Source organism: Brassica napus, chromosome C3, assembly GCF_020379485.1.
Source record: "Brassica napus cultivar Da-Ae chromosome C3, Da-Ae, whole genome shotgun sequence".
NCBI lineage: Eukaryota > Viridiplantae > Streptophyta > Magnoliopsida > Brassicales > Brassicaceae > Brassica > Brassica napus.
In genome coordinates, this window is record NC_063446.1 from 57467711 (window position 1) to 57529522 (window position 61812).

A 61812-nucleotide genomic window follows, 5' to 3' on the forward strand; every position below is an offset into this window, starting at 1 on the left:
TATAGTTTTACTTTATATTTTATTTTAGAATGAGTTCTCTATTACTTTGAATTAGTGTTTATGATGAAAAATGAAGTGCAGTTAAAGATACTCTACCTTAAACAAAAATCAAGAAGAATGACAAAACTGGCTAGTGAAAATTTTGGTGTGTGATACTTCTTCTCGGAGGAGGAGAGATTTTTCCTTATTAAAAAACAATCATTTACAACGGATTAGATGATCAGTCCATATATTCCATTTTATTGTCTCTAATTGAGATCAGCGCAAAGAAAGGGTAAACTTTGATCAGTAAACGATAATCATCACACATAAATAAGATTATCTATATGATTAGAAATAAGAATTTTAGTTATTAATTCGCAGACATGATTAACTATATATTATATATGCGTTCATCAGCTGATGTTGCTTTTGGTGAAGGAAAAGTTCACAAGAACTTTAATTTTAATATTCTACTCATAGTTTTGGCAGTACTGTACTTTGGAGTGAAACTTATTTAGATTTTTTGGGATTGCCAACACAAAATGCCCAACAAATCCATAAAATTATACTTCATTTGTTCCTAAAAGATCTATGTTTTAGAATTTTCACATTTTTAATAAATCATATTAAAATTTAGCTATAAATGTATAGTTTTTTGTAATTTTATATTTTCTATATTTTCAAACCAATAAAATTTAAAAAAATGCAATTAATGTTCTTGAACTTCATAATTTCTCATTATTAGTTGACAAAAATTATATTGGAAATATAAAATATGTATCTTTTTGAAACAAAAATTTTCTCTAGAATATAGATTTTTTAGGAACGGATCGAGTATATAATACAGTTATATATGCAATCTAATGCTCAAAACAATAAATAGATGATCAAAAAGGTCTTGTCGACATTAACATAAAGGTTTTGTCTAGAATTCGATAGCTAAGAAATCAAGATATATAACCAATTCAATTGCGTAAATGTGATGAATAAGATGTACATTATTACGGATTTGACAAGTACATTAAAACCTTTTCTGATTTCATACATGCTACACTAATAAACTTTTTGTGAGTGCAAAAGTTCTTGAAAAGGATAGAAATAGACTTTTAGATCCACTAAAACAAATCTTTTAACCAATGGTTTGATCATATCTGTTCCCATTTCCTTGTTCACACAAACTACACCACCCCATGAATCTAATCATCTTTGAATCATTTAAACACATTGTTAAATAAAAGGTTTGAACAGTGGTGAATAAAGACAAAAACAAAATAAGTGTATACTATTAATTAATACCTAACCCCATCTTCAAACAACTTAATAAATTTGTTATACCATAAAGGAAGGGTGTGATCATATGTAAGCATCGCCTTATAGACAAATAATTATCTATAAACTAACAATTAATCAGGGTCCATCTCTTGAATGATAAGGATATAAAGTATTATTATTGTTTAAAATAACAACTAGTAGAGATTAAATTAACATATGCTCGCACGTCCTCTTTCATACACAACTCCTCTTCGTCTCCACCTTCTCTCCATTTTCTATTCTCTTATCTCTCTCTACTTCTACTCCTCGTCTCCCCTCAGCAACTCAGATCTCTTCCAAAAAGCGATCTAGATCGACGAAATACCTGATTTTTGGTCGATATCATTGATCGACACTTCTTTTCTAGCTCAATCTTTGTAAATATACAACTATATAGTCTTTAGAAAATATAAACATGAAGCGAGGTCTAGATATGGCAAGAAGCTACAATGATCATGAAAGCAGTCAAGAAACCGGACCCGAATCACCAAACTCTCCAACCTTCAACTCAGTCATCTCTTCTCATTCACCTAAGCGAAGGTACATAGAAAAAATTAATATACATCTTTGATTCAAATTATAAAATAATATCATAAAACACTACTTAGTATTAACAAAATTATATTCGTATAAAAAAAAATAAAAAAAATATATATATATATATATATATATTTCGTATATTGATGTACTTGCTAATACATAACAGTAGGAGATCCATGGAGAAGAGAGTAGTGAACGTACCGATGAAAGAAATAGAAGGATCTCGGCACAAAGGAGACACAACTCCACCGTCAGATTCATGGGCCTGGCGTAAGTACGGCCAAAAGCCCATTAAGGGATCTCCTTACCCTAGAGGTTATTACCGTTGTAGTAGCACAAAAGGTTGTCCGGCAAGGAAGCAAGTCGAGAGAAGCAGAGACGATCCAACTATGATTATCATCACTTACACCTCTGAGCACAACCATCCTTGGCCTCTCTCTTCTTCTTCTAGACACGGACCCAAACCAAAACCCGAGCCCAAACCCGAACCTGAACTAGAAGTACCCGAGGAGGTGGAGCTGGAAGAGGCTGGTAATAGTAAGCTTATGGTTATGGGGAGGGAGATCGAAACGACGCCGTCTTGCATCGTCGACGAGTTTGCTTGGTTTAGTGAGATGGAGACTACTTCTTCCACGATTCTTGAGAGTCCCATTTTCTCATCGGAGAAAAAGACGGCTGTCTCGGCGGCGGCGAATGACGTGGGGGTGTTTTTCCCGATGGGTGAGGAGGATGAGTCTTTGTTCGCTGATCTTGGAGAGTTACCGGAGTCTTCGGTGGTGTTTCGCCACCGGAGTAGCGTAGTTGGGTCACAAGTGGAGATCTTTTGACACGTGGTGGTATTTTTATTGTGGCTCACATGGGAAGCGTTGTACGCACGGCGCTACTCCGGTGATCTCCTCTCTAAACTTATTATTAAAAACAAAAACAAAAAAGAGTATGATTCGATTATGTATTTTCCTTTTTTTTTCTTTGCCACTATACTCTTTGAGAATTCTTCTTTTCCTCTATTTAATTTTCTGGATTTAGATTTAATTTACGTGGGTTGAATTACAATGTAGTTGGCTGAATAAAAATGGTTGTCATTTTTATGTGTATGTAACTGGTCAATTTTTATTTTATATTTTCTTTACCAAAAAAAATTATATTTTAATTACACTGGTCAAGACTCAAGAGTAGAACGTTGAGAAATGAAAGCTCATGTGTCATGTCATGGGGAATTATATTTTGCGTGGTTCTGATAAGGAATTTACAAGAAATGGAGTTAATACGATTGTTGCCAAATGTAAATTTGAGAGGTTGAAGATTTCTTAAAGAAACCAATCAAAATGAATGATCTAAAGATTACTTAAAACTATAAAAAGCATCGACACTTTATACATTGTTGGATCCTGAATATCACTTGACGACAAAAAATGGTGATTAATTTGATATCCAGAAACCTCATGCATAGAAGATTAAACAAATATTATTTGTGGAAAACTATCTCGAGAAACAATAACTTAAAGGATTGGTGGTACATGATTTTCATAAACTTTACTCGATGAATAATAGCACAACTAAACAAAGGAATTAATTAGTTGTGATTTGATTCACGTTACTAGGCCTGCCAAACTCTCTGTAATTAATATTATTAAAAGTTTGGGTACATTTATATGTTCAAATTAACTGGAGTTCTGACTTTTAGAGTTTTTTATTAAACAAATTGGCTGCAGTCCAACCCCTCTACATAAGTTTGTTTGTATATTTAAGCGTAGAAAAGATAAAGTTGTATGGTGTGCAGTGTGCTCCTTTTAATAAGTAGGAGTACAAAGCTAAAAGAAGACACGTAGAGATGTTTATCGGGGATTTTTAGATCAGGGTTTTAGCGGAATATAAGAAACCGTCTCTTAACTTTTAACTAAACCTGTTCTTAGAAGAAAATTGAAAATATTACATTCAAATGCAGTTTTAAGTTTTTATTAACATAATAAGGCAGTTCTCATTACTAAAACCATCTCCAACAACACTTTTTATTTTAAAGGACGGATCCACGTAAAATCAAACAAGTAATAAAAGGAGATATAAGCCTCAGTTAGGTTGTACACGTAGGATAGGAAAATCGTCCAATGAGTCATTTTTGACACGTCAGCACGGCTGGTAATGTTGAGCTTAGTTTTTTTTTTGAGCCCATGTCAATGGCCCAGGAAACTAAACTTTGGGTTTTCGTGATGAAACTAAACTTTGCGTTTTGTGTTTTATTAGAGATTTATTGTTATCGTTCTTCAAACTCTTTAACACAGCCGTCTCCGACTCTTGGCTAATCTTTGTCTGCAGACACCATGATTTCATCTCTCAACTCTTAACCTCCCCTATAGTTCAACGTATTCCTCTTAATTTCGCCAATAAATGTTATTCTCATTAACCCAATAACGATGTCGACCTCTTTGCTTCCTTCACGTCAACCCAAAGTCGTGGAAGCCGTCGCTATGGCTGCTCTTAGGCGTAGCAAAAAGAAGAAACTAAGTCACAGACTCATCCACTCTATAATCGGTCGAAGTCGAATACTACACGTGAACTTAAGAAGGCGGCGAAATCCCATAAGCCTCCGTTGAAGAAACAGAGGAAAGGTGTTTCGGATGAGAAGCCTGAAGCTTCTAATGATGATGATGAAGAAGAAGAAGAAGAAGAAGAAGAAGAAGAAGATGGTGACGAGGAGGAAGAGGACACAGAGCCATTGGCCGACGACTTTCTCGATGGTAGCGATGATGAAGAGGAACCTTTGGGTTCTGATTCTGACTCTGATGGATTTGATCTCGCAATGGCAGGATCTGGTAAAAGTAAAGCTATTGATGAAGAACGTAAAAGGCAGGAGCAAGATGCAAAAGATGAACTACATATGAACATAAAGGAACAACCTGACGAGTTTCGTCTACCAACCAAAAAGGTTCAATCTTTTGGAATTTTACAAATCAAATTCATTCTTTTTTTTAACATTTTTATTTTGCAATTGTTGGTTGGTTTATGTTGAAAAGATCAATGGAGTTTAGGTGTCTTATCATTGTTATTGATCTACTTTTCCAGGAACTTGAAGAAGAGTCAAGTGGGCCACCAGATCTTCCTACCTTGCACACGAGGATAAAAGAGAGTGAGAAATTTTTTTCAAGTTTTATTTCTTTTAAAGATTCTTCCTAAGGAACTAGCCTTTGTTTTATAGCTTGATATTACTTTTATGTATTCAGTTGTTAGAATGTTGTCGAATTTTAAGGATTTGAGGCCAGAAGGAGTGAAGAAGAAGGAATTTGTTGAATAGATTAAGGCTGATATTGGTTCTTATTACGGCTATAATGAGTTTCTTAATGGAATTCTGGTTCAGGTTTTTCGCTAATCGCTGACTTCACTTTTTATGTACACTTTTTTGGTCTTTTTTGGTGTAAAGCTATGTGTGAGCTAATTTTGTTACTCACATATGTTGAATTGGTGTATTGTGGCAGATGTTTCCTCTTGTTGACTCATGGAACTAATCGAAGCTTTTGAAAGCAAAGGCCTACGTCTATACGTCCACACACTTAAGGTGAACTTGGTTGTACAGTTATACTGTGGAGTGTGTTGAAGTAAGTGTTTCTCAATCGTTGACGTATAATTATATGGCGATGTTTGTTTTGGATAGACTCGGTGACGGGATTTGGCTGATGTTAACAGAGGAGTTGATCTAGATCCATTAAGCAAGTGGTCAAAAGTAAGTTGTGTTCGAAGATTGTCTTCCTTTCGATTGAAAAGTACTACTATTTTGTGGATTCTGCAACTAATCATGTCATTAAAAATTGCAGGCTGGACTTGTCGTTTATGATTCACAAGTTCCAAATGGTGCAACTTCTGAGTATATGCTGGTTTCTATATGGTACGTGTCTTCTTGATTTTTGTACTTCCAGCTCACACATACTTAATGAATTTCTTTTCTTGCTTGCTGAGCTGGGTACCAGTGGGTCGCTTAATGGGCAGCAACGGTTGGTTGTTAAGGGAAGATTTGCACCCAAGAATTCTGAAAAGATCTTGCTGCGCTATATCAGCAAGTAACTTTCACTTTGCCACTTTCTATCAACTTTTGAAATTTGAATTGTCAAAAACGAATACCAAGTTGGTGTTCTTAATGTAAATCCTTGCATGGAGTTTTCTTAAATGAGTACGTCATTTAATTTGGTAGCAAGAGCCAGTACATGATTCTTTTGAAGAACGATCACTTCTTTCTCAAATATACCCAAAGCTGTTTCTATCTTTCCTTTCTGCGCAACTAGGTAATCATGAATTGCTAAATTGATTGTATTTATTCACACTTATTATCAGTAAAGCTCATATAAAAAAATTCAAAAGAAAATTAGATCAATCACAATACGCACTACATAAAAGACATAATTGGCTTACAAGTTTTATACGATTGAGATCTTTTAATACCTGGTTAATTGGTTTAACTATATAGATAAATTATTTATTGTATTTATAAATAGTTTTCTTTGATATTTTGGACCATAACCCTCTTCTCACTCATCAAATACATAGTCTATAGATGTTGAAATGAAAGAATTTGCAAAGAAAGCAAGTAGATTTGGTAATAGATCAATTTAATGAGAAATAAAACTATGGGAAAGCTGTTGGAGATCAATGGCAAACACTCTACAATTTGTATCTTGGTAAGAAAGCCTTTATAAATAAACACTTGACAAAAAAACATTACTCTTTCTCAGTAGGAATGAGCTTAGATGTTGGACGTATAGTTTTGGTTTTGAAGTTTTCCTTTTCATGAAAAGGAGCTGTTTTGTGGATGAAGTCTGTCAAAGCTACTAAGTTATAGGTTTCCACTTTGATTTGCTTATTGTGGTATGTCTTTTGTTCTGTTTTATCTTTCCGGGAAAAGTTCACTACTTGACATCTCTAAATAAACCAGCTAGGAAACAAATGCTTTTGCGGGAAAGTTAGCAGTCACTTTTCGCTTCTTTCTATTTGTATATTGTTATGTTTGTGTTCCATTTATGATTTATTGCAGATATAGGATTTTGCTTGCTATTCTGAAGTTCACAAGAAAACACTTCTAAGATAATTCTACAATGTAACTATGTAAGGTCATAGTCTTCCTTCATAGACGATGCTTCTCTCTAATGAAAAAATCTGGTTGCTTCAAAAACAATAACAATAATGCTTCTTTGATAGTTTATTTCTTTGTCTCGGTAGGCTTCTTCACTTATTTTCTCTACTAGAGTTAATTAGGATCATTACCATTCAAACGACTGATCGTTAAACCTCTAACACTAAGCAACAACACAGTTTACCACACAGTAAGGATACTACAATAAATGGAACAATCCAAAATCATAAATTGAAGCCTAAACTTAGCTGTTTTTGTTTCTTGAGACAGTCTTATTGACCTTCAACTATTGTTATCTATTATGATATGGACAGAACTTAGGTTCACCCCTTAGGGTGAACCTTTAAATTCACCACATCCTTTAGCACCAATCAAATTTCCACATAGATTATTAATTAAAAAATATTAAATTAAACAAAAAATAGCTATAAAAAATAAAAAATACTAATTTTAACGATGCTAACGCTTCCACATAAACTCTAAACCCTAAATCTTAAATTCAAAACCCTATACCCTAAATTATAAACCCAAATCCAAACCCCTAAACCCAAACCCTAAACCCTAATCCTAAACCCTAAACCCTAATCGTAGACCCTAAACCTAAACCCTATATCCTTATACCCTAATCCTAGACCCTAAACCCAAACCCTATACCCTAAACCCTAATCCTAGACCTTATATCCAAATTATATATTTTAAACCCAAAAAATAGACTATAAACCTAAACCCTATACCCTAAACCCAAGTCTTAGACCCTAAACCTAAACCTTAACCCAAACCCTATAGCATCTAAGTTTGGGGTTTGGATTTAGGGTTTACCGTTTGGGTTTTAGGTCTAGGATTTGGATTTAGGGTATAGGCTTTGGATTTGGGTTTAAGATTTACCGTTTGGACTTATGGTTAAAGTTTTGGATTTAGGGTATATAATTTGGGTTTAAGGTTTACGGTTTGGGTTTAGGGTCTAGGACTTGAGTTTAGGGTATAGACTTTAGGTTTATAGTCTAGTTTTTGGGTTTATGGTATATAATTTGGGTTTAGGATCTATGATTAGGGTTTAGGGTTTAGGGTATAGGGTTTGGGTTTAGGGGTTTGGATTTGGGTTTAGAATTTAGGGTATGGGGTTTTGAATTTAAGATTTAAGGTTTAGGGTTTACGTGGAAGCGTTAGCGTCGTTAAAATTAAAATTTTTATTTTTTGTAGCTATTTTTTATTTAATTTAATGTTTTTTAATTAATAATCTATGTGGAAATTTGATTGGTACTAAAGAGTGGGGTGAATTTAAAGGTTCACCCTAGGGGGTGAACCTAAGTTCTGTCCTTAATATCTACACACGCAATGCGGTCATACCATATATATGCGTGCATATTTATATTTAAAATGCAAAAAAAGTCTATTGAATACTAATAAAACAGATTCGGTGTGAGAAAAAAAGATGGATATGGCAGATGAAGGGAGACCAAGAGATTAACGAATGTGTTTTCAGTTCTCACCAAAAGGATAATGTAAGATTAAAATTCTTCTTTTCCTACAAAGAAGCTTAAAAAAAGAGAGTCCAGTCTCCAACACGAGGTCGTGTTTTAAATTAGCAGTCATGGCTTGATTTATATGTTTTAGATATAAGGTTTTATGTGGTCGTTTGTTTAAAAAGTTTGTCATTTAGTTTTGCTCTTATCTTATTTTTCATTTGTAAATGTTTTCCCATAAATTTGTTTGGTGGACAATATCACTTTTTCTTCCTTTGGTCAATTTTGACTAAATTTACTCTCTAATTCGGTATAAAATGGTTCAGTTTGGTATGAAAAATAACAAATTTAAATCATCGGTCAAACTAATAAGAAATTGTATGTAATATTAAACCAAGATTATGTGTTTCAAAATAAAAATTGAAACCAAGATTGTATACTACAAATTTAGTTAGCCCAATAAAATTAATTTTAAAATAAACCAAAATATGGTTTACGTAAATCATAGATGATCAAAACATAAAATATTTAGATTAAAATTAACGATTAGTTAATTTCTAACTCATACCATTAAATCTATTATTTCAAACATTAAAACCCACAATAAACCACGAGTTTTAACATTTCTAACTCATATTTCATTCTCTACTATTTTTATAAATCCTCACAAAAAAAAGATATAATGGTATTAGAAAACTCGATCTCATACTTTTTTGATCAAATCCGATTAATTTATGTATTTGATAGTGTTATAAAACTTAAAACATTATAAAAACTTACAATTCAGGATTAAATATCAAGGAAAGAGTATCAATCATAACTCATATGATTCACTCAATCACTATAATCACTCCATCATATATTCTTCTTAATGATTATATGATCTTCACATTTATTGTTTGATTCATATAGCTCTACTATATAAAGCTATGTAACTCTCTTTATATCAAGAACACAATTCATACATTTCTCATAAGTTATTATGGTATCAGAGCAGGTTATTTGTGTGAGTTTTGATCCACCGATCAAACTCAAGATAAACATGTTTCCGTAGCTTATTTAAAATTTCACGTTTTTTTGTTTTCTTCGTCTTTTATTTCAAGTTTTTCTTAATCTTTTTGTTCTCATTTGTTACGTTTCTTTTTATCAAGCCAAAGTGCTTCTTGTAGTGATTTATAAAGCCAACGTTCCATTTCTTCTGCATCTTTAGTCCAGGTGTGCACACGTCCACTTTCTTCTGCAACTCCAGAGTTGATATGTGGTCAAGTCATTTATGACTCCATCAAGCTATATGCTTCCACACGACTAGTATGGTCGTCTGTGTCTAAATCAATCCAAGCTACAAGTCCATCTCACAGTATGGTTCAAGCGCAATGCTTCTTCTTATCTCCTATCATATTTTTTAAATATGTCAATCTCAAGCCGCTTCTTCCGCTATCTTGGCTTCATCACCCCCTTGAGCTTGAGGGAGCGTATCAAGGAAAGAGTATCAATCATAACTCATATGATTCACTCAATCACTATAATCACTCCATCATATGTTCTTCTTAATGATTATATGATCTTCACATTTATTGTTTGATTCATATAGCTCTACTATATAAAGCTATGTAAATCTCTTTATATCAAGAACACAATTCATACATTTCTCATAAGTTATTATTAAAACTACAACAATCCAAAAAATTCGATCATTTTTAGTTATATAATTGAAATTTGGTGTAGACAACATAATCATAATTACACCCAATTTAACATAAAGTAATTTTACACAAAATTATATCTTTTATAAAAACTGATCCATCAAATCCCGCGCGTAATATATATATATATATAGTGCATGTAAAACATTCATTCAACATGCAATTGTCATAGAGCTCGATCAACACAAGCGGAGACCAACTATCCTAAAGGTAATCTCTGATTAATATGATGATATGAAGTTTTCTTATTTTTTAGACTTTGTCATACTTGCTTCAGAGGAATAAGATTAGCAAAATAAAACTACGAAGCAGTATGGAAGCATAGCTTAGTCAAGTTTAAGAAGTCAATAGTGATAAAATAAAATCATAACCTATCTTAATTTTTAAAAAAATATTTTAGATATTTTTCCGGTTTACCAGTTCACTGTTTTGTTGAACTATTTTAGTATATGGAGGACAAAAATGGTGAAAAAACTCATCTTATTTTAAAGTATTACAATACATCTAATTGTCAACAACTAGAATGCGTCATAAGCATTTAGTAGGTCCCACTTGGGAATTTTCTTTTTATCATTGGTTGTGTCACGTATTGAGAAGACCCAATTGATCTGTGTAATTTTTATATCATGGGCTGCGTCAAGTAATGAGTATAACAAATAGGCTTTGTGAAACTAAATGAAGAAGTCCTCAATTTTTTTCCCGTGGGTTTTGTACATCGTAGAAGTTAACCTAGGGTTTCCTACATCGCTAGACAGATCTGGAGATTAAATAAAGAAGTCGTCACTTTAAACATTGTATTTGCATAATTGTAAGTGTTTCATGTGAAAACTAACAGTTTCTAACATGCATATTAAGATTTTATTGGTTGATTCAAAATTATTTCTAAACACTGTATAAAAAAGGCTTCTGCATTAGCCTGTCCCAAAAGAAGTTATAATAGTTGAACTATTTTTGCCACTAACTGTACGCATTCAAATTTAAAATCACGTACTTGCAAGTTTTGCATTTTTAGGCCCGAAGCAGCCATGACCTTCATTATTCTCTTGACTATTAAATCACAAACCTAGACTACTAAGCTGCAAAAAAATAAGGTCTCAAACAAAAGCTAACATGCAAATTTACTACAACTCAATACCTCACAATAAATCCTTAAAATTACAAATATTCACATGCAAAAGACCAATTTAGAGCACACCATCTCCTCATCCTTAATACAAAGCAACAACATCCTCGCAGCATGTGCAAGTGAATACAACATCATGTACACAAAATTAGCCAATACATCAACAAAGTGAAGCGTGGGGGCTACGAACCTATAACAATAAAAGCAGAAAAAAAAATATTAAAGAAAACTACTAAACCCATGTAAAGCACAAAAAGATATTCAAATTTTAGTTATCTTTTTCAAAAAATTCAAAAAATTGAAAATCAATAAACAAAAAAAAATTTATGATATTTTTGGTAAATATTATGTTAATGTCACATCAATATTTATATTGAATTTAGATATTTAACTCAATTATATATTAGCAGTCAAATATTTAGTTATCATATAAGTATACCTAAATAATATTTTTTACTGTACAAACCATAATAATTTTTACTATTCAAACCGATGCGTAGCGCCGGCAAAACCACTAGTAAAGGGAAAAAAGGATGGTTCTCCAACGATAGCCCTTTATATATTTTCTTTAAATTTTTAATATATTACATTTTAGTCTTCAACAGTATAATAATTAAATATCATCATTAAACTTTCAAAAATAAAAAATAAAATACTATTTGATAGATCTTAAGAGAAAGTATTTTTGAAAAAATATAATAATATGTAGTCAAATATAACTTTAAATGATATAAAAATGTTAATAGTGTATTTTTAATTGAAATAATAAACTATAATGATAAGTACTAAAATATGATATATAAAAAGTTATCATGCAATTATGAGACATATATAATTGTAGGGACTAAAGTGAAAAGTGAATAGTGTTTAAAAGATCTGAATAGTGACTCTTTATATTTGAAGATGTATTGTTCACCCCTTTAAAAAATAAAGGGATAAAGAGTTGTTGGAATGCAAAACTCTTTAGAAAATAAAGGGATAAAAAGCTGTTGGAATCTTGAAGATGCTCTAAGATAGTTTTCTTTAACCAAGACTTACTCTCTGGTACAATCTAACTAAATAAGTGTCTACTACACCCACTAAGTGGATCCCATATATCTTATTCTACATTTTCTTAGTTAAGAGACAAAACAAAATGGGCCCCATGTCAAAATTTAGTTCAAACAAACAAATATTATGCAGCCCCTCTACCACATGTGTTAATATTGACAATTACATTTGGTCATGTATAATTACAAGGTGAAAGTTCGACAATGGGGGCCAAAACAGGCACACAGCTTAATCAAACAGAATTCGTTCCGGACCAAAGCGATGCTGCAGGATGTCCTTCCGTTCATCCGACAACCGTGGCAGGTGGTGACGTTGCCGAAGATGTTAACCCCCCTAACGTTAAAAAACCAACCGGAGATATGGGGATATCTCGTTGATCCGAAGTTGAATGAAAAGCAGTAACATATATATGCATAAAAAGACGGTGTTATGATGGTTTTTTACCGTCTGCTATCGCTCCTTCTGGTCTACCGTTCTCATGTGTAATGAATCTTAAGTTGTAAGAACCGCAAGAAGTATGTGCAAAATCTGGCTCTTTTCGTTTCTTCCTCTTGAGTTCATTATTTTTCCTTTTGTAAAATGAATGTTAGTTTTCCAAAACATTTTTTCCAGAAAATATGTTCATAATCAATATCTTTATTATCCAACCTATCTTTTGAGATGTGTCAAGCTATATCTCTGATGGTGGTATAATCATGATGTATAAAAGCTCTCTCTCTCTCAATGGATACACCTCTGCCTCGAACTCTAAGACGAGATTCAAAACTGTGGCACTGGTTCTGAAGCTCTGGAGTTGTCATCGCCGTGCCCCTTTTTGTCACAGCCACCACTTGTGAGAAGTTTGATAGCAACAATGACCAACTTTGACATTTGATGTTTGTCAGATCTTTTGAGTTTATACATCTCGTAAAGTTTTGATCTTGAATCAAGTTTTAATAATGTTTGTTTGGCTGTTTGGTATATTAACATACTTTTCCCAAAAATAATTACGACATGAGCAGATTCTCAGTTATAGTGTACATGTGAATATCGTTACAACAGTGTACATGTGGACATCGTTAGAACATGTACATTTAAACATAGGAATATGTGGACACGTCGAGCCAAGATCATATCCATGTGGTTACTCAATATACTCATGAACATGATGTACACAACAACAAAAATGCAACATGGAGTTTGTTTACTTTATTCGAATGAATCAAAATTTAACACGAACATGATGTACATCTCCAATTCTATCCGAAAGAATTAAAATTTACATAATTAAAACAATTTAAACTTTGCTTTGGATTCTCATCTGGCATAGATTTTGTGTACATATATTCACCATTTGAACATAAATGTTGAAACTTCTAAATCTATGTTACAAATTCGTAAATGTCTGATCGAATGTTGCACCATAGTAAAATGTACATGTCGATATTGGTAGACAAGTGTACATGTAGATATGTTTATTATTGAGCTACTTGTAATATTTCAAAATATACATGTCGATATTGGTAAACAAATATACATGTGGAGATTAAATCTTGGTGTACATGTGGATGATGTACACATCACCCAACCTCATGAACTTTATTTAGTATCAATGTATCCATCATACTCCATCAATTAAATATATGCTCCAGCGAATAATTACGTTTTAACTAGTCTTTTAGATATAGAAAATATTTGAATAAATAATACATCATAAAAAACCACATAATAATGAAAATAATCTAACAAATGGGATATGAGTTATGTATCATTACTTTGATATACACATAGATATTATTACTTTGATATACACATAGATATCATTTACAACTGTGTACACGTATATAGTTATCATTATTTCGATGTACACATATATATCATTTACAACTGTGTACACGTATATATTTACATTTGTGTACACGAATATAATTGATTTGACTCATTATTTCGATGTACACATATATATCATTTACAACTGTGTACAAGAATATAGTTATCATTATTTCGATGTACACATATATATCATTTACAACTATGTACATGTGTACACATAGATATCTTTACAACAGTGTACACATCGATAAAGCCCACAACCACTATGTACATGTGTACACATAGATATCTTTACAACAATGTACACGAATATAGATATCATTAATTCGATGTACACATAGATATCATTACAACAGTGTACACATCGATAAAGCCCACAACCACTATACAACATGTCTTTAATGAGTGACAATTTTGTAAATAACATGTCTTCTTCCTTTTAGGTTACCGAAAATTCTGCAACTTTCTATTCGAGCCGCCATCAATTTCTTTTCACTTAATCATCATTTTCTTTGCAATTTTAACACAAAAACTTACAAATCTTATTTAGATTAACCAAAAAAACAAGATTTTTCAACAAATCAAGTTTGTAACTGATTTTAACCAACATTTTTTTTGTCCATGTCTGCCAAGTGTTTATTCTTTGATTTCTGGCCATCGCCGCCGCGTTTTCGAACACACGTAAGAGAGTTACGACACGGTGACAATGTGGACTACTAGATCTTGTCTCCGGCGAGAGCTTGTCGACTTTCTCGTATGACTCTTCACAAGAGAGAAGGAAGAACAACATTATTTCCTTCTTTTGCCATTAAAAGTCTCTTTATCCTCTTCATCCTTTTTTACCACTAAAATCATTGTTTCCCAGATTTTTTATTGAGATTTCTTTACCATTAAAAGTTATTTCTCTTTACAGAGAGAAAAAGAAAAATAAAATTAAAAATTGTGAGATCTATTTAGTTTCAAGATTAGTTTGTAGTTGTGAAAACTACCATATTAGCACAAATTGTTCTATGATATTATAAAAACTCATAAACTGTTCTATAGTGAAAATAACTCAAGAAAATATATGGTGATGATCCATAAAAAAGAAAACTACATTTTGTAATAATTAAGTGTATATCTATAGATTTTGAACGATTGATACACTTTTTATATTATTTTTGGGCGTGAAATTATATCATTTGGAGAATAGATTGAGTGTTATATATGGGACCGTTATATATGCGTTCTATCATCATGTCTATGTTTTGCAACTAAAATAGTATCTCTACAAATTAATAATTAAATTAGTAAATTTTATTTAGTTTAAAATTAGGTTCTTACCTAATTATTTTCTCATAAATTAATATTTTAAGATATCAAAATTTATATATTAGATTAATGGTTAATAATTGCACAATTTGATCTGAAATGGATGAGCTAGAAAAAAAAGATCACCACTACATATTAAGTACTAGGAACGGCCCGCCCTACGGACGAGATATAATTTATTTGTGATTTAGGTTATTATTTTGAGTATGATTTTGTGGGGGCTGTTTTTGGTTCACACTTTCAAGAGATGTATATGATAATGATTTTTGTTTTTTAAAAAATTTTAGTTGAGGAGAGATTATATGTGATAATATATATTTTGCTTTTTTGCAATAGTTGGTTTTTTTTTAAAGAGTTGTGGCATTGTTATGTCGTGTGGGCTTCAAATGGTCTTCATGTTGTTTCTTTTTATGAAAATTTGATTTTGTATTTGGTGTATTATTTGTGGTTTGTAATATTTAGGTTCGGAAAGATTGAGTTGTGGATAATTTTTATATGTTATAAAAGTAATTATCATTTATGTTGAAATCATAGTTTTTCGCCATGTTATTGGAGTGGAAGTGGTGATTATTTGAAGTTGCATTTCTTATTAAAAGTAAAATGTTAAATTAAATGAGAAGAAGATATTAATGCAAAGCTAATCAAAATAAAAACACACTGAAACTGGAAAGTGTGAAAACTCAGTAGTGACCGACGAGTGTAGGCACTTGTCAGTCACCGTAAAACCAACACTAAAAACTTCTCCATTTGCTTATAGTAATAACAATCACTATATCCATTTTTGAGATTATTGAGAAGTGTTGGTATTGTAAAGATCATATTAGTTTCATAACATTTTGTTTTTAATATAGAGGCGTCGCATAAGGAAGTTTGATCTATCTCAGCATTTGCCATCCCGAGACATGTTGGTTTTTTGTTCAAGACGATCCATAAATTTCATGCATTCATCATGTTCTCATGTGCATAACAAAATTATGGCATAAAGATGTTACCTTTACCACAGTTGTTGTTTGCTAATATGTGAAGATGTTTTAGTCTTGTTGCGGTTTTTTTTTTCAAAGTCAAAATTATTTGTTTTTTTCCTAATAATAATTATTAATTGTATTATATTAAGTAAAGATTTTCTTACTTAATCTCATACACTGACGTTTACAGTCATTCATCTGAACTGAACGGTTTTCGGATATTTTAAATTTTGTATGTTACAATTAAAATAAAAAGCAAAGAAAAACACATTGGTTAAGTATGTATAATTGGTTTAATAGTTTTTCTCATTTGAGAAGGTTTGGTTATAGATGTAGTTTGAATAGTTATTTCCGTGGTTACTTTATTTTATGGGGTTTTATTATGATTTTTCACTATTTTTTGCAATTAAGTAAATTTATACTTTGATGGTTGAGATAATTTCAATAGAAATATTTTCTTCTTTATTTTATTAATATAGATATTTTGATTGGTTTATTTTATATTTTATACTTTCATTAATAGTCTTATATCTTATCGTTTTTATTACGTTTTAATTTAAAATTTATAATTACAAAAATTTTATTTTCATATCAGTATTAAATTAGTTATATTGAAACTCTCTTTGAAATTCATGAAGTTACTACATTTATTTGCATATGGTTTCTTTGATGTGTTATTATATAAATACAATTTTCATTTATTTTTTATAATTAATTTTTTAATTCTATTTTAATATTTTTCTCAATTAATTTTTAAAAATGTTTTAAGATTATGTGACTTATTCCATTTTAGTTGTAATATGCTGTTGTTCAAAAAAAAAGTTGTAATATGCTATAGGCATAATAAATATTATTTTAATACATATAAGTAGAAAATGGTAAAATACTGTCATATATGAATTAATATTATAAAATGAATAAAAATATTTTAGCATATGATTATAGGCTATCAAGGTGCAGTTTTGTTTTAATATTACTTTTGAAATGGATTTGAACTTTAGAGTCGATTTTTGAATATCAGGATAAAAATTATATTATAAACTTATAATTATTCTTCGTGACTTACACGGAGTTTTGAAAAGCTATTAGCAGTTTTTTGTTATAGATTTTTTTATTACTTTTAATAAATTTGATCAATAATCTGTTGAAACCATTAACCTTTATACATTTTTCTGCACACATCGGTTAATGCCACAATCAGAAATTTAAAGTCAAGAATAAATATATGTGTGTTACGATGAATAGATTTTCATAGGATATACATATATAATTCAAATTAAGCTGTTTTTTTTGGTTTTGGAATGTATAAATTTACATGCTCTTGCTTCCTCCAACTTGAAAAGGCAATGGGACAGACTTTGACGCTCTGTGTTTCCCACATTGTTGAAACGCTCAATCTTTTTGAAAAGGCAAGATTAAGATCAAATTGTTGTAGCTCCTTTAACGCTTAGCATGTTTGACTACACCGACTGAGACGGAAGCTGCGTTACTCCTCCCACTGTCCCAGCCTGAAAATGTAAATAAATATGTCAAATCAAATTGAAGAACTTAATAGAGAGATTTGATCAGCTACATGAGTAGTTGGCGTAGTGATAGAGATACAGATATATTTCCCGTTAATGGTTTCCATCATTGATTCATTGAGAGCTCTCCATGTTTTGAGTTGGATCTTGGCAAATAGCTATGAATACATCAAGAACTATATTATTGGTGTGAGCGTTGAATCCACCTAAAGAGCCTGAAACAACAGAGTGTCGGTGAGATTCTTGAGCATATTGAGCTCCACCAAAGCAGTCACACTCGTTTTCAACACCTTGTTCACGATCTCTCTTCTCATTACTGCCTCACAAACTAAAACTGACATAAATGGAACGCAGAGTATCAAGGTGTTTAAAATGCCTCCGATTAGATTAAATTGTGTACTATATGAGTTCTTACTACTGCGGCCCATCAAAAGAATTGGATTAAGAGTTTTCTGAGTTCTTGCTATTGCAATCCATCAAAAGAATTGGACTAAAACCAAAAAAAAAAGTAAGAAAAAGAATTGGACTAAAAGTTTTCTAAGTTCTTGCTATTGCAGTCCATCAAGCAAAGCTTTTCAGTTCTGCTTCGAATGTGGATGAAATCAAGACCCATTGAAACTTTACTTTTAAAATGATAATATATAGCTGCAGCGGAGAACATATATCTTATTACATCTTTTACGTAGTGTGGGCTTTGGTTTGGCTATATATTTGGTATTATACGTTAAGATGACTGTTTCAGTCTAAATCAGTGGTGGGAGATTTGGGATCTTTTTGTTCATCTTCTCTTGTGTGTTGGGCCTGAAACAACCGTTAACTGAATCTTCTTGACTTCTTCCAGCGATCAAGATTTTAGTAAACTACTAAAACTAAGATCACCTTTAACCCTGATTTCTAAGGGGTACTTAAAGGGCATGGGCCCCACAAAAAACTAAAACTCACCCCTTCTTTCTTTTATGCAAGAGGCGAGTTTAGTGTAGTTCTTGTACTGTTCGCGGGTTTCACTGACACGTGTCGGTCCGCGATTGGTTAATTTTTAATTTTTTTTTAATCAGACAAAAAAGAAAAAAATAATAATAATAGAAACCCCTAATCGTTCTTAGGGTTAAAGTTGCTCTTAAATGATGTTTCTAATATTTATTTTACTACAAGCGCCGTCCAAAAATGTCATCATCGTTATTAAATGTAGATGTTTCGGCCCATACAGAGATTGAATTTGTTCAGTCTTTAATGAAAATGCACATGCACGTACCATTAGTCACTAGACTCACCACTATCAAATCCAATCGAGGAAACGACTCGATGAACAAATAAATGAATTCACTTTGTTTTAATTAACAGAATATGAAAAAATTGTCAACACATGTACGTTCAAGAAACTTGTGTTTTTATTTTCTCTTTCCTTTATTCATCGACCAACACTCCTCTTTAATAGTTCTCGAACAAAAAAAAACACTCGTCTTTAAGCCAAAGAAAAAAGAAAACCTACTTGGAGAGACACAAGAATACTTTGAGGAACAAACAAATACTTTATGTCTGAAGACAGATACCTTAGCCACTGACATCAATTCACGCCGCATTTTGCTCACCAAAAGCCCCCACTCTTGTTTTCTTCGTCCTCTAGTCTATCTCTTCTTCATAAGAAATGTTGGGTCTACTAAACAGTTATCTTCTTTCTTTTTTTTGTGATGTGTCATTTTAGGTTTGTGTGGTTAATGAAATTCGAATTATTCTGTAGCTGTCATATCTTTTCCTCACTATTTTGTAAACTTTTAGAATAATGTTATAAATTAATATGTTTTTTTTTTTGGTAAATTTTTTTTTTAATTAATATGTTTGTTATATGGACTTATAGTTTCATAGCAAGGGGAAAACACTTAGTACAAGTAAAGTCAGCAATTGCAACAGTGAGAGACCATTCCTTCCATGTTCTTGGTCGTTGATGAAAATTGTTTCACCAACCTTATTAACTACACATAGCTTGCGACCGAATTCCGCTACCTTATTTTCATTATTTGACTATATGTTTAATCTGGACTACTTTATATATAGTCTATAAGCTATGATATTAAAGCGTACAAATTATAATATCTGCGAAGCAATTTTTGTCGGCAGCCCATAACTTATGTGCTTCGCTCACTTTGTTAGTATGTATATCTTCCAACAGAGTGTGCGATAGGTTGTGCACATCGTGATCAAACACGTCCTCTCTCGAATTTTAAAATTCCAAGTCAAATATATACATCCTGACAAAGAGAAATATTTGTTTCCGTATCAATTAATGACTTTGCCAAACATTTGAGACTTGTATTCAATTCCAAGATTTAACATGGAGTATCAATTTTATATGAAAATGAAAATCATAAAAACGAGCATAATTGTCACGCAAGCCAATTCGACTAACATATTATACCGTCTAATAAATCAATAAAGACAAATATTACCCAAAAAGTTCGAAATGTGGGGTTATGCTTCAGAAGTGATACTCCCATTTATATCAGAAGGAAATTTATATCAGAAGGAAAAAGAAGATAATAAATAAAGTGGCATCACCTAGATAGATTTCTTGTCGCTGACCGTAAGGTTTAGTAGTCGAAAAATTCATCTTTAAAATTAAATATATCATGAGTTCCAATCTTTTTACCATGATTTTAACTATGATTAGCCATTAATTGCATATGCTTTAAATAACATAAGTATTCGACTCTTACATATAATTTGGGAATAATTTGGATTTCTTTTTTTCTGACAAAAAAAAACTAATTTCCTTTAAGTAGTATCACTTCTTTCATTTTTAAAAGTTTTTCATTAGATTACTACACAAATATCAAACATCAAAACTAGTTTTTGACCATTATATAATTCTCATGCAATAGTTTTGTTTTGTTGTTGTTTGTTTCTTTCATCATTATACTATTCTACTATATGTGAAATGAGTTTAGTGATTGTAATGTATGTCGTTGTACACAAGTATACATCTCTTGTTTATTTTTTTTGAACCAAGTTTACATCTCTTGTATGTGCTACTAGTTTAAAGCAAATTATGTGTGTGCATATACATACAAAGAGATCAGATGTGTACATAAAGGGGAATAGTAGAGAGGGTGCATGGGACCGGACGTGTTCATGAAAACGCGGAATGCGCCAATGCTTCTCTGTTGATGGGCAATACCAGAACATGCCCATGTGACCCACCCACTCTTTTAGTCTTTTTTAAGTTTAAATTAAATCAATCATCTTTACTTTTCTAAAGGACCTACCCCTCACGGTATTGGGCGTCACATATTCATTACTTGCTTCCACCGAAGAAAACATTAGTAGTTTGTATAAAATGAAAGGTTGGATCAGCTAACTACTATATACTATCTTAAGTCATTTTGAAAACTGCAAAAACATCATATAGAAAGCCAAAAATAAATGATTTGTTATTTAGTTCCGGAGAATGCTTAAAAGTTTTTACGACTAACAAGCAAATTATTTCTAAATTTTTTTCCATTTCAAAGAAATTTTGACTATATAATATGCTTTAAATTTTGATCCTTAGTTTTCATTATAATTTTGTTTTGACCATTAGTTTTTTGATAAATCTAATGAAAAACTTTTTCATCTGTAAACTCCATTAGTAACTTAACCAACATGATCAAAGAAAAGTAGACTTGAAAACACTAAACAGAAGGACATAAAGAGATTGTCTGAGACTCACCCTAAAAGTGAAAACACACTAAGACCTTGCCTTTATGAAAATAGAAATGTCTCAGAGAAATTGCAATCTTTAATCCCGTAACCGGCTGACGCATAGAAAGATTCATGAAAATTACTACAAGAAGAATAGACTGAAGATACCGACGATAAAAAAAAACAATAAAATCGAAGAGCGCATCTATACTGATGAAGAGTTCCTTCATGAATGTTTTTTGACGATCCCAAAATTGTTGGACATTTTTTTTGACGAAGCAATGATTCGTTGGAAATATTTTTCGATGAAGTAGATGAAACTTTCTCATAGTATTTTTTGTCGGTATTTTGTCGGAATAACTTCTATTGGAATCCAACAGAATTCGTCTGCTTTTTAGTCTGTATTTTTCGGATGAATTCGTCTGTTTTTTGTAGTGATGAAATTATCGGTTTATTTTACTTAGCATTAGTTGAGGGGCTTACCAGTAAACATGCATATGCTAGGATTTTTTCTTTTCGACAAATAATTTTGTAAATATATATATAACTATAACAGAAGAAAAATACTTCATCTGTTTCATAATAAGTATCATTCTAACATTTTTTCTTATTACACAAAAAGTGTCACTTTACAATTTCAATGCAAATTATATTTACTTTCACTTGAAAATTAATTGAAAACTGCATTGATTTTATAAATAATTTTATTTATTTCAAATACTATTAGTCAGAGAAATGTAATTAATAACAATTTACATATATTTCAACAGTGTCTTTAATCTATATGAAAAATATCATATTGACACTTGTTTAGAAACGGAAGGGGTACAAAACAGCAACATGTATGTATAAGGGTTATACGTGAAGGTCGAGCGGTGGAGGCCCATTTTGGAGTCTCACGTACTGGCCATGCTTTTGACTTTTCCCTGCCTCCACGCGTTTATGTTTTAGCATGTCGTGAATACGCTTTGCATTATTACATCGATAAAACAGTGATATGAAACCAGATAACTTTTTTAACGGATGAAACCAGATAATTAGATGACTTAATGCTCTTTGACCCAAAAAAAAAAGAAAAAAAAATGACTTAATGCTCTTGATACAATAATCAAAGAGAACTAAACTTTTTGTAGAAGACATACGATAAAAGTATTTTTGATAATTTTTCCTATGATTTTGGAATTTATAACTTTTGACTTATGGTATAGATATATAACAGCAAAATTATCTCTATCTATATACTATTATTATAAGCGATTTTCAACAACGTTTTTTGTTAGGATCAATTTTGTGGATTTAAAAAAAACTTTAAATTTATAAAATAATTTAGAAAATTGTTTCAAAAGCTGTTATATCAGTAAGACTATTTCCGGTTTTACCTGAAATATATATGGGAATACAATATATTATTATAAACAAAAGTCTTAAAAAAAATAAAAATAAAAAAACAAAATTCTTCAAATAAATATATCGAAAGCTAGTTTGTAACTTTTTGACAATTTTAACAAGTTATATATTATTGCATCAACATGGGCACGTGATGAATAGTGTGATATATGTGTGAAAACAATATAAGATAAAAAAAAAGCTTTATAAAAATATCCAAATTTGTGAAAAAATCTCGACAAGTTTAACAATTATGTTGTTACATACCTGACCATGTGATAGATAAGATAACATCTATCGGCGACTTTCAAATGTCTGAGAACCAGTAATTAAGTTTCTCTTAATTAATGCCAGTCTAGTTTATCGATTTAAAGAGAAAAAATTGTAGTTTGAAAATGCAAATCCCATGCATATTAAAAAAAACATTACAAACATTTTTTTTTTTTGACATCAAACATTCACAGACTCATATTGACTCTGTAAACCAAAATGATAACTGTGCATCCATGTGCACGACAAAAGACGGTTGGTTTCTAGCACTGCGTGCTAAGCTATCTGCCTTAAGGTTCGCTGTCCGAGGAACATGAATGATATCTGAGTTGAGAAAACATTACAAACATTTTAACTATAATACTTTCAAAGTTTTGAAAGAAATATGTTGGTCCACTAGACATATATTATATAATTCCCCTTAAACTAACTATGAAATTAATTAACTATCTACAATTATTGTTTTTCTTTCTTTCATTAAATAAAAGCTACGGAATTACCAAAAATGAATAAAATATATATTTGAACTAATAATTTTAATAATAAAGATTTGACAATAATTTACATATCTTCATTATTTTTAATTTTATATTATTAAAATAAATTAAACAATCATATTAACAATATAAAATTAGATTTTTCGTATACGTTATATTTTGAATTTTTAAAAATGATTATAAATAACGAAAAAATTGTTAAAAGTCTTACACTGAAAATTTTATGATCTATAATTTAAATTTTTTGTTATAATAAAATACAAATGATCATAAAACCATATGAGTAAAAATTACATTTAATAGATATTCAGATTAATATATATTTCATTTTGCGCATGTGCGCGGATAATCACCTAGTTAGTAGTTAAAATGGATTAATATCAGTTGACAAAGAAAAGATTACTATATACATTCTTGATAGACTTAGACTCTAACCATAACGTGACTGGATCGCTCGAATCACCTTACACAGGGCAAGGCAGGTTGGTTCGGTCCTGTCTGTCAAATTCCATGATTAATTTTCATTAGGTTCACGTAACTAAGTAATTTATTTGCTAAGAGCTCACTAATCAGACATTCTCCTGCAGCCATTTAAGTACTGATTAGATTTCATGTTTGTAATGGCTTGTTTTACATCAGCTAATTTTTAAATTTTAAAAACTTGAAAATTTAAGTAATCAAGTCAGACGTTAATAGTTCCTTCGAGCATCCGATAAAATTAGAACGATAAGAAAATATTAGCATGACCATTGCGCAAATATGACATATACAAATCAAAAATAGTCTAATTTTTTAACTTTTACAAAAAAAAAAGTCAGGCGTTAATATGTGTTCATAAAACTGAAACTTTGAATTCAATAATCTCCAATTAGAGAACTAGAAAACTCCAAAAATGTTGGGATAACAACATAAACCGGAAAGTGTGAAACTTGTGAGCCTAATATTTGGCGGAGTGACGAACGCCGTTGAAAATGGTGGCCGGTGGCTTTTGAGTTTTGAAAACATCAACTTCATCACGTGTTACATCGTATCAAATAACATATCCCATCAGATTTAGTTAGCCTACGTAACTATTCAACTAAAATAGTCTAATAGTACTAAATTGATTAAATTATTCACTAAGTACATAAAGTGTAACTAAACTCAACTTGATTCATTAGATATTATTCTGATTACTGCATACTGGTTAAACAGTCTTGGTACTCTCGTTAATGACTAATCCCTTTCTTTTCAAGTCAAATTTTCTTCTTAGCTTCTTTTCTTTTCTTTGAGTTATTTTTTTATTGGATCTTCGACTTTGGTTTGGCCTCCTTGCAGATTAAAAACCTTTCTCATTTTGGAATAACAATTGTTTGGTAATATTTATCTTTGTACGAATGATAATTTCACTTTTCATCTTTCAGGCTGATGTCTAAATTTCCTCTTTTGACTTTTGGGTACTTAATTCATTTTTCCATGTACAATTGGAAACTGCCAAGAACCTTCTTTCATAAGTTAGTACATGACTTTTAGAACGTTTGATTTTTATTTCTCATTTCATTTTCCCCTATTTACCATATAAATGAAATTTCATAGAGAACATGTTGTTTGAAAATTCTAACCAAGTCATGCCTATGCATGCATGCGGTAGTGTGTCACTTTAGACTTCTATTCAAAAGAAAGAAAAACAAGCCCAAAAGACAAATAGCGATGATTACACTAATTCATCACCTTTTATCAACATTCTAAAATAGGAACCCTCTCTTTCTCTATCTATTGACTATATATAGATACTACTTCATGCTTTCATAACAACCTTAAGCCTTCATATTTTTTTGAAGTCCTTTCTCTCCTTTTCTCTGTCTCTCTGAATCTAATAGATTATTTTCTCCACAAAGATCAAAGCTTTTCATGGCCGTTCGTATATTGACCATCTGGCTTTTCATAGTCTTCGCCATCATCGTCGTGGTCTCGCCGTTGCCAGTTTCTTCAAGAAAGCTGTTGGAGATGAAGAAACAAGAGAACTTGACCGTGAGAGAGGAAGAGAAGAATCACATGCCTCACGTGACCAAAACCACAACCCTAACTGCTCTGCCAAAGGGAAAAATCCAAAACTCGACGCCGAGCAAAAAGGGTTACGCCGTCATCTCCAACGTAAAGCACCGATCTCGACATCTCTCCACCGTTTACCGGCTTCTTCAGTCCGTTCCCAGTCCCGGCGTTGGCCATTGAGAGTCTCCGTTAGACTCCTACTTCATTTTTGCTTTAATTTTTTTTTTTGGTCAAGTTAGTACATTCTTTAATATACCATGGTAGTAGTTAGTACATTCTTTAATATACCATGGTAGTATTACTACCCGTGTGCTTTACCCTTTGGTAGTCTAAGGAAACCACTGACCAGTAATATACGGTTATGGCACAAGTGTTCTGGGATTTGAAAAATAAGTTACTTGGTGTAATTTTTATATATCGATCATTTGAACCTTGGTGTAAAAGCAAATCTCTAACAAACAATTAAATGAATAAAATAAATAACCATAATAAAAAAAATGTCAGACTACATTTAAAAGTTATAGTGTTCTACGTTGCTATACTAAAGTTCCACAGATGTGTGTTAACAAAGTAGAAATTACCGGTTTAGTAACAGTGTTTTACATCTTATGTTGTTGTTGTGATGGCGACAAAGAATTGGAAATCTATTATATTAACTCTAACTCATGGAGAGGAGTATTGATTTCACTTTGGACTGCGACGTAGAATTGATTGAATGGGGCGTGTTTTTGAAGGAAATCATGCTTGGTAGTTGGTGGTATTACAACTCTTGGGCTGAAATACAAATTAGTGGTCGTCTTAAAACCAACCGACATGTGAATGAACAGTGCTTTACATTTTTGTTTATATTTTCTTTACGTCATTAGTGCATTGTATTACACTACTACTAACAATAATTTTCACATGAGTAATAGAATCGCTGGGATCCCGTAGAATCGATTGTCCGGATGGGCAGGCCCGCAGGCCGCAGAGAGAGTTGTGATATCAATTACTTTGGTTAGGGTTAGTCAACTTATTACAATTCTGACAATGAACTCAATTAACGTTTCTCTTGCTATCAGGCCCGGCCCAGCAATCGCAAGAGCCCTAGGCAACAACAAAATATGAGCGAGCGCTTCAATCTATATAAAATGTGATTTTGGCCTCGAAACTTTTATTAAATACATGCTAAATACATACCACTTTTGGCGCAAATTTTTAAATATGGACCTTTATTGATAAGATTTTGTTTAACGAAGTTATGTATCCGTGGATTCCATATATTCTTCTAGGGCAAAATCTTAACAATGTAATTTAACTTCTCTTTGGAGAGTATATCCTTTTCAAACCTTTGATTTATAAAATTCGTAGTAAATAATCCGAGAATTTAAACCAATAGACCTACTCGTCTTTGATAAAATAAAATTAAAATTAAAAACTAAAAGCGTTTCCAACCCATAAGTATTTTGACTTGAACTATAATAAAGAAAAATTAACTTCCATCCACCTCTATTTTTTCTTCTAACCTAGATATTGCTATTTTCACTTCTATATTTACAGAAAAATAGCATTCATTTATAACATAGAGACATTTTTTTATATGAAGAATTTTCTACGGATAGTCTTTTTAGTTATTTTCATAAAAGAGCATTCAAGTAAAAAAATGATCAAAGAGGCTTTATTAAAGATAAATATACTTTTATATCCTTATGGTTAACTAATCCTAAACTTTGAGCTTATAGTTAAGGGGCGGGGTTTAAAAATTTTTAAAATAGAAAATAAATCTTGAAAATTTAAAAATAAAATTTTAAAAATAGTTTCAAAAAGTATTTTCGAATTTCAAAAATAAAATATACAAAAATTAAAAATGAAAATTAGTAAAATTATTGAATTTGAAAACATATAATTCAAAATTATTAAATATATATATATATATATATATATTTATTTATAGATCCATAAACAAATGGGTACAAGGATTTTGTGACAAAAACATGATTTGATCATTTTCTTCTTTGAATGTTTTTTTTGTGACAATAACTTAAAATGAGCTATTTGAGAGAATTGTCATTTTTATTTACAAAATGATCCTTTGACTATTTACTTTAATAATTACTATATTAGGACCCGCGCTTTGGAAGCACGGGATTTGTTTCAGGTAAAATTCAAAGTTATCAAATCATGTATACTTCGTTTGTATATTGTGTGCGTAATATTATTTCAAGCAATGATAGAAAAATATATGTTATTGCGTTAATGACAAACAAACTAGCTAATTTTAAAGTATAAATTTATTATATGTTAACTATAACATCAAGATAGAGTATTATTTATATGCGATGACGATATTTATCTTAGTCATAAATATTATTGTACACATCGCATAGTTATGATTCTAAACAAAAACCTAAATACATCTTTATTTTATTATTTTTTTGTTAAAGGATAAAATAATATTCAGCCCATAAATTAGTTATTTTTTAATAAAATTTATAATAGCAATAATTACAAAAGCTTTTGTTGGCTATAATTATTGTGATGATTTTTATAAACTATTTACAAAATATATATTCAGGAATTAAATTTAAAATAATATCATATTGAAAATAATGTGTTTTAATATAAACAATATATTACCTTATCAGATTATTAATATTTGACTAAATAATTTAATATTAAAACAGTTTGCAATAAATCTATTTATATATTATTATTATGTGTTTACCAAACATATTATGTTGGGTCTGTAATATAAATAACAAATGAGCTCTAGCCCATTATATTAACCTTAACATGTTTATATTATCTGAGATTAATATGTGGACAAAACATCAACTTTATCCTACTGTCGGTTTCTCAAAATTGAAGAATAAGGCGATCTACCGACGGACGACCTTAGTTTGATGCTCATCGGTAAATTACCTGTAAGTTAGATATGTTTCCCTTAATTCTCTGTGATATCTATATTGTTAAGTTTAAATGCTTATGAAGATCAAAAATAAGACAGATCTAACTTCTTTTCTTTTTCAATCTGTTTGGCAGGTTGTAACCGATTACTTTCTTTCTTCCAATAAGATAGAACGTGTTGTGATGACTTCAAAGAGAGTAAAAACGGATTCAAAGTTTAAGCCGTAAAAATTCAGATGGACACCGAAACTCGAAAGGTATATTTTAAATGCATGTGTTAAAATTGTAGCTCCATTATACATACGAAAGTATTTTTACAATTAAAACTTCCTAAATATTTTTTAAAAAAGCAAAATAATATTTTTCTACCATAAAGTTTTATTCTTTGTAATTTTTAATATAAACATTTTGTTTTTAAATTATAATATTTTGTTTTCATTTATTTTTGTTTTCATTTATTTTTATATAAACATTTTGTTTTCAATTCTAAATTGGTATATATTATAATATATATGTGTCTATCAATTTTTAAATTACAATAAGTTTACGGTATATTTTTTTCATTGAATAGATTGTTTCAGACTTTCACATGTATTTGTATCTTCTTCTATATATATATTTTCGGATTATTATTTCATTATTAAAATCGTAAATATATATATAAAGATTAGTAAAATATTGTTTTATTGTCATATTCAAAAATATTGTTTTATTGCCATATTCAAAAATATTGTAACATTGCACAAATTTAGAACGTTTTTAAAAAATTAAACTTTTCGCATCATAGATTTATATTATCGAGTAAATAATTAAACATTTAGTTTTTGTTTAATTTTTAAAATAAATTATATAGTTTAAAATTTGTTTTCATTGGTTTAAGGTAGTAAAGATTAATCATTGTTAGATAATATGATTTTTGTTATTTAAAAAAAATCTTTATAATTTTAAAAGTTAACACCGACAAATATTTAAATAATTAACATATGGAGGTATAGTATTACAACATTAAATTATATCTATTTAATCTATACTATCTATAAATTCAATAAATCATCTATTGTTTAAATCCAATTATTGATTGCCCCATAAAAATTTCTGGTAGGCGTAAAATTTAAATTATAAGATTAGAGATTAAATGTAACATGACTTTTTATGAATATGTCCATTAGGTCCATTTTAAAAAAAAATCACACATGAATCAAGGTTGTGACTTATGTTTTAATATATAAGATTTGTATCAGGTTATTATTACTGTAATTTTTTTATATTCTTTAAATATTGAGAAATAATTATACTCAAAGATCTCATATTACGCTGTGAAATACAAAGAATCAATAGGAGATAAGATAAGTGTTCTTCTTAATACCATCGTACTATACAATTTAATTGTTTCCTTCTGTTTCCTGTCAGTAATAATAAACTATTGCAACAACAGAAGTCACCACTTTTGTTTTTTTATTTTATAGATTTCATATACACGTAAGGAAAATCATATAAGGAGATTCAGATGGAATGAGACCGTTTTTAGCGTATATCAGGTAATAGATTACTACTCAAATAGTTTTTGTACAGAGTAATGAATAGTTCGTTAGTAATGGAATTGATTCTGGGATCTTGCACTGCGCAAAGGCCATATTGGGAACATGAAGTATGTGCTTAAGAGCAGCTTGATGAAGTAACCTCTGTTTGGTTGGGAGTTTATCCCCGTTGAGCGGAGATGGGAAGTTGATGACGCGAACTTGAGGCAGATAGTTTCGAGTTTAAAGGAACCAAGAGATGCTTCTTTGAAGTTTCATTCTTGTTTTATAAACACTTTTGGTTTTAAACCTTTTCACCATACAGAGAGGCTAAATGCCAAAGCTGAACATGGCTTACCAGTTCTGAACAACCTCCTGCTTCCAAAGACTAAAGGTTTCGTCTCTTGTTTGCAAGAACTAAGCTGCTAACTCGATGCAGGTTTGTTTATACTTCTCCTACGCTTCCCATTCATATTGAACAGAGCAAACTCTCACACATGTATATATGCCACTGTAGTTTATGATGTGATCAAAGTATGCATAAGACTCGTTACTGAACGCGTTCCAGCTAAAAGACCAGCTTCTTAGTGAGTTATACTCTCGCGGCCATTTCCCTAACGAAGAAACAGAGAAGGAGTTCAACACAATGAAGTGCCTCATAAACTGCTCGGCAGTGATTGTCTTCACGGTCGATATGTTTTTGTGCTGAGCAATGTATATCAGGTAACATATTACTACTCAAATAGTTTTTGTACAGAGTAATGTATAGTTTGTTAGGAATGGAACTGATTCTGGACAGATAGGGAAATTGGGACATCTTGCTGATTGACGATTAGTTTTCACTGATTATTATATAACATCTGCTTTTATAATGAAATATAGAATGCGATATAAATATGTTGAATCCATAAGGAACTTTTACTAAAGCTCCAACTGTTTGAGCGTAATCACACACGCATATGGTGTGGAATAAAACACACGTCTGTGAAATAAAAACAAACATAGTGTGAAATAGAAAATCATACTTAGTGTTTATCTAACCGCATTATAATTTTTTACGAAGTACAGTTTCTAATAAGTAAAAACTGAATCTGCATTCCATACGGTAATAGGAAAACTGGCTACATATATAATATATGTTAACAATTAATAATTTAAAAATATAAATAACTACTTTGTTCTTATATTACTTGTATTGAAACGGTAGCATTAGTTATTTACATATCTAAATTTAAGTATAATGATCTTTATGTTTTTTTTTTGCTATCTCTTTCAAAACTGTTTAATAGATAGTTATATTTCGGTATGTCACTAATTCAAGATAAAAAAATTTCTTACGTTGTTCTTGAATTATGTTATTCTAATCATAATGCTTAACATTTATAAAACCAATTATTTATTATAAACCAATATGAAAAAAACAATAATGATTTGAAAACATCACTCCTAAAAGATAAAGCATAACGACAAAGTGTGTATGTAAACACTTATTAAAAATTCTAAAAAACACCATTAATAAAGTGGTTGAACTACAGAGCGCTGAGTTTAGTTCTCCGTTAAGCCTAGCTCATCACTGCTCATCTTCTCAATCTTGATATTTTTGACAGGGCGCATCTTTGAAGTCGAGGTGTTATCTGGAATATCAACAATGTCGTCCACTGATCGCTTAGAAGGAGTTGCCATCTTGCTAGAGATTTCATCACTGTAAGTCAATAGAGACACCTAGAATGTATACATATATTAGGTGTATAACTTGAAATAAATACAATCAAAAGTATGACAATATGAACATTACACAATTAAACTACTGCATACAAAACAGATCAATAAAATCGAGAAATACCTCTGATGCTGAGTTTGCTGTTATTCCCTTTCCACATAGATTCCAATTGAGAATCAACCATGAGTGTGTTGTAAATTGACCGGACTTTAAGTACCTTAAAAGTCTCAGATTCTTTTTTGATGGTAACCCCAAAATTATAAGTCTTCCCCACAATTTCATTAATACAGCCAGGCAACAACTGAGGATCTTCAACCTAAATCAAATTATAACAAATCTTTTAGTAAAGGTTGACAAATTTAATAACATATTAAGTGCATTCATGGCAGTAAAATACCTCATCCAAAGAACCATTGAAATTTTTTTCAGCTTTTACTCCTATAACTGGCTATGCAACCCAATCAAGAAGTACAAATTTTGCTTTAGCTGTATCATCCTTAGCCATCAGATGGAGCTTATATCTAATACTAAAATCACAATAACAAAATAAAATCAAGCAATCTTAATGATTGTTCATTAGAAACTTAAAGAAGACAAAAATTTACTTTGGTTTAACATTCATCACATTCTCTTTGCATTTTTCACACCAAAGCAAAGGTTTGTTTACGGTGGAAGGATTTATATCTTCAACGGGGACTTTATAAGTCCTGGTTTGACACAAATCACATCCAAAATAATACCATGCATAATCAGTATCTATAGCATAGATTGTAGCAACAACTTTGCACTTATTAACCTGTAAAATTGAACATATGTAACATTAAACTAATTAGATTCAAAAACAAACGTCAAAAAATAATGGATTACACGAGAGAATGTAAACCTATGTGCAATTCAATATCTCATATATGGTTTTAACCTCGACTGCTTCCCATCCAGTTAATTTCTGTCCAGTCCCATTGTTGGCTTGAGATACAATATATTTGCCTTCTTCACTTGTTTCAACAATGCTCATAGAATCATCATGGAATTTGTAACTACAGTCCCATAATATAGAAGTTAGAAAACAAAATAGTTAAAAAATGTTTTATAATCTATCTCATAGTTAAATGGTATTGCAAATCATACGCTTCTCTTAGTTCCTCTGCTTCTTTTATGTTAGGATTGAAAACCAATTGTGAAGAATCATAACCGTTTGAGATTTGGAGGTTACCTAAAATAGGAGAAACTTTAGGCACCAACAATTTATATAAATCTCTGAATTTATGTAAATCTCAGATATTACCTCGAAAGGCCCCTATTTTAGTGAAGCGGATGAGACAAAACAACAACTTCAAATTGTGCTTCCTCTCTATGAGATTCCATATCCTCGGCAAACTTTCCCCACAAACAACATGGTATGCGTTCATCTCTAAAAAAGTATTTAGTGTCAAAGTTGATTCATGATCCATTGATATGTAACTTAATAAAACTATATTTGGAATATTTAACATGATGTCTCTTAGCTGGAATTCAATCTTTTTTTTTCTCCTTTCCACCACATTGGAGAGTTCGAATCTCACCAACTTCAATAGCTTGTCCAATAATGTCTAGGTAGAAAATATAAAACATATTAAAATTTATACGATCAACTGTTATATAGCCAATAAATATAAGATGAAAATTACCTATTAAGAAACGTTATCTAAGTTTCCACTCATAATGGAATCAAACTTTGCCAATGAAAGAAACATGTCATCGTTTTGGAACTCAGAGGGTTTAATAACCATCTGATTGATGAAAGTGATCTTATACATATGTTGCGTTGGTCTGTAATGTTTCCCGGTTGCACTCACCTGAAAGTTGTATAGTGTCTTCTATTCGCCAACTTTACATTGTTCCCCCAGAGATTTCAGATAGTTTTTCTTACATGTAGCATGAATCTTGGTGCCCTGCGATAATAGCATATAAAGTGATGAGCGCTTTACATCTAATAAAAATCTATTTGACAGTTTGCAATGTTTATTTTACCTTGTTGTCTGACATGCGATTTCCAAACTCTCACCAAAGCTGGCATTGGATGGTTTCCAGGTGTGGAGAATTTTGGCTTCGATCAACCAGGCTGTCTTCCATGGACGAATCTCATCAAGGTAAACTATTTTCTGCTTCGGAGACATCTTATGAGATGCGTTTGTTTTCTTTCCTTTAAGTGATGGGTTTGATTAGTCTAGAACACAGTATATATACATCATCTAAGTCGTGGATCTAGGAACTCCAAGTGAATACAGGTAGAGAGGATATAGGACGTTAGTTTAGTAAAATGATATGCTTAAGAAAATCCTCTTTATTCAAGTAATGGAATATCCTCTTTTCGAATATGTTATAGTAGATATTTTAGTTAAGATATTCGTAATTGAATACAGTTAGGGAATATATGCGGTTAGATAAACAAATTTGTAGTGTTCTGTTTTGATTTTCTTAAAAACGTATAAAATATGAAAGTATAACTATTATCCGTAGTTTTATGTTCAGAATTATATTATCAGGTTTGAAATTTGATTAACAATTCATTGTTATCAAAAGCGTTTATGCATAACATGATTCTAACGTATTGTTTTCTTTTACAGTGATAATATACGCAATACAATAATATAAAAGAGGGATTTCGCAGATGGCATGTAACCTGATATTAGAAAAAATAAGGTAAACCATCAACATTAAATCTATAATAGTACAACTGCGTTAGGAATGGAACTGATTCTGGATAGTTAGGAAAATGTGGGCTTTATGCTGCTTGATGGTTTCCAAATGCAGATTATTTTATAACTCTTGATGTTATTGAAACATTAAAATTATTATATATGTTAAACAATTAAAATTAGAATTTATAGTCATAAATACGTTAACATATACATAAGATATTTTTATTAAACAAATGTAGTAGCTTAATGTAAAATCCCATTAAAAATAAAAAAAAATTAATAAATCAAAAAGCACTAAAAAGTAAAAACATAACATAAATTAAGACTAAAAATAAATAACACAGAGAAAAGTATCATAGAGTATAACTTATATCAGCCACTTTTATTCTTGTTGCCTTCATCATTGATGCATTGCTTCTTCCTTGAATAAGTTAACATCTGGTGGAGTGACTTGATTCTCTTCCACATAATATCATTAAGATTCCAAACTTTCATGGCATTGAATTTTTCAGCACCACCAATCATATTATTTTCATCATCTGAAATCCCAAATCCATAAGTTTTGCCATATATCTCCACAATCTCAGGTGGTAAAACTTCTTGATCTTCAATCTATTATAAGCAGTTAGACTAATTGGATAATGGTCAGTGGACACGAATTTATATTGTTATATTTAAAAAATAAATAATATATAACCTCAGCCAATGAAAGTTTCACAATTTTTGTTGCTGTAGTTTTCACAATAAGTTTTGCTTATGTGTCCAGAAGAGTGAATTTAGACTCACCAGTTTGATCCTGCACAAGCAAATCCAACTTGTACCTGAATAAAAATATACAATTCAATTGTATCGTATTAGAAAAAGTAGAATTACATTTATATAACTCAAAAATGTTATTAAAAATAAATAACCTTGGTGAAACCATGGTAACAATACACCGGCAAAATTCACACCACCATGTTGGGCAATTATTTCATCAAATGAAACAGTTGGTTTCAAAACCTTATTCTTGCAGACCATACAATCTAGATAATACCATCCACTTGAGGTATCAATAGCATAGACCGTACAGATTACTCTACAATTTCCACCCTACAAACAACAATACATTTATGTATAAATACGGTTATAATTTGAAATAAATTTAGGATTTCAATATAACAAAACCTTATCCGAGTGTTTTATTTCTTGAATGGTTTTGAATGGATAGTGGGACCATTTCTTGCTCTGTTTCTGGATCAGAATCTTGTCATTTTTATGTTGGTACAGATCAACAGCATTAGCATCACCATGAAACCTAAATGAATAAACAACATAAAGCCAAAATAAATTTCGCCACAACATAAAAATGTTATACTAATATGTCTGCATACATTTGTTTAAGTGATTTTGCTTCCTTGATATCTGGGTTTATCAAAACCAAAGAAGTATCAAATGCATTGGAGACTTGCAACTCACCTGAAACAAAAACAAAACAGAAGAAAAAAATTAATGAAAAAAATAACAAAACAAGATTTTGTTTTGTGAATTAATAATGTGATTAACCCTTGTAGTTGTTGATTTTAGCATATATGATCAAACAAATATCTCCATAGTTTGGTTGTTTGACAGCTTTTGTCAAAATATCAGCTAAGTTTCCGAAGATGCAGCAATTTATGCGGTGGTTGCTGAGATAGTTAATAAAAACAGTACATTAGAAATACAAAATTAAACACTACCATGAAATTATGTAAATGGAAAACTTACTTGATATCTCTAAGAGTAAACTCCACTTTGGTTACCTCTTTTCTTGCACAATGAACATTTTGTAGACCACCAAAGTCTAAGACTTCACCAATCACATCCGTTATACAAATATATAAGTGTTTTATGAAGCACAAAAATAAATATATAAATTTTTTAAAAAAATCGCATAAAATTAGAAATTACCTTTAAGAAAACATGTGTCATGTAAACCATTTACAATGTTGGCAAAATCATGGAGCTCGAGGAACATGCTGTCGCATTGGAGATTAGAATCCGTAGTTAAAGTTTGACTCACAAAATCCATTTTGTAAACATGATTGGTGGGTCTGTAAAGACCGGTCGCTGGACTTAAGGTAAAGTTAGAATAACTTTCCATTCTCCAACTCAAAAGTGTTTCTCGAAGTGTTGCAACAACGACTGTTTGCAACTGGCATGAATTTTCACACCCTAAAACATGTCAAAATAAAGATGAAGTAAGGATGGATTTTCTTAATGTATACTAAACATATAATATAGAAAACAGGTAGGGCATTGGGTTTACATTTTCGTCAGCTAGAACCATCTCAATGGAAGAACCAAAGTTGGGATTGCATGACTTCCACGTATGAAGAACTTTCACGTGAACACTCCATGCAGTTTTGAAAGGCTGAAGATCATTTAGATAGCTGATGTTGATTAAGGAACCCATAAGTATAGATGACGGTAGACACGTTGGAGGTTTAGAATGGTTATATTTGCTGTGTTTGAAAGACTTTTTATATACTTCATATCGCAGGTAAATTAGTTAGGCGAGCAAAATTGAATAAAATCGTGATATATTAGGAATATTCTATGGATATAATTATTCAAAATCTTATAAATTACAACAATAAATGATTTGTGTTCTTAGATGATTGAATTTGTTCAACTTGGATAGGATTTCATTAAATAGTTACGATTTTTATACCAGAGTATGCTTATCCAGCTAGTTTCAAATGTTAAATAAATACATTTGGAATAAAATATGTAAGTGCATTAGCGAATTTGTTTCATAGTAGTTAATATCGAATTTGTTTCATAATTTTTAATATCTAATTTGTTACAAAGTTGTTAGTATCTATATTTATACACAAATTTGAAAAAACTTAATTTCGATTTGAAACCATAGTTTAAATATTTAAAAATTATAAACGAATTGAAACCCATTATATGTATCCACTTGTAGATAGTTTGCTCATCCTATATGCTATAACGTTTGAAGCAATGTCTGGTTATTCTTGATATGCTATTAGATTTGTTTTGAATTTTAAAGATCGCATCTATAAACATATGTGTAATGATATTGGTGGCATAATTTGAGATTTGAGATTAACCGTATAAGTAATCTTTACAGGTAGATTAATAAACGTCTAATTTAACAGTTATGATTAATATTGATGAGTAATGCGAGAAGGAGAAAGATGTATAAATGGCGCTGGAAGAACAAAATGGTGGTGAAGAGGATTTGCGATCTCTATCTGGTTTTTATTTCTATATTTGTTTTGAAAGTATTATCAAAAGATGTTGAATGAATCGTGGCCGTGTGATCTGTTTGATATCCAGTAAATACTCAGATCACAAATTATTTGTCATTTAAGTAATAAAATATAAAAAAAATTAATCAAAAGCACAGACTTAAAATATTCCAGTGGCATAAAGTTGTAAATATTATTGAAACAGGAGGCATCTCAAAAAGGGTCTTCTGTTTTAATAGTATTGATAACCTAAAATAAATATTTTTTTTAGAAAAATATATTTTTTATATAAATATAATTGTACTTTTTTATTTAAACAATATTTAGTTTATAAATAATATCATAATTTTATGAAAAAAACAAATAAGTTGGATTAATTTTTAACTTTCACAAATAAAAAGTATTATTTGTAAATTAAAAGAATATAACAATAATATTTCTTTTTAGAAGAAAATATAAAAAAATACATTGGAGACAAAACAATCTTTATCATAGAGTTTTTCTTATTTTAGAACTGAAAATAGAAAAATACATTGGAAATGATCTAATGAGTTGCATTTTTGTGCTGATATTTCACATTTTCATAAATTTACCTCTTCTTCATCCTGCTTTGTGCCGATAATTTCCCACTTACTAGAGATGCTCCGAGTTTCCTTCTTTTGTTCAGAAGGCAAAATTAAGTGACCTCAAGACAGATGAAGAAGAGAAAAATTCACGAGAGCAATAGTAGTTTCTTCTTTATTTTTGAATACCTCGACTCCTTGAGCAATAGTAGCCTATAGAAGTTAAATGGGTTAATGAAAGAGGAGGATAATAGGGTATTCATCACTCAAGCTGATCTCTTTCACTAAGGTGTCAAATGCAGACAATGCCATTTTGTACTCTCCATCTGAAAGTATAATTGTGTATTTTTGAGTATCCCTTCGTTTAAACTTTATAGAAACCCAGACTTGTTCCTCACATAATGTTTAAACAAGACTTTCCATATGTTAATATCCATATTTACAACCTTACTAGGTGATAACCCGCACCCTGCGCAGGACGAGGAGATTATTAAAGTATTATAACTTTTAATATGTAGACATAATAAAAGTTAAAGGCATAGTAAGAAAAATATATGTAAGAAAGTACGGATTATAGCTAGGAATTTTAGTATGTCAATATAAATTTATATGCGATGGCCATTAAAATTAAATTGTATATTTGTTTGCATGCGGGTAAATTATAAATATAATATTAAATGAAACATAAGCAATAGTCTAATAAAATATAAAAAGAACAATGTATAAAAAACAAAAGAAAATTAAAAATAGAGACAAAATAACTGCTGTCAATAATGCCTTCAGAAGTCTTCGTTTGCAATCCTATTATGAGCAATAGCAAAGAGATCATCTAGAGAATTTAAAAATATTATTTAACAAAATATGTGAATGCATGTATTACCTCAATCTTAAAGCATCAATTTCTGGAACACCAATGGGGTCGAAGACAATTTTGGAAATCCCATCAATGTTAGTAACCCTCTTAAGTCGGCCTTATTATGAAATATGAAAAATATTAGCAAAATATACATATAATATCAGCTCCTATTAATCTATTGTATATACAATAAATACAATAGATTATCTTGTCAACCAAGTAATCTATTAACAATCACATGTTAGATTCCGACCTTATCGTTTATGGTTAATATATATTGCTTGAAATTTATTAACAATCACATGGAGGATAAAGTTGATTATTGATGATAAAAAGATAATGGTAAACTTAAAATAAATAGTTGTTATCAATAAAAGGCAACAATTGCATACTGAAATAAAATATAACTCCAAGAATGATCATGAACATACCAACATAGAACTTTGGATGAGTTTATATACACATAGACAAAATGAGTTTATATACACATAGTCAAATATCATGAACATACCAACATAGAACTTTGGATGAGAAAGACCAACAATGATCCAACGGAAGTTGGCTAGACAAATGTAGTTACAATCATTGATCAGTTCAATCTTGGAAACAACATATGATTCAGATAACTTTATATGTTATCGCAAGAGGGTGTCAAGGAAAAATTAAACAGAATCTTAGAACATTGTTGTCTCATTAAAGGATCAAACTGTGAAACCAGTCCTTTCTAACCGATATATGAATTTTGTCTCCCTACAATATAATAACAAATGAAAGCATCAGATAATAAACACATAATTTGCTTACGATTTAAAGAATATACATCATAAGAAAACCTAATTTTTTCGTCTACGAAAACCATTCAATGGTTTCTCCAGTAGCAGCCTAGTACTGCTTCCAAAGTTTTATGACATTCACCATAATCTTCCACAAAGACTTTTTGGTTTCAAGTTAGAAATGAAATTCATGCTTAATATATTTTTGCTTGTTTTGAAACGTGTAGTTTGTGATATTGTAGCTATATGGATGATATGGTATATATATATAGTAACTGATTGGGTTTTGACCCACGAGATTTGAAAAAATAAATAATTTTCGCCATAAAGCAATGTTGCAAATCCCTAATTGTTAGTAGATTTCCAGAGAAGTATATAAAGTAATATATGCATAGGGAAAAGATTAAGGAAGTCTACATTAAGAATGACATATTCCTTAAACTGAATCGGAAAAAATTAAATTTCCAAGTTTAATGTCTGTCAACATTTATGTTAATTACGTAATCAAAAAGTCTTGTAATCAAAATTAAGGGATAGCCCAGAAATTTTTAATACAGTTTCACCAATTTTTGAATGTATTTTACAATCACTCAAGATTGCTTATAAATTTTTTATATATTTTCCAGTTTCAAATTAAATTTTACTCACATATATAATTGTCTCTAAATAAACCAACCAAAATAAATTTCACAAACCAAATAATTATAGAAGAACATAATTATGAATCGTTTATACATTCCAGACCCTAAAAAATGTCATGTATCATTCATAAATCGTAAAGAATATTCAAATTATAACAATATGAATCGTATATATAGTCAAAACCCTATCATTTGTGACTATAAATATCAGATAATCCTATTAATTTCGCATAACATTATAATCCTAGATTTCCAGACAATTATAGAAAGTCTTACATGCAAGGAGGGAAAATAAAGGAAGTCCATAATAAAATGATATTTGACTTTAAACTTAATCAGAGATGAATGATATAAATTACCAAATTTAATGTCTGTTACCATTTAATATAATTTCAAAATCAAAAAGTCTTGTTGCAAAATTTAAGGGATTGAAAAAATTTAATATGAAATTCCTTTTCGAATGTATTTTACAATCACGCAAGATATTCAATAGATTTTTTATAGACAACATTTTGATTTTACAATATAAAACGTTTATATTGATGCTATTAAAATAAATTCCAAAAATAAATTTCATGTATCCCATAATAATCCAAAAATATTAATCAAAATAAATGTCACATAAGGAAGTTTTGTAGAAGAACGTAATTCTGAATCGTTTATATTTTCCAGTCCCAAAAAAGGTCATGTTTTATTTATGAATCGTAAAGAACATGAATCTTATAAAACATGAATCATATATATATAGTCAAAATCCCAACAATTTTTATTAAAAAAAAATTATGTATGATAGCCTCTATGAAATAATACATCATACACATCGAAGAATCCACTAATATTATACTAAAAATTTGTAAAATAATGAAGCATACACATCGCTCAATCCACTAATATTATGCTAAAAATATAGATAACTATATTTTGCCATTCATTTTGTGGCTATATATATGTTTTGTTCGATAATTATTAAAATCCATTGAAGTGAGTAGCTATACCTTGAAATGTTTCATGTTATATATGCAAGGCTTCTTCTCACTGATCAAAGAGAGATAATGTTGTAGGCATAACCATCGGTTACGTCTCGCTTTGACCAATAGAAGAACGAAATTTAGCTTACTTATGTTTCCACGCAATGGTTATCTCGGGTATTGTCTACGTTTTTAGTAATGTAATCACAACTTATATAGTATAGTAATATAATCTCTTCATATTATTAAATTTAATGAGAAATGACATTATATGTAATTAGTCTAGGCAATAGAGGGCTATTTAATAAAAAATGTGAGAATGATTCTCATGATGACACATAGAAAATGACATTTTTGTTAATCACACATGGTGATAAGGTTAATTGTTTAAAATGCTCCTCAAATAATGAAAAATGATATACAACAGTTTGATGAGGTAATGTCCTGCTCATATATTTTCCTTTTTTATAACCATATCTTTCAATGTAAAACCCAGACTTGTTCCTCACATAATGTTTAAACAAGTGGGTCAGACCCATCACCTGAAGGAAGCTCTTTCTCGTCGAGACAGCCACCAAACTCTGTCTTTCTACACACGAGTCATAAGTAAAAGCTGGTTTCTGGTTAACGTGAAAATGAAATGGTTCAAAACTTCAAATGACCATGCTCTTAGACCAAATACCCAACTAATCAAAATCTACAATAACCAAAATCCATTGAGTGAATCTTTAACAAAAAAAAACTGATCCATATAAATTTCATCGTATGTTTTTCATTTATTCCTCTCATCACTAATTTACGCCAGACCAACCCGCGTGCAACTATAATAAATAAAACGAATCAATTATACGATGGCATTTAATTGCTGCCTAACAAGTTAGATTTCAGATGATAAAAGAAAACAAGTTAGATACTCCCTCCGTTCATGTGTGGGACTCTTTTATTGGTCAGTCGCTCTCACATGATTGATTGTCTTACGTCACGCAGATCTGTCTCACTCTCTTACCCAAACACGATCTTAGCTTTCACTCTCTCCTACCCATTAGCTATCTACACGTTTTCTAATATCTTAAAGCCATGCATACTATTCTACACATATTGATTAATATGGTTCTCAAATAACACTCACATTAGCGAAACTGACATTCTAAATTAATCAAGTCAATAAAGCCACTCTAGCGCAAATGTTTGACTACAAAATATCGATTCTAATCTTTATTTTCAAGTCACTCCATATTTCATAATTAGAAACAAAAAGGTTCGGCGAGATAACTTATTATAATAATAATATAAAAAAAGTAATTATAGCTGCAAAAACTATTTACAGGCATGGTCCCGACCAACTCCAGACATTGTAAACAAATTTCAGGATCCTCTCTCTAAAACAAAAAACCTCTTGCATCTCTCCTACTCAGAAAGCGGAACCCTAGCTCTGGCCCGGCTAATCCGGCGCCGGAGGCGTCTCTCCTTCCTTTCTCTCTCTTTTTTACTTTGCTTTCTGTCCTCCTACTTAATCCTAGCCGATATGCTCGTGTGCTCTGGGTCGGAGAATCCTCTTAAAGTTTCTGTTTGAGACTGACGGTGGTATGATCCGGCGTGCTTGGAGTCGCGGCGAGGTCAACGAGACGGTGGGAAGGAAGAAAGTCGGCTTTTAGGGTTACTGGAGAAACCGGATCTGGTTTTCCCCTTTTCAGATTTTCAGTGACTCCGGTCCGGCGATGGCGCGTGGCTTCGGGAGACGCCATGTGCTGCTTGGATCTACGTCCCTAGACGGCGGTGAGACAAGCGGAGGAAGGTTCGACGGCGAGTGGACAGAGTATGGTTTTTCGGTTTTGGGAAACACACGAACAATGACTCCCGCCGATTAAAGTGGTCAAGAGGAAGCTATTCTAGCGGTGGTTCGTGGTGGTGGCTCTATACCCTAGCGCCTGAAAGTCTTATCCTTTGGTTCGAGTCCCACTTATCTGAAAGCCCGATGAGCTATATCGACCCGCGCTTTACGTAGCCGAAACCCAAATTTCATTCGGATCTTGTGTCCGTTTTAAGGCTGAGGGTCACACGTTCAAAGACCAGGAGGATGAGGAGCTCTCGATTATGCACCTTTTGGTGAAGAGGCTAATGGGTCATGAGCTTTAATGTCGATCATTAGGATCCTTAGCTAGTTCCTAATTATGTTCGGTGAAGTCTTTAATCTTGTTGTGTTAGTAGACGTTGTTGTACCAAGAGGTCGAATTAGGAGGTTGAAGAGGTGGATCATTCCGGGTCGTGGAGTGATCTCACACTCATTGTGGTCCAAGATACATTGAGGCTTCGGTTAGGTAGCGTTGGATCCAATCAAGTGATCCAGGGTGTTACTAGATCGTCTCAATGTATGTGTGGTATAAGTCTCTTGTGGTCAAGTCCTTGTATCCATATATTTGGTGAATGAAAGTTGAAGTTGAGTTAAAAAAAAAAAAAAAAAAAAAAAAAAAAAATTCAGTTATATTTAACATGTAAAAAAGACGTAGAACACTATTCATCTTCCATGCCATACTACCATGCTGTGTTTTTTTTTTGTCAACTACTACCATGCTGTGTTTTATAACCTAAACTTACAGAAGAAAAAAAAGGAGAAAATTCTCATTTTATCATTTTCTGTCACTAAACTATTTTGATGATGATTGTCCCTCGCGCCATTTTCTGTCACCGTCACATTCTCTTACCCCTTTCAATACAGGTCCCACATGCCAGTCCTGCTGCCACCAAGGAATCATGTCCCACCATTCCTTTTACACGCGCCGCCGCTTTTTTTCATCCCGGAGCGTGAAAATATACTTTTGAATTTAGCTGTGTATCACATCGTTTTTTATGAAGTACCCGGCGGAGGAAAACCGGTCACCGGAGATAAGTAAACCTGGCTCTGTATCACGTTATCTCCGATTTTAAACCCGGGAACAACCGTGAACCCGACCCGGATATCTGCATCATCATCGGAGGAGAAAAGAGACTCGTCCCCTGATTTCACGCCTTCCATGTACACCTGAGAGAATCTACAGCCTTTTTTGATCTGAAACACCGTGACGTTTTCGCTGATACAAAACGCCAAGCAGTGGAGCAGCCAGATCCGTTTAGCCATCTCGCAGAACGCAGCGAAGAAACCCGAATCCGGAAACCCGCCCGAGTTAACCAGCTTCCTCTGGTTCAAGTTCCCGAAGAATGAACACTCCATCTTCGCGTGTACAACGCTCAAGTACTTGTGTAGCACGAACCTCGCGAAGGAGGAGCTCGGGTTCCGGGTCAAGTACTGAACCGGGTCGACGGATCTCAAGTTGAAAAAACGCTCACGGCTCGGTTTCTCTTCGACGTTAGGTAACGAGAAGTCCGGAGATTCGAAATTCTCCATCATTTTACAACAAACGAAGGATTCAAACGCGAAGCAGCGGTGGCTCGGGCGAGCGAAGACGGTGGATGCGTTTCGGATCGCGGCGGAGGCTGCGGCGTCGAGATCCCAGCTCGCCGACTCCATCTCCTTCACCATAGACTTAACGAAGCTTCGCACGGATCTCAACGTAAACCCTAGAATCTGAACGTAACCGCTCAAATTCAAATTCGAGAACACGACGTTATCTAACGGAGAGAGTGAACCGCTCGCCGTGAGCTTCTTCTCAATCGATTTGTTAACCGCCGAGACTTCCTCGAGACTCGTCTTCAGCGAATCGATCCTCGACTGCTTCTCCGCGGATTCGGATTCTAACTTCTTGATCGTGATCTCGTACGTCCTCATCAAGCTCTGCTGCTCCTGGATCTCGGCGAGCATAATCGCCACCTGCGGGGAGATGTTCAGCTCCTTCCTCAGAAAACCCCGTTTCAGCTCCGATAACGCCTTCAGCTCCTCCACCACCGCCGTGTCCGCCGCCTGTATCGCGGCGTTGTCGTAAGGACGCTGCGCCATCTGGAGCTCGGCGTACGCGGCTTTGATCGAAGTCGTGCTGGCGAAGATCTTGGCGACCACCGCTTCGAAGACGGCTCTCCGCCGCTCCCGCACCTTGAGCTCTCCGCTCCTGCTGCTGCGGCTCGAAGTGCTCTTCAGATCGAAGACGGAGTCTCCGTCGTCGTCCTCGTCTTCGAAGTTTGGGTTATTGTGTGACTTCAACATACAGATACCGCCGATTCCGTTGTTGGAGGAGACCTTCGTCGACGTCGTTCTCAGGCTGCATACCTTCTGGAATGTTCTCGCTAGCTTGCCTTTTCTTCTTACGGATGGATTCTTCTTCAGCGTTTCCATTGAAACAGAGCTTGAAATTGAATTCGTCGTCTAGACGTTGTGAGAGAGAGAGTATGAGTGTTCTTTAACAGCAAAGAAAAAAGAGTGAGCAAATTGTTTTTATTTAATTTTTTAAGATCAAAATAATAGGCAAAGCGTGAAAGCGTGGGAAAGATGATGAGAGAAGAAAAAGAGAGTTTGATCGTATTATGTTTATTTTTTCCTCTTTTTCTTTTGTACAGTATTCTTTAATATTTTTTTTTCTTTCTATACGTTTGTGTGGTCTACATGAGGATATAAAAGATATGCGGCTGAATAGTTAATCACTTTTAATTGAATAAGATTCATGTTGTAACAGTGTGAGTAAGCTTCTTTCACAAGGTTATTAAATTGCGGTCGGGTCATGCTTGTCGATGAACACTGTCGTTAATTATAAGCACTTATATGTAATTATGTTTTGATATATTTTACTGTGGTGGTGATTGTAGATACTTAAATCTACGCTAAGTATTTAATAGTGATCAAAAGTTTAACGACGATGTAATCAGTTTTTTGTAGGCAACAATGAATTTTATCGATGAATAAAATTGAATACAACAAGAGAAACAAAATCCAATATTACAAAAGAGATCAGTAAGAGAAAAGACTTAAAGCAAAGTGAAATGAGGTCGATGTGTGTGTTAAGCTATCTCTAGGGTTTTCTCCGTGTCTTTTTTTGTTTCTGGCCATCTCCTTTTATAATTAATCGATCTCAGATTTTTCTCACCTTCTCCGCGATCTCCGGCTCTTCAAATCGATCCTGACTCGTTAGCATGGATTGGACTTTTTCGTAGGTTGCACGGTCTGACTTATTCAAACCCAATCAAAATGTTGATCGAAATTGGGTCTAACTGTGATCATTTGTTTTTACGTGAGTATCTCTTCCATTTTGGGAATTTTGAAATAACAAATGTCAAAGAAAAATCGGTAGTAAGAAAATGAGTAAATACAAGGTTGCAATGGAGAAAATCGCAATTCTAATACTCAAACTGAGTGATTTAGAGCTTAGTTTAAAAGAATCTGAACAACAACTAAGGATATAAAATATAGGTAAATAGTTTTTTAATAACAAAATGAATAACAGTGTTTGGAATTCGTCTTCTTCTTTGTCTCTTATTTTTTATAGATAAATTTATGTTTTCGTTGAGTATGTTTTATTCTAAAACAATGACACCCACAAATTAATAAAGATAAAATGACACTTTAAATCCGCAGGTGACTGAAACAAAAGAGATTGAAAAAGAAAAACAACAATGATGAGGTCTTCTCCGAGGGGCAACCTTAAACTTTTCTTGTAATGGCATCGTAAACAAAAATTCAGGTTTAATAAACTTAAAAGACAGAACTCATGATTAACTAGATTACTTGGCTTCACGAGTTTTAAACAATTTTGGACCCACCCACTAAACGACTTGCAGCTAATCTAATCTATCTAAAATAGCTTATCACAGTTTCACACCTAATTTTTAGATATGAAAAAAAATAATATATATATATATATAATATTTGTATTTTTATATATGCCTATGAAATGTTGACAAAAAAAAAAATGCCTATGAAATTTTCAGACTGTTAAGGTTATTCCTCGAATTCCGTGTACATTTACCTTTGCTTAAACTTTGTTTAGCTGACTTGTGTGAATCATCGGAATGCGTATTTAATCCACCAATTTGTCTTCAAAAAGTTAAACTGCTACGTTTTAATCATCATATTGTATTAAGCGACATCGATTGTTTCTTAAAGCTCAAGATGTACTACAGTCTACAGTATACTAACTGGATAAGTAATCATAATATCTATATAGAACAATTTTAGATTAGACTCTAAATTTCTTGATGAGAGTATACAGTATACAAATACACTAGGTTAAGATCTGCGCTTTGCGCGAAATCAACATTATATATATAAATTAGTTTATGTATTAAATATTTTTACATATTATGAAATAATAAATATATATTAAATATTTAAAAGTCAGTAACTATTAAATATATAATTAAATTAGTGCGAACATATAAATCAATTTTATTAATCCAAAAAATATTTTTTTTTATATTTGATAAGATATGTTATTAAATTTAAATGATACTAACATAGATAATATATTTTAGTATATTTTTAATATTAATGTCTATTAAATGATGATTTTTACTCATATAGTTTTTTTGATCATTTGTATCTTTTTTAGAAAAAAATTTAAATTACTGATAACAAAATTTTCATTGTGGGATTGATAGTTTTAGTGATTTATAATTTTTAAAAAAAATAAGTTATCAATGATCGTTCAAAACTTTTATCAAAAAAATTGTTCAAAGTAAACTTTGAAACTAAAATATTGTATTTTATATGGTTTATAGTTTAATTTAAAACGATATATATATATTAATCTTAATAATTAATTAAATTAGACTTTTTACTTATATAATTTTTGTAATCATTTGTATTTTGTCATAACAAAAATTTTAAACCATGGATCATAAAATTTGAATGTGAGACTTTTAACAGTTTTAGTAATTTACAGCCGTTTGTAAAAATTCAAAATATAACATATACATAAAAATCTAAATTTTTATTATATGGTTATTGTGGTTGTTTAATTTATTTAATAGTTTAAAATTAAACAAATATGATAGAAGATACACTATTTTTTATCAAATCTTTATTATTCAAAATCATTAATTGTCATATATACTTTAGCCACATTAGACAATTCCGTAAATTTTATTTAAGGAAATAATAAAGTATATTAATGATGAATTTATTGTTAGTTTAATAAAAAACTTATTATATAATTAGATGGACAACCATATTTCTCTAATGATTCTAAGAATCATTCTAGTGATGACATGTGGCTACAAAAATAAGTTATAATGCTTCTCAAATAATATATAGGGGATTAACACTAAAAGTATTAAAATCTGATATATAGATGGAAAATTTGTTTTTACCAAATTTTCATTTTTAAATGATATTACTCGACCTAACAAACAAACTAAGAAAAACTAATATATATATATATATATATATATATATATATATATATATATATATATGTATTGTAGAATAGATATGTAGCATTATATTAGTTATTGAGGGTGGAATTAAATTTTGGTCCAATAATCAAAAAATTAATAAGGTGCAAGTCAAAAACCAAAATGAAAAAAATATTATTATTTAAATGGAATGTTCGAGTTGAAGGCAAGTAAAAACTTTGGAGGTGTTATTGGTTTATATATTTTGATTGATTTAGAACTTCATGTAGTATTTATAAATTAAAGTAAAATATACAGATTTTTTAAAAAATTTCGGATTAGTATTTACAAATCCAGAGGTTTTCCCTCGGATTTGAGTATTTGTAATATCCAAACAAATTCATTCAAATCCAATATAAAATCAAATTTATTAGTAAATCCGTACGATTGAATAACATTTGATTTGATATAGAATTTATGAATCATTAAACCAATAACACATGATTTTAATATAGATTTGAAAATCATAGAACCAATAACACTAGATTTAGTTCGGATTTTCAAATCCATTAAAATACAACAACCAATAACTTCTACTTTGTTTCATATTTAAACGGTATAATTTAATTTATGTGGTTAAATTCGATTTAAAAAAATTCCAGCGCAAATAATTAAGTGATTGGATTAGAAATAGCTAAAAACTTAATCTTCTATTATTATATAATAGTGTTTGATTCATTTCTAGGGGGTCCACGTCGGATCCAGTCTGGAAACTCGCTTCATGTACGCGGCCACGTGTCTACCTTCTCTCCTCGTCGTTTCATTAAACGAATTCGTCTTGGGCTTTTTTTTTTTTTGTAATCGGGAAGAATTCGTGATGGACTTCGACGATAGATGTGGCTTTCTTTGTGGGTTTAGGCTTTATATTGTAGCCTGTCTGTTAATACCCTTAAAAAGTGTCGTTTTGTAAATTAGGGTTCATCGCCTTCTTTTCTTTTCCGCCGTTAGAGAAAATTGAGATGGGGTTTCGATTTTGACGTTTGATATTCGTCTTCTTCAACATAAATGCTCCCACTACAGATTCATCCCGTTAAGCCTCTTATGAAATCCATCAACCACGATCTAGCCTTTAATGCAAGTTTCTTTTGTGCAAAGCGGTGAATCTGCGAGTATATAAGTTTGATGGTAATAAGTACTAAACACTAACCAGAATAATATTATTGATGTTGTGTTTGCAGGATGTTATAAAAGCTATGTTGGAGAGCTGTTCAAGAGTACTTCAAGGTTTAGCTTTCAACACTGTTGCGTGGAATGATTCTGTTATCTTTGTAGACAAAAGTATGAGATGACTTCTTATAGGTTTTACAGTCTACTTCTATGTTTGTTCTTTTTCCTTCTGTTCTCTTATATCTCGTGTAAATTTAAGTGAGATAAAAATCAATGTACAATCTAGAAATAATGTATTTACTTTTTTTTTTTTGCTCAAGTTCTGTATATAGTAAGCAAAAAGGAAAGAATGTTCATCAAGAAAAAATACTACATTCTAAAATTCAAGTGGATGAGAATATTAGAAATCTAATTTCTAATTCTAATATTATATAAAACAAGTTCCATCAGGGTAGTGTGACCAAACTACGAAATCTGAAAATGCCACACAGACTCATAGACTTCCTGTTTCAGTCGTCTTATGAGCCCTCAATAATTAAAACAGTCTTTAGGACACCAGATCGAAGTCTTTAGGACACCAGATCGAAGCTTTTACGTGATGTTCTCCTGAGTTATAGATTGTTTATACATACTTCTCTTAAGTTAATCAGAAACAGAGTTCCAGAAGCAGAAACCACAGTTTGAGCCGCAACTAAAACAAAGAAATGCTAGACTCAGGTTTCAGAGAAAAGACACAAAGTAAAATATGAAATTGGAAAAATATGAAGCTGGTGGTTGAGCTGCAGAGACAAGACGTACAACTTGAGGAGAAGACGCATAATTTAATAGGTGTATCAACAAAAGATGTGACTGAGTTGTAGGAACATAAATCACAGCTTGGGTTGCAACTCGAACAATCAAAATCTAAGATTAAATATTTGGAGCAGAGGCAAATGATCAAAGATCATGATGAAGAAAAAAAGAGTTGTTGAGCTCGAGTAAATAAAGCCTAACTTGAGTTCGAATCAGGCGATCAAAATCTATGATCTAAGAATCAGAAGATTCAAACAAGGTAATAGATATTGGATAAGCAAAATATGTGGATGAGTGATATGGACAGAGGCATTGCTTAAGTAGAAATTCGAGAATTCAAAAACTATGATTGAAGCTCTGGAAAAATTCGAAAAATATAGTAGATGAATACAAAGAATTGGTTGTAGAGCTGCAAAGGCAAATAATTACGCAAGACTCGCAACTATAAACATTCCATTAAAAATCATTGAATATCCCCTATATATTATTTGTGAAACATTACAACTTCTTTTTCTAGCCACATGTCATCACTATGATGATTCTTAGTATTATTAGAGAAATATGTTGGTCCATCTAATTATATAATAAATTTTTTATTAAACTAACCATAAATTCATTATTAATGTCATTTATTATTTCCTTAAATAAAGATTACGGAATTTCCTAATGTGGCTAAAGTATATACGACAATTAATGATTTTGAATAATAAAGATCTGATAAAAAATTATGTATCTTCTATCAAATTTGTTTAATTTTAAACTATTAAAATAATTTAAGAAAATCACAATAACCATATTATAAAAATTTAGATTTTTCTGTATATGTTATATTTTAAATTTTAAAAAATGACTATAAATTACTAAAACTGTTAAAAGTCTTACATTCAAATTTTGCGATCCATGGTTTAAAATTTTTGTTATGACAAAATACAAATGATTACATTCATATAAATAAAAGTCTAATTTAATTAATCATTAAGATTTAAAATATACATGTATATATATCATTCTAAATTAAACTATAAACCATATTGAATAAATAAATATTTTAATTTTAAAATTTACTTTGAATAATTTTTTTTGTTAAAAGTTTTGAACTAACATTGATAAATTTTTTTAAATTATAAGTTACTAAAATTATTAATCCTACAATGAAAATTTTGTTATCAGTAATTTAAAGTTTTCGCTATTAAAGATACACATGATCAAAAAAACATATGAGTAGAAAGCATCATTTAATAGACATTAATATTAAAAATATATCATGTATGTTAATATCATTTAAATTTAATTACATATGCTATCAAATTTTTTTAAAAAATTGTTTGGATTAATAAAATTGATTTATACGTTCGCACCAATTTAATTATATATGTAATAGCTACTGATTTTTAATTATTCAATATATATTTATTATTTAATAATATGTAAGAACATATAATACATAAAATAATTTTTATATATAATATTTATCCCGCGCAAGGCGCGGATCTTAATCTAGTACAAAGTTAAACAATGAAAAATGTTTGCACATGAAATTCTACAAATAAATAGAAAATACTATAGTATTAGCTTATTTAAATTATGTCAAAGTGAACCTACATCTAATTTACTGAAAATGTAATTTATACGGCAGAGGCATATGAAATTCAGATATTTCGTATGTTTAGATAAAATATACATTACACTCCGATTTATCCGATAAAATTTTACTCATTAAATTCCAAAAAATAAATAGAAAATAATTATAGGTATTTAGTAATGGTTTATTTTAATTATGTCAAAACTGAGTTGTTGTTCATAGATAACCAGACAGTCTATATCTCTGAAAACAAGAAAAAAAAAACTAAACTGGAATCAAACAGATAAAATCCTCAAATAATTTTAGTATTACAATTACCAAATATATTTAAAACACTACTTATAAACTGAACTACCTAAAAACAGAATTACCAGAATATTGTTTTTCCTAAAATGTTTAAAAATTACCTGAAAGAACCGAATTGTCTGAATAATTTTAATCCAAAATATTTAATTTACCCGAATTACCTGATGTTTCATTTAAAATAAATAAAACTGATTTAATATCCAAAAGATCTGAAATTATCCAAAACCTCGGAACCGAATTGGAACCAATATTTTAGTGGATATTAGTCCAATCCTGAAATTGCTTCACCAACCAAAATAAACAGAAACATATTTAAAAAATAACCAAATTGTTCATATCTCTCTAGAACAAAAAAAAAAATGAAATGAAAAAAAAAACAAACCAGACTGAACCGAAAACCAAATATGTATCCAAATATTCAAAGTATTATTTATATACTAAAAACTATTAATTATAATTATTTTTAAAATTACCAAATAATTTTTAAAACATTACTTATAAACTGAAATACCTGAAAAACGAATTACCGAATACTTTTTATCTAACTTTTAATAAAATTATATGAATTACCCAAAAATTCCGAATTATCCAAATAATTTATATCTAAAATAATTAAATTTACCTTAATTACCTGTTATTTAATCCCATATAACTAAAAACTGATTTTATCCGATTTTTCCTAATTATCCAAAACAGAACGAACCAGAACTGAATTGAAACCAAAATTTTATCGGATATCATTTATCTAACAGTTTTACACAAATTTAACTGAAACAAACAAAATTTTGATAAATAATCGAACAGTTTATATATTTCTAGAGTAAAAAAAAACTGAAAAGATCTCGGACCGAATCGAAAGCCGACAATCAATGCCTAAGCAAAACCATTAATTATAATGTTAGTAATAACTAAAAATTTATAAATTTAGAGAATAGGAAAGTTTTAGAAACTGTTGAAAAGACCTAAAAACGGCGATGATATTGGCGACTAGGGTTTGATGATTTTACGAAGATGGAATCCGGGAATTCGAGCAGGGGATTGGGTGGACTCGATCTATGGTGATCACAACAAGGATTATGGGAATCAAGGCTTTTATTTGGTCCGATTTGGGAGAGATCCGGGAATCGGAAAGAGGATCTGTCGGAGTTTAAGAAAATTGAAGATCTGGGTCCAAGGGCGGTGGAGTCTGGACGCAATAGAGATTGATCTCAGGATCTTTACAGGTTGTAATTTAGATCGTGATTCTTTTCTTTCCTCTTCATACCTTCTGGAGATGGGGCTGTTTTACCTTACCGAGGTTTGGGTGTTTTGGTATCTGCGGGGATTGAGAGTAGAAAGTATCAAATTACAGAGATACGAATTAATTGTGGAATATTTGGTGTTTGAATATATGGGAAATTGGGGTCAATATAAGGAGATGACAGAAGTGTTTTTTTGGGATATCACTGGTTCTTTCCTCTTTCTTTTCATGCTTAAAGTTTTCTTTTTCTTCCTGATTATCATGACGCAGAGCCAGCTCTTGAGCCTCGGTGAGGAGATGAGGAATGGCGAGGGCATGCGCAAAAGACTGAAGATTTCGGTGGCGCATTTTGATAACTCCGCCTTGATCAAAACCTACTCCAAGACCTTGATCGGGATATGTATGAATCCGGAGGAGCAGGAAATGAAGGTGTTGTTCTCAAATCTTTCAAAGATTTGGAATTTGGAGGAGAGGGTAACGGGAACCGATTTGGGCTTTGGCAAATTCCAGTTTGACTTCCAGACGGAGGAGGAACTTGAAGCGGTCTTGAAGCGGCAGCCTTACCATTTTGACTATTGGATGCTGGCTTTGGCAAGGTGGCAACCTAAACAGTCCAACTCTTTTCCCTCCGAGATCATTTTTTGGATAAGAGTCATTGGAGTCCCGCTTGAGTTCAGGACGGTTCTAACATTTGAGAGCATTGGGGGTGCTTTGGGGAGAGTGGTTGCGGTTGATGTGAAGTATAACAGAGTTCAAGTAGTGCTTGACGCGTTCAAGGAGCTGTGTCTGGAGACGATGGTGGATTTCAAAGGAGGAGAGTACTATGATAATGAGGAAGCGGCAGTCTCTCTGCGCTATGAAAAGTTATTCGGGCACTGCAAGCTATGTGCTAGTCTTTGTCACAAGGAGGAGCTATGTCCTTTAGACGACAATAATTTAAAGTCGAGCCCAGAGAGAAGAAGGGAGCTTAGAGAAGGCAATGGAGCGTAGACAGATGGTACGAAACATGAGGATCGAGCTCGTAGTTATAAGGGTGTGGTCATCAACGGGCAACCGGGTCAACAGAACAAAGAAAGAGACAACCGGGAAAACTATGGGAAAGGAAAGGGAAAGGCGGTTGATGTGGTGGACTCTAAGTGGGTCAAGGTAGCTGAGAAGGGATCTAGGAAGCCTTCTACCTACTATGGAAGTTATAGAGGAGATGGTGAGGGCTCTCGATACAGAAACACGCGGAGGGATGAGGGGAGAAGTGGAGGCACACGTGGGGGAGTTGGTGATCAAGAGATACGTGCCAGACCTTCTTCGCATCAACCAAGAGATTCTCATGGTCAGAGGACTCCAGTTTCCGCAGTTAGGGAAGAAGGGGAGATCAAGGGTACTGGTGATGATGCAGCGACTGACGAGTTTCAACTTGAACTAGCTAAGACGCAGGCGGAAGGATCAGAGGCGATAATTGACACTACTGAGGAGGAGATGGGTTTAATCAAGCTCAAGGGAGTGATGGGGCAACAGGAGGACATAGCAGCTGACATTGATATGGAAATAGAAGCTATTCATGCTTCCATATTGGAGAATGGTGAGGATGTGGAGGTAGAGGATGAGTTTCAGACTCTCTCGGAGGAGGAAGCTGAGCAACTGGCTGAGGTTGATGGGCAAGAGGAACTGGTGAGTGGTGATGGCAACAACGCAACGGTAGCAGATGACATGGCGACGAGACAGAGTAATCGCAGGAGGCTGCTCAAACCCAGCACAGCGGGTAGCAACAAGATGAGGATGGCAAGCTCGCTTCTCTCTCCACGCAAACGTGCTGTAGCTAAGGTTGGAATTCGTCAGGGTGATGGTGGTAAACCGTTAGAAAGAAAGGGGCCTTCAAACCCGAAGTCAACGAACCTCAAGTTTTAAGATTATGGATCAAGACCTATTTATATTAGTTTCGATAATGACGGTGGGGAAAGAGGAAATTGTGATGATTATTGTGGCTTTTATTAAGATATGGAATAAAATTGGAATTTTAAGTTTGTGGTGGTGTTTTCTTGCTGTATGCGTATGTGTATTGTTATGTATGTTATGTGGTGTGAGTGTGGACTCTTTGGATTGGAGATATGGTTGTGGGAGTCGGCTTATAACGGGTCTATTATATATGGTATTGGCCTTGGTTTGGTATGGAACTATGGAGGCTTTGGGATCATTGGTGACTATGATTTTAGGTATCATGGTGCAAATTTGTTTGAGATCGAGGAGATGGGGTTCATCCTTAAGTCAAGTTAGAGGGTTATATATAGTATTGTGTACCCTTTGAGTTTTATATGAATTAACTAATGGGATGTTTATGGTAGGCTTAGTTGCTAGTTTAAATGCACTGAAATGGTCTTACGGGTCTAATGGTATGTTTTATCAAAATAGCTGGTTCGCTAAGCGATTGATAAATCTTGCACATTTATATGAACTATTGGTATTTTAAGGGAGAACTGTAATGGTTTAAATATATATAATATGTATCTTGTTTTGATGGGTTTATGGAAAGACGGCAAGGAGTCATCGGCAATTTGGAAAGATGGGTTTCGGTGGTGTGATCATGATCCTGATGGGTCTAGTGATACACTTAATGGGTTTGAGTACGGGATTTATGGTTTCCAGGCACCTGGTATTATAAGATTGTTGAGTATCATTAAACTCCAGTCCTCTCGCTCGAAAGGGCAAAATCAGTCTCTTTATATATGAAAATATTAAGTTGGAATTGCAGAGGTCTTGGAAGTCACTGGACAAAGAGTTATCTCCGGGAAATATGACATCAAAACAAACCAGATTTTTTATTTTTATCAGAAACGAAACAGGATTTTGGTTTAGTACAAGGATTTCAATTTCACTTTGGTTATGACAATCTGGCTACGGTGGATCCAATTGGGAGAAGTGGTGGTTTAGCTCTCTATTATAACAATGAGTTCCAAGTTAAAATTTTATATTCAAGTAATAGAATGATTGATGTTGAGGCTGTGGTCAAAGGGAAACAAGTTTTCCTTACATTTGTATATGGTGAACCGGATCAGAAACTAAGGGAACAAGTTTGGGAGCGATTAACCCGGTATGGGTTATCCAGGTCGGATCCTTGGTTATTATAGGAGATCTAAATGAGATTACTGGGAATCATGAAAAGGATGGGGGTTCTTTACGATGTGCAACATCTTTTATTCCTTTTAACAATATGATACGAAATAGTGGGTTATTGGAATTTCCGGCTCGAGGTAATAAATTGTCATGGCAAGGCCGGAGAGGCAAAAGGAAAGGAGCGGTGATGGTCAGATGTAGATTGGATCGAGCCTTAGCTAATGAAGAATGGCACACACTGTTTCCAGTTTCTTATACAGAATACTTGAGGATGGTGGGATCGGATCATCGCCCTGTGATTGCTTTTTTGGAAGACAGATCATCAAAGAGAAGAAGGGGACAATTTAGGTTTGATAAAAGGTGGTTAGGCCAAGAGGGGCTAATGGAGTCAATTGTATCGGGCTGGACAGAATCCAGAACAGGTCAATCAGAGGATTTTATTACTAAAATTAGTAACTGCCGACATGAGATATCATCTTGGCAGAAGGAAAATCAACCATATGGAAAAGAAAAAATTCATAATCTTCAACAAGCTCTGGAGGAGGTACAAACAGATAACAACAGATCACAAGAGGAGATTATTGAGATTTCCAGGAAATTACAAGAGGCGTATAAGGATGAGGAAGAGTATTGGCATCAGAAGAGTCGGAATATGTGGCATTCATCCGGGGATCTTAACACAAAATTTTATCATGCTTTGACAAAGAAACGACGCATTCGAAATAAAATAGTCGGCCTTCATGATGATACGGGTAAATGGATTACAGATGAGAATGGTGTTGAAAATGTGGCGGTAAATTACTTTGAGGGTTTGTTTCATTCTACTAATCCTACTGAGTTTGATAGTTTTCTGGAAGAGATAGGACCAACAATTTCTCCACAGATGAATCAAATGCTACTACGGTTAGCAACAGAGGAAGAAGTCAGACAAGCACTATTTATGATGCATCCGGAAAAAGCGCCAGGGCCGGATGGGATGACGGCTCTCTTTTTTCAACATTCTTGGCATGTTATTAAAACAGATGTGGTGGAGCTAGTGAATAATTTTTTGATTACAGGCGATCTGGATCCAAGGATAAATTTAACTAATATTTTTATGATACCAAAAGTGGAGAGGCCGACAAGGATGACGGAACTAAGGCCGATAATTCTTTGTAATGTTGGCTACAAGATCATATCGAAAGTTTTGTGTCAAAGATTGAAAAGTTGTCTTCCCAGGCTAATTTCGGAAACACAATCGGCTTTTGTGGCAGGAAGGCTAATTTCGGATAATACTCTTATTGCACAGGAAATGTTTCATGGTTTGAGAGCCAATAAGTCTTGTCAGAATAATTTTATGGCAATTAAAACAGATATGAGCAAGGCTTATGATCGGATAAAGTGGAACTTCATTGAGGCTCTCCTTTACAAAATGGGTTTTGATTCTCACTGGATCAAATTAATGCGCGAATGTATTTCCTCAGTCCAATACAGGGTTCTTATAAATGGGCAACCTCGGGGTCTTATAACCCCCCAGCGAGGTTTACGGCAAGGGGATCCCTTATCCCCTTATTTATTTATTATGTGTACGGAGGCATTAATTTCAAATATTAAAAAGGCAGAGCGGATGAAACATTTAACTGGTATGAAAGTGGCAAGAGCTTGCCCTGCAATCTCTCATTTGTTATTTGCAGATGATAGTTTGTTTTTCTGCAAGGCAAAAAAGGAGGAGTGTTAGACTATTCTCAGGATTCTAAAGGAATACGAAACTATCTCAGGGCAACAAATTAATTTTCAGAAATCTTCCATTCAATTTGGACATAAGATTGAAGAGGCTAGCCGTCAAGAATTGAGGGATATTTTGGGAATCCAGAATTTAGGTGGAATGGGATCTTATTTAGGACTGCCGGAAAGTCTAGGTGGCTCTAAAGTACAAGTGTTTGGCTTTGTACAAGAACGGCTGAATAGTAAGGTTAATGGATGGACCTTTCGTTTTTTTACCAAGGGTGGAAAAGAGGTGATCATTAAATCAGTGATTACGGCTTTGCCAAACCATGTGATGTCTGTGTACCAGTTGCCGAAAACTACAGTGAAGAAGCTCACAGGTGCAGTCGCCCAATTTTGGTGGAGCCCAGGAGGTAGCACAAGAGGTATGCATTGGAAATCATGGGATAAAGTATGTGCCCATAAAGACAATGGTGGGTTGGGTTTTAAGGAGGCGGCTGATCGAGAAGCCAAATCTCTTTACTCGAGTCTTCAAAGGACGGTATTACAGGAATTCTTCACCCCTGGAACCGATTCGCTCATACTCCCCGTCATATGGCTGGAGGAGTATTACTTCTGCTAGATCTCTGGTTTATAAAGGACTAATTAAAAGGGTAGGAACAGGATCATCTATTTCAGTATGGAATGACCCTTGGCTCCCATCCACTCGCCCGAGACCAGCCAACAAAAACCTACACAATAGTTACCCGGACCTCACTGTAGATTATTTCATTAATCAAGAATCGCACACATGGAATGTACAGGCAATTAGGGACTTGGTGGATCCACAAGGTGCAAAAATAATTGAGAGTATACCATTGGGCAGAAATCAGTTGGCAGATAGGAATGGATGGCATTTCACAAAAAATGGAAAATATACGGTACAATCAGGATATCAGGTAGAGTGGATTTATCCTGACAAGGAGAAACCACCTGATTTTTATGGCCCTAATGTGGATATCCTTAAGGCATACTGTTGGAAGGTGAGGTGTCCTCCGAAGCTAAAACACTTTCTTTGGCAGCTGGTATCTGGTTGTATAGCGGTGACGAAAACATTAAAAGCACGAGGGATGCAAGGAGACATCTGTTGTGCCAGGTGCGGAGCTCCGGAGGAATCAATAAACCATGTGTTTTTTGAATGTCCTCCAGCACGTCAAGTGTGGGCATTATCCAAGATCCCATCAAATCCAAACATTTTCCCAATTGGCTCTCTTTTTGCTAATATGGATCATCTATTCTGGAGACTTAATCCAAAAATGGTGGATCACCAGTTTGCATGGATATTATGGTATATTTGGAAGGGTCGGAACAACAAAGTGTTCAGTAATTTAGATATGGACCCAAGAGGCATGCTGAGATTGGCAGAAGTGGAATCAACATTGTGGGCTGAGACACAAGTTATTAAAGATCATAGATTGGTACAGGAAGTACAGGTACGGCCTGATATAGGGACCATAGGACGATGGTGTTTCACTGATGGTTCTTGGAAAGATAAGGATTTTTTTTCAGGACAAGGATGGCATAGCACGCTGCCAGGGTTTGATGGCTTATTGGGAGCACGAAATGTAAGGGCATCCCTCTCACCTCTTCATTCGGAGATGGAGGCATTGATTTGGGCGATGAAATGTATGCGAAATTTAAGGCAGTTTCAAGTTACGTTTGCAACGGATTGTTCTCAACTGGTGAAGATGGTTTCGGAACCAGAGGAATGACCAGCATTTGAAAGCTACCTGGAAGATATCAAGACTTTGCGACAAAGTTTTGTCAACTCAGAAATTGTTCATGTTCCTAGGACGGAGAACAAAAGGGCGGATAGCTTGGCACGGAGTGCTCGGCAACAACTGTCTTTCGTCGTGCACATGGATGTAGTTTTACCACCTTGGTTTACAGAGTCTACATGAGTCTGTAAATGTTTGCTGTCAAAAAAAAAAAAAAGTAATGACTAAATGCAAAGATCTCAAAATTCAATTTTACATAATGACTGCAGTGAAGGTCCGCTTCATCACTAACAAATACTAAATACACGCAACAACACATTGATAAAAGATTTACAAAATATATAAACTCACCTACTCTTATATACTATATTGACAACACCAACAATATTCATTTAAGAATATTATCACAAAACAACATCACTTTAACAAAATCACACACTACAACAAATACAAATATCCCGCATGAATATGTTCGTGAGAGATATTTTCAAACCCACTTCCTTTCAATATATTTCAAATCGTAATATATATTTTACGCAATAAAAATAGACAATTATATGGGTATATACATTGCACGTAAATCATATCCCGCGCGTAGCGCAGGTCGACCCTAGTATATATATATATATATATATATATATATATATATATATAAAGTTGACTATTTCTCTTCTTGTACCATGTGGCAAGGGGATTTTACGACACGTGTCATTCATACTTTTTTCAACATTTTAGGTCCTTATTCTTTTAGATTATTGCAATTTGGCTAAATATTTTCTAATCATGAACTATCTAATCATTTTCGCACTAATTATTATCGTATGAAATTTTATAATCTATTTTATTGTTCACTAAAATTCAAGATGAATAAAAAAATAAATAAAATAATAGAAATATATTTTTTTTTACATGTTTAATTTATTCACAACTTAAAACAACACAATTTTTTGTTTTTTTAACAACTTTCTATTATTTAATGTACAAATTATATATTTATTTAACTATTAAAAATATAAAATGACCAAACTAATAAGAAGAAATTAGAGTGCAATACATAATTTAAACATAAAACTTTCACAGTCAGAAAGAAAAAGCAAAATACCATATCTCATTTTATCATAGAATGTCTTGGATAGAACAAACAGATGTCAGAAAATGCAAAAAGATAAAATATGAGACGAAGCAATCCCTGAAACACAAATGATCTTGATCAAGCATCAGCGCAAAAAACCAAAAAAGCGGGCCAGAGAAAGAATAATCATCTGAAGAACAAAGTCACCACGAAACAAAAAGACGCATGTCT

At 32.1% G+C, this 61812-nt stretch overlaps 4 protein-coding genes, 1 long non-coding RNA gene, 1 other non-coding gene and 1 pseudogene across 9 annotated transcripts; 5 read left to right on the top strand and 2 right to left on the bottom strand.

Moving 5' to 3' along the window:
* Positions 1 to 1418: 1418 nt before the first annotated feature.
* Positions 1419 to 2986, top strand: LOC125583395 (probable WRKY transcription factor 65). The gene is made up of 2 exons (XM_048750259.1): positions 1419 to 1833; positions 2000 to 2986. The coding sequence occupies exons 1-2, from the start codon at positions 1709 to 1711 to the stop codon at positions 2658 to 2660; spliced, it is 786 nt and encodes a 261-aa protein (XP_048606216.1). The 5' UTR covers positions 1419 to 1708; the 3' UTR covers positions 2661 to 2986.
* Positions 2987 to 3473: 487 nt separating this feature from the next.
* Positions 3474 to 6016, top strand: LOC106454156 (annotated as a pseudogene).
* Positions 6017 to 24422: 18406 nt separating this feature from the next.
* LOC125584984 lies at positions 24423 to 24521 on the top strand. Its single transcript, XR_007321877.1, has one exon. It is a non-coding gene; the product is annotated as a U6 spliceosomal RNA (small nuclear RNA).
* Positions 24522 to 25338: 817 nt separating this feature from the next.
* BNAC03G75990D (precursor of CEP14) lies at positions 25339 to 39369 on the top strand. Of its 4 annotated transcripts, none has more exons than XM_048750261.1 (10): positions 25339 to 28661; positions 28780 to 28901; positions 30111 to 30182; positions 30274 to 30600; positions 30679 to 30884; positions 31769 to 31865; positions 33160 to 33278; positions 33952 to 34010; positions 34488 to 34563; positions 37681 to 39369. In XM_048750261.1, the coding sequence occupies exon 1, from the start codon at positions 25618 to 25620 to the stop codon at positions 25936 to 25938; it is 321 nt and encodes a 106-aa protein (XP_048606218.1). In that variant the 5' UTR covers positions 25339 to 25617; the 3' UTR covers positions 25939 to 28661; positions 28780 to 28901; positions 30111 to 30182; positions 30274 to 30600; positions 30679 to 30884; positions 31769 to 31865; positions 33160 to 33278; positions 33952 to 34010; positions 34488 to 34563; positions 37681 to 39369. The 4 variants fall into 4 exon arrangements, with proteins under 4 accessions (XP_048606218.1, XP_048606220.1, XP_048606217.1 ...); XM_048750263.1 differs by having other exon boundaries at positions 37709 to 39369; XM_048750260.1 differs by having other exon boundaries at positions 34488 to 39369.
* Positions 31707 to 36612, bottom strand: LOC106454158. The gene is made up of 12 exons (XM_048749813.1): positions 36492 to 36612; positions 36309 to 36390; positions 36108 to 36229; positions 35936 to 36020; positions 35730 to 35859; positions 35565 to 35654; positions 35349 to 35383; positions 32801 to 32918; positions 32622 to 32677; positions 32354 to 32408; positions 32099 to 32197; positions 31707 to 31883 (listed from the first exon to the last, which is right to left on the bottom strand). Exons 1-12 carry the CDS (start codon positions 36610 to 36612, stop codon positions 31707 to 31709), a joined length of 1170 nt encoding a protein of 389 aa, XP_048605770.1.
* Positions 39370 to 44066: 4697 nt separating the features above from the next.
* On the bottom strand, positions 44067 to 46065 carry LOC106454159 (protein GRAVITROPIC IN THE LIGHT 1-like). The gene has a single exon (XM_048750265.1). It carries the CDS (start codon positions 45864 to 45866, stop codon positions 44448 to 44450), a length of 1419 nt encoding a protein of 472 aa, XP_048606222.1. The 5' UTR covers positions 45867 to 46065; the 3' UTR covers positions 44067 to 44447.
* A 3082-nt stretch (positions 46066 to 49147) lies between these two features.
* Positions 49148 to 50333, top strand: LOC106368385. The gene is made up of 2 exons (XR_007320399.1): positions 49148 to 50013; positions 50095 to 50333. It is a non-coding gene; the product is annotated as an uncharacterized LOC106368385 (long non-coding RNA).
* Positions 50334 to 61812: the final 11479 nt, after the last annotated feature.

Bases quoted from the DNA above. Each gene is read 5' to 3' on its own strand.
- LOC106454158 (XM_048749813.1), bottom strand. From the start codon at position 36,612: ATGGATTTTGTGAGTCAAACTTTAACTACGGATTCTAATCTCCAATGC. The intron at 36,021-36,107 runs GTTAATCACATT...TTTTTGTTTCAG, and splicing joins TAAAATCAACAACTACAAGG to GTGAGTTGCAAGTCTCCAAT. The intron at 32,678-32,800 runs GTTAAAACCATA...TCAATTTTACAG, and splicing joins CTGGATGGGAAGCAGTCGAG to GTTAATAAGTGCAAAGTTGT.
- LOC106454159 (XM_048750265.1), bottom strand. From the start codon at position 45,866: ATGGAAACGCTGAAGAAGAATCCATCCGTAAGAAGAAAAGGCAAGCTA.
- LOC125583395 (XM_048750259.1), top strand. From the start codon at position 1,709: ATGAAGCGAGGTCTAGATATGGCAAGAAGCTACAATGATCATGAAAGC. The intron at 1,834-1,999 runs GTACATAGAAAA...AATACATAACAG, and splicing joins TCTCATTCACCTAAGCGAAG to TAGGAGATCCATGGAGAAGA.
- BNAC03G75990D (XM_048750260.1), top strand. From the start codon at position 25,618: ATGGCCGTTCGTATATTGACCATCTGGCTTTTCATAGTCTTCGCCATC.